The sequence below is a fragment of the Pinus tabuliformis genome, chromosome 6 (genome assembly GCF_031772625.1).
Source record: "Pinus tabuliformis cultivar Carrire ecotype Pingquan chromosome 6, CPIR1, whole genome shotgun sequence".
In the NCBI taxonomy this organism is placed as follows: domain Eukaryota; kingdom Viridiplantae; phylum Streptophyta; class Pinopsida; order Pinales; family Pinaceae; genus Pinus; species Pinus tabuliformis.
The window spans coordinates 396,837,416-396,909,504 of NC_142292.1; positions in this window are offsets into that span (position 1 = coordinate 396,837,416).

Sequence of the window (72,089 nt, forward strand, 5' to 3'; positions counted from 1 at the left end):
ATCAACCTCAGTCAACTGATACTGGAACAGTGGCACTCGTTCTAGGAAGAAAGTCACAAGTACTGATCTGAAGCCAAATTGCTTCAGATTCCCCACCTTGGCCTTGGACAACTGGCGCTTGATGTTCATCTTCATGGCCTCTACCCAGTTGAATATTGTAGGAGCTGTGCAGTCAATATCATAAAGGAACTTCAACTTGTTAGTCTCATGTTCTGCCTGGGACCCTACCACTCTATTGATAGTCAATAGAAGCACCCTTAGTGTCAGATCCCGCACACTGGAAATCTCTATCTTCCCGCTCTTGGATTTCAGGGTCTCAAGACAATGTTTGACAAGCAGGGAAGATATGCTTGCCCCAACTAGACATGACCCATACAAGTTCACTGGCTCGCCTCTGCGAGACAGTCCAGTGATCAAGTAGATATCTGAAGTTGTCAACTATAGCTCCTGGTCCCCAATGACAAAAATCTTGTGATTGATGTCCAAAAGGCTTATCAAGTATCGAAGCAACTCGGGTTGGGCCCACATCCCTGGTGTAAGGAAGAATTTGAGGAGCTTGCATGCCCTCAAAGCCTCCAAGAAATTTGGATCATTCAATGCCTGGGTGTCAACATCTTCATGTTCTCTTTCCTTCCAATCCACCATTTTTGGCAATTGCTCTCCTGCAAAAGCCATTTATTTGAGTCAATCACCAATTTTGGCACATAAAATTCAAGTTTTAACAGTCAGTTCTTGAGAAAAATGATTTTTCCCTATCCACAGTGCCAGCACGCCTGTTTTAGAAACAATCGCACTGGTCAGCGCGGATGGTTATGCAAATAACCCTTGGCTGGCGCAATTCTGTGCCCGGAAATCGCGCCAACCAAGGGTGAAAATTTTCTCAAAAACCTCCCTAAAAATCCTAAAAAATGGCTAAAAACATAAATAAATAGCATGAAAATGGATCTTAGGGATTCGAGTATTACCTGGAACTGACGGCTCGTCGATTGACCTCCCGGATCTCCCGCAATATGCTCCCGAAAAACTAGGGCAAAAGTGGGTAAAAAGTTTTCACTGCAAAGGTAAAATGGTAAATGGTAAAAATATATTTACTTTTCCCCTTTTTATTCATTTTTTCATGAAAATATCAGGTTTTGTAAATATTTTTGACCTATTTTACCTCAAGGACTTGATAATAAATTTTTCCTTACTTGTGCAGCAATAGGTGATGGATGCTCAACGATGGCGATGAGTCACATTTCATCTCTTTTCTCGACTCATTAAACTCATATGAAAAGATTACTGAGTATTTTTCCATTTTTGACACGTTAAAGAGAATAAAAATGGGGGGTCAGGTTTCAGCTCTTTTCCAACCCTTTAAAAACAAAAAGATGGTCAAGCCCTTGTTGTTTCAAACTCGTTAATGGATGTGAAACATCATGCGCCCAGTGTAATTTTACCCCTTTTTCGGGCTGGGAGGCACTATTTACGAAAAAGGTACTCCTTGACTGAAATGGTCAAGTGATTCTCTCAAATATTTTTTTCTACCTTTTCGAGCTCGAGAGACACAAACATAAAAGGGACCATGTGGAGTTTTCTCTTATGTGTTTTTTTCAAACTCTCTAAACATGAAAAATATACCGAGTTACACCTTTGTCAGACTCATTAAACTATTAAATGACATTGGATTCGTCACCATGATGAACATGAGCTTCTCCTTCCTAGGGCTTGTTAAACTTACTAGGTTGGATTCGTCTGAAGGATGAACTTACAGTGCAAGCATATGCTATCCCCTTCAAGCTTGCGGTTAAAAAATAATTGGGGTACTCACCAGAAATGGTGGGGGGGCAATTTGGAAATCTATCAGTCATGTCGGCAGCTTACTCTTGAACATGACACTCTTTGCTTCGTGTCGAGTTGGGACATCCTCCTCTGCATCGTTGACCTTCCTGGGTTTGGGCTGTTCAGTTTGCCTTCCATTTGATTCTGCTATATCATCATGACCATCGATCCCATGGATCCAAAAGCTGCCAAACTTCCAGTTGTGTTGTTGATATGTTCAAGAGTTGTCCTTCTGTGATTACACTTACCTCTGATTCTCTGTATCATCCAAAACACATTTTGCATCCTCTCCTCTCGAGTCGATGATGTGGGATTCATTATGGCCCTCCTTCGACACGGTCACTTTTTTTCGACATCGACTCATTAGAGAAGTTGACCGAGAGACTCCCTTCTAGTACCTTAGAGCATGCATGCCTTAATGGCAAGTTCTTCACAGTTGACGACAAGTTCACATCATTGGCTTTCAATCGAGTGATTTCACAGGTGTTCGACTTCAGTTTCTATATTCACGTTCCGTGAATTGTGCTGATAGTACCTTGAGGGCCATTGTCATTATTGGTGGTTTCTCTCGCGCTTGTTAACAGTTTTCATCATTAACTGGTAATCAAGCGACTTTCTAGCATGTTCGACGTCAACACATTTATTCGCATGCTAGGATTTGTACTTTGATTAGGTCGTGTTGGAGCGCAAGACCCTAGACTCAGATCACAAAATTCCAAGTTGTGAAGCGATGTGACATGGTTATGATGATATGCATGTCTCTATCAGATGGCTGGCTGTGACCAGACCATGAGTTATCATATGTGATCCTTCTCATTATTGGATGGTTGCACCCATACCTGGATCCATTTACATGATCATTCTCTGGATGGCTACGTCCATGCCATGATTCATGTATCATTTGACAGAGATCTCAATTTATGTATATGTATCTGTAATTGCTTGCAAGTTTTCTGATGGCAAACCGATTCCCCACACTGATTTATAAAGCATTTCATCCCGCACTTTGGTTCGGCCTTCACGCTTTACGGGGCATCTGTTACACATCATTTTTCCATTGTCCTTGTACTCCTCGTTCCTTGATCCTAGAGGACCTCTACAATGAACCCCGCATGCTTTGCCTTCATGGAGAAACTCCCGTTATGTCCCTCTTCATGAGCAAATCATTTCCCTTTTGCTCCATTTCCCCTGAAACTTTTGTTTTGCCCAATTTACAAGACTAGTGCTAATGACCTTTGTCTCCCCCGCGCTGATGTGCAAAGGTTAGTACTATTCCCCACGCTGATCGATGCGATTGAGCTATGTTCCATTCGCGCCGGTCCTGTAATGGAAAGTTTTTTAAATTAGAGTCGAAGCTTCCAACTCTAGAAGCTCTGTAACGGAAGTTTGGTAAATGGTTTGGCCGGATAGGGTCGAGGATGATAGTTTGGGCTCCTTTCCCCTATAATGATGGAACTACCTGAAGGGATAAGTCCTTCTCCCATGAGAAGAGGATCCATCTCCCATCCATATTTCCTATATAAACCTCCCTTCTTCCCAAGCACGAGCTAGTTAGAGTGCTAGCTGAGTGTGAGTATACTATTTTGTTAGACAAGAAAGTTATTCCTAGTTGTAGCCATCTAGTTGTGTGAGGGAGAAGTGTACTTGGTTTGGAGTGAAGTCTAAAGGGAAGAGCCTTTAAACTATTGTTGCTTGAAGCCATCATGGAATGCTAGCAGAAGTGTGTGGGAACCTGGTCTTGTCAAACGAAGACTACGACGTCAAGAAAAATGGTTGTAATCTCTCTTTGATATTAATATATGCAACTATCGATTGATTTCCTACATGTTTTGTAATATTACATATTTGTGTCTTGATGTTTCTTGACTCATTAAGTAGGTTGAATTGCAATTTGTATATTATTATGTTTGTGTGTTGTTGTTTTTTACTTGTTTCAGGAGCTTGAAGAAGGAAGCGAGAGATTGTTGGAGCGAGCAAGAAAGGACATCATCAAGTAGGGTAAGCGACCAAGAGGTAGGCCCTCTTGATTGATTCTAATCTAAGGAAATCTTCCATAGAATGTATCTGTTGTGGCTAGACCCATTATCGGGGTAGAGGAATTCATTTTGTGTTCGCACTTATAATTTTACTTCACCACACCTCCATTCTTCTCTTCTCCTTCTGCCTTTGTGCAATTCGCTTGTCGTGTTGTTACCTCTTTGCCTCTATAGCCAAAGTTGCTTTCTCCACAAGTGGATCTACTCAGAACTTGAAACTTTTCTCTTCCTCCTTGTGATCAACAATCTTCCTCTTGCCCTTGTCACGCACTGGTATGTTTGCCTCTGCTGCTGCTAGTGCTCTCTAGGATGTTGCTTCACATTACTTCGCTAACCACTCCACAGCGAAGATGACCGGTTCATTGAGACTGGAGGATTTGTAACAATATCTCCATGGGTCCTCCTCCACCCAATGACATCCCCCGTGTATCCAGTTGAACTATACTCTCGTGCAATGATCTTTCACAATACAATGTGGGTCATACGGATTGTAACTTCGGAGGTCGAATGGATACTTCTTCATTTATTCTGCTTCGACATCCGCTTTCTTGAAACTCTGGATCTCGTATAACCCAATCCATAATGGAAGAGTAGGCCAAGGTGCCTTCTTCTTTCGGTGCAGTCTAGCTGTCAATCCTATCGATATGTGATATGCTACTTCCTGAATGACGAGTATGTCCAAGGAAAACTTCGGTAGAACATGCAGAGGCTTCTCCACATTGAACATTTTTATGAAGGTGCCAGACGGTGGGGCATACCAATCAGCAATGTCTATTAGTGCCTCCATTGTTGCCTTCGATATGCAGGGTGGATCCTATTCGAATATCATCTTGTAAACTAGGGTGACAAAATGATCAGACAACCGTGTGATAACTCCTCTAAAGCTGCATTCAAACAACAACTTACAATATGTGTTCATAACAGTCTCCGCCAGTGACCATGCCCACTCCAAGCCCGAGAATTCCTCTCGAGCATAGATTGCATCTAAGATGTAGGCGAACATGTAGACCTCTGCTTTCATACCTTCGAGTGACTGTCAAGCCTTCATTACATGTTACTTCAGTTGATGAGCCAACATGCCGAACCAGCTACGTGGTTTTCCTTCTCTAGCTAGTTGGTCCAACGCGATGACCCAACTCTGAAGGAAGGTTTCCATGCTTTCTCGGCCATACAGTTGACATGAAAATATGACCAAGTATTGATACGCCTTCCGCATAATCTTTGTCTTGTAGATATGGTTGGGTGTCATCCTGAATCTATTTGGCTCCTTTACCCAGTTCTTCAGAATGTCTCTAGAGTTGGCACTGTTGCTGGGTAAGCTGAAGGGAGTCTTGATGATACACACAAGCTCCGACATTGGATGCATCTCATCATAATCCTATGTCCCGCTGACACTACTCAAAGTCATCATCTCGGGATCAGTGTGTGAGACGATCCAGTGTATCATGTCCGCGCATGGGAATGCGGGGTATCTACATGCAATCCGGTATAAGCCGAACTTGTGAATGTTCACATACACCTGGCGGTCTTCGAGGTATTCCCCAAAAGTTCCTGCAAATACTTCATTGACCTCTTGCCATTTCAGCTTGATGTCCTTGTCTAGAAACAACTTGGTATCTTCATAGATCGGTAGACATGTGGACACTTGTTCAATTGCTGCTCTAGTTGCACTTTCGTTAGTGTCCTTTGATCCTTCTCTCTTGGAGGCCATTGATCCTATACTACTAAGAGGTGGATGAACACCTGAAATATTTGGAGACAAAGAAACATTCATGGCAAGAAATTTGTAAGTGAAAACAAAACCAAATTTGGGAATGACATAACACATACCTGGGGATTGATAGGCAAAGCTTGTGCAATTTCTTCTGGGACGCTGGGAGACTGGCTACCGAACTTGTGAAAAAAGTAGTCTGGATTGTCTGGGGAGGCTAACTGGTTGTTGTATTTGTGCAATGCGTAATCCAGGCTGACTGTTGACTACTGGAATTACACAATGAACAATTCTAGCAAGAAATGACTGCAGGCTCAGGGACAACATTACGCAATTTTCGGGGCCAACAATCACTGTACCTCATAAATGCGCAAAGAAGTCCTAGAGGATAGTTCCTAGGAAGAAATGCACATTTATGGAGAGGAAGATAGAGCCTTCCTTCCCTGGATTGCGCAATGTTGTCTCGATGAGACAGAGTCTGGGCCAAGGCTGGCCAGACTCGCCAACGGGCAACTAAAAGAAAATGTGAAAGTGAATGCATGGTGATACTAAGTGTAGGCATAAGTGATTGATCATTCATGCAAACATTGAATGAAAGGTTGAGCAAACAGATCAACATGCATGTGGGTGAAGCGAGTTGTCGAATTGACAATGGTTTGTGCAAAACAGTTTCATGCATGTGATAGCAGTGAGATAGTAAAAAAAAATGAAACAATGCTAGTGCAAGCTAGTATGCATGTAAATGACAGCAAGTGTTCAAAGAAATCAAGAAAACAGAACTCACATAAGCGAAAACATAAAAAGCGACATAAATGCTTAAAAAGACAAGTTGAGACAACTTACCCATGAATAGCTGAGCCAGATGTGTCAAAGAGTCCTGGATGTGTTGTGGGATGTCAAATCTCTAAGATCGATGTGAAAGAATGAGCTTTGATGTGTCGAATAAATAAGTTTGAGCTCATGAAGCGCATGCCACAAATCTAGGAAAAAGTGATACTTGGAGGAAAGATTCTAAAACGAACTTTGCATGTAACCTCCAGCTGCTAAAAATAGCTCCCTAAATCAAGGGATGATTTTTGCATGTTGCCTTTTATTATTCTGGGAAAAATCAATCCATGCATGCAAATCAAGTTTCCTTGTTCTCGAGAGGAATTGGTCAACCCAACTGCACATGCAAGAGGCTGCTCAACTACTGGGAGAAAATGTGCATTTATGGATGGGAGTTGGGTTGGTTGCCCAGGATATTTGTGCAATTTCTTGGCATAGAAGCTAACTGTTGCCCAGGATGGTGCAATTCCAAGGCTGAGCAGCCCTGCTGGGAAGAATTGCACAATTTTCTGGATGAAGCTTGACTGGCATAATTGCACAATTCTGGAGCCCAGCAGGCTGCCATATAGAATTGCACAATTTATGGAGGGAAGGTTGGTTTCCCTCCAGAGTTGCATAATTTCTTGAGGGATTTTCTCAGCCTACAGCTTGACCAAGTCCGGGGGAACAACCTGTGAGGGGAATGAATCAAGCTTTGACAGACAAGTTGTCTTTCTACAAGAAAAACACTGAAGTTTGTGTACTTGACGAAGAAAGACAAGGTGTTGTGAAAGGTTCGTAGGGAGGCTCCAAAACAAAGCTAAGGAAACATTTTGGAGGGTGGTTGTAGCCGCTACAACACTTGGTGACACACTGTTAGAACTCTAGTTCTTTGAATGGACCTTGTTCGTGAAAAGCAAGTCTAATGCCTCCGGAAGTATTGTTTAGTTCTCAGTTCATCTTGGTTTCACACTAGCTTGATTGTAAGATGTAGCATCTGCCAAGCTCTTAGTCGATTCACACACATTCAAAGCCAAGGCAAAACAGTTGTTTCGATTAGGGTTGAGGGGTATATGATGCACAAGTAGTATAGTCGTCAGAGTCTTAGTTTCATCTCTGGTGTTGCTCCATTGCTAGGAGGCCTGGACAGTACCCTGGCGGAGTCACATAGGAACACAAGCATGGCTCTAATGCCAGGGAGCCTGGGAAGTACCCCGACAGAGTTACTTGCATCACCTCCTTGCACAAGAAGCCTTTCTGTTCTTTCGCCTTATTTATTTTTCATTTTGAATTTTTTCACTTTTCATTTTTTCAACTGTGCATAGCACTTACTCATTTCAGAGGCAGAAGAGGGATCCTAACTTATTGAGAGCATAAGAGCTTGTTTGAATAGAGAAGTAGTTTATTATATCTCTGATGTTCCTGTTTAGGTTTTCCCCCTCACCTTATTCTACTTGACTGAGCTAACAAGGGTTAACCCAAAAACAACCGACTATAGTAGGTGATACTAGTGAGCACACAAGCATTGTGTTTTCACCAAGGTTCACTTCGAACAGTATGTATTTTCCTTCGACGTATCATGGAATGAAAGTAACAAGTTCTTCATGTAGAGGTAGGATGACAGATAACCAAGTAGTGATAGTTGTACAAGGCCTCTTGTACTTTACCCAGCTTGTTTCAAGAGTCATACGTGGTTTCATGCGAAACTAACCTACAAAAAAACAAGAAAGCTAACAAATAACAAAGCAAAGCAGAAGCAAAAACAAAATCGAAAGCAAAGCGAGTAAGAAAAAAGTAAGCAAGCAAACAAACAAACAAACAAAGCAAGTAAGAAAACAAGCATGCAAGTAACTAACTGAAAGAAAACACTACTCCTACTCCTAAACTAACGGTGCATGGGCATGATCATGTGAAGTAATATTTCCAATGCAGCCACCGGTGCATTGGTTGACCCATGTTCATGAAGGCTTGGTCTGCGAGCAACCCAGTTGTGCGAACCAGCAAGCAAGAAATATATAACAATGAAGACAACCATACTTCATGTTTCAAAGTGCCCAAATGACATAAGTAAGTGCAAGTGCATGACAAGCAGTCTGTGGACATATCACGGTGCTCCGCGAAACTGTGTGCAACTTTGAAGCATATGCACACTCTTGACTGTGACATACAAGAAAATGAAAGAAACAAATACAACTTGCATCGTGCACATGTTCTTACAATGTAAGATTCCTCCAATCCATAAGCGATGGGATCGTGCAGTTCAAGTGAAGGAAGCATGATTTGTGTGTGAGATCGATCTTCAAAGCATACAGATGATTGATTAGGAGCCTTCGGTGATTGAACAATTTCCTGATCAGAAGTGAAACCAACCTCAAGAGAGTGAGGGTCTGACATAACCATCAGCTCGGGATGAAGTGCCTCGACAATCTTGGGTGTTTCGACTTCATCGTTAGATAGATCATCATAAACTGGTGGATTCGAAAATCAACTATGATAGAGTCATGATCGTGATCGAATATGGGAGTAAATGGATCATGACATCCACAATCAGAAAAAATAATGATTTCATCGGCATCCTCATGATCTGATGAATCAAACAGAGGGGTAGATGAAAAGCGAACAAATTCATCCTCTATGTTTCTGGAAAAGGAAAATGAAATATCAAGTGGATTTTCAATGAATAACTCATCCTCTCCATTGTCGAATGATGGACTGACATTTGATGTGTCCTACGAGTGATCAACAATGGGTGCATCCATGGATGAAGATACACATGTGAAATCATGGATGGCAGGTTCACCAAAGATGTCAGGGAATAACAGAGGGGGCTTGGATAGAAGGGAGTCATCCTTCGTTGAGTGTTGATGCTCAAGATCCCACTCATAATCTTCATGAGTGACAGTGCATGTTGGTTGTGCAACACCAACTCTGTCAATGACTTGTTCCTCATTCACAACAAGTGTATATTCTAGAATGGAAGAACAAAAGACAGTATCATCTAGAGGAAAAGCCAAGTGCGAAGACAGATGTTGTGAAACAAAATTCATATGACAACTTGATGGAATCACAACCAAATCTACGTGAAAATTAAGAGAATTGATGTTGGGAGGATGTGACAGTTGAACATGTGTGTGAGCATGATCCTCAACATCACTATGTAGTGGTGGATTTGTTTGATGAGGGGATGGTGGATAGTCACTTATGACAGTGAGCGCATCCGTCTGAGATTGTGCAGCTTCATCACTGAAGAATGCTAAGCGAGGCTTGATTTCAAACTTATTCTTGGGATGAGCAGATTTCTTAACGCAATACTCGAATCGGTCCCAAAGATAGAAAAACTTCATCTGGCTCTTCGGAGCTTGAAACTGCAAATCGCAGAAGCACTGCCAAAAATCCATAGTCGATTCATGCAGAGCCTTCCATTGTTGTAATAGTTTTTGGTCAAGATGTTCTGGATCAAAATGATAGAAAGTGTCTTCAGTGAGATCACAGAAGTGCTCAAGTGAGTGCATGTTGTCATCCGGTAGGCTACACATCCACCAATGTGGAGATTCATGAAGTGTGTATGCAAGCAGCAAGCTGGCCTGTTCATTAGAACATCAATCTTCCTCATGAATAATGGAAATAAAGTCATGTAAAAACACAGGCCAAGCCACTTCGCCTTCACCATCATACATGTAAGTGGACAAGAGATCGAAAAACTCCTTTGTGATGGTGATATCTTCATGATTCAAAAATCATTGCAGAGGGAGAAGAGTGCAAGAATCCATGATAGATATGTAAAGGTTCAAAACAGGATGAGAGGACACAACTTGTCATCTAGCCCTCCTTCTAGTGCCATAAATGTTGATGGTTCTGGACCCGTCAACATCTAATGGGATCTCCCTAGTAACAAGTCCCAATTAGACCTCAGACCGTTTGGTGTAGGAGTCCCAACAGTGGGTCGTACGATAATGCCTTGATCGCGATTTCGCACAGAGGCAAGTAAGATAACTCTGTTGGTAGCAAGGGTGTGACAGCTACAGTGATCCAAGGAAGGTGCATGAGAGGTTCTAACACATGGGGGTTGAGGTGATTGCACCCCTTGGAAACCTGTGATAACACGCAGTTAAGAAGGGAACACACAAGAAAAGATGCATCACAACATGGAAGACAAGTTAGCTAGCAATCCAAAGTGATGGTTAAACCAACAACACATTTTAGAAAGATTCATACATACATACACAGATAGCTATACATGCATGTGCAAGTAAAAATATACATATATCATTTAGAGTAAACCAGATAGCATAGAATACAATACAACATATGCATGAAAAGTGTTGGCTCTTGTTATATTAAGAAGTGTAAGTTCCAGTCATACAATACATCCATGTCCAACCACTAGTTTCGATAGCGGAACGTTACAGCCACAACCGTCTGCTCCTCCAAAGAGTTGTACTAGCCCTGCGCAGTGGAGAAGCCAAGGTTGGTTACAATACTGTCCAAGATCTCTCCAAGATAGTCTTATCGGAAGCTCGGCTGACCAAAAGCCTCTACAATGAGTTGTGAGGGACTATTTATAGCAAAGGGTGGGGTGACCCTTGACATTCCCCTTTGTGACAGTTCATCTACCTTCATGACTCTTCATCTACTCTATGACTGTTACATCCAACTATCGACAGTTGACTTACACTTGACAAGACATTACATTACAATGCACATGTACCCATGTGAGATAAAATGGCTTGAGAAAGCCATGCTAGACATCACTATGACTTAGACAACCATGGAATTATAACTCCTCAACATCCTTGCGATGATCAACAGTAACATACTGATGCCAAGATTGGTAGTCCTCGATGGTGTCTATGTGCTCCAAGGTGACATTTTTATGGAACTTGACTCTTGCCTCCATAGCATCCGGGTACACTGCTCAGGCTCCTCTGTCCAACTCATCTGAAAGCATGCGCATAATTGTCTTCAATGTGGCCGGACCAACAACATACTTGTGTATGATGTCTGCACTAATGGGCAAGTCTGGGCTGGTGGAAATGCACATCAACTCATCGAAGTACGAGTCAAGCTCTAGTCGGACATGTGCCTTTGTCTTCGCCTAGGTGAGATTCCCAATAGATGGGATCGCATGTGCGTGCACCAGAACATCCATACTCTTGAAGACACGTGCATGGGAAGCCCGTATACTAGTGATGAGTTGCGGGAGCTCTTCATAGTTCCAGATCTGACTCCGGATATGTTCCTTCAACTCGAACGCTTTGGCCTTCATCATCTTAGGCAAGTGAAGCGGGGCTCCCTTGTATCTCATCATCCATGTTTGCATGTAATCAACAGCAAAATGCAAGTTCACTAAGATACATGCTCTTCTAGCACATCACTGTTGCCATCCGTTGAGATGGATGATTGCCTTATGCATGGTACCAAACTTGGAGTACAACGCTTTCATAACTGTGTCAAGGGACAATACTTCATTTAGTATTACCTTCTTCAGTTCAGCTCAGGCGGACGCTGTCACCAACTCTCCTCCTTGCATGGTCGTTTGTAGTTCCTTAGCCATTCACTCATTCTCAAATATCAGAAAAAGAACACTTGAGCTAGTGGCTTCGGCATACACTCTGGTAGCATCAGCCAAGGCTATTGGATGTTTTCACATGTCAGACACGATCACTCGTTCCTCAACTTGAGCAGGAGATGTATGATCATCCGGAGTTGAAACTCTACGAGACTGCACAAATCTATGTTGAGACTCGTCGAATGAGATGTTGTGCATCTCTCCTTCCGGTTGTTCTCCAAGGATCTCAGTGCCTCCTTGGTCACTTGAGACTTGCTCATCATCTGGATGTGGTGAAGAAGGTAAGTCGACCTCTTGGTGGTGAGGCATGAGGTCAATGTCTTTTTCCAATTCCTATTGCTCCATATCCATATCCAACTGTTGAAGTGCTTGCTCTATTTCATGAGCGAAGTCCTTCTCCTGCGATGGTTCACCTTGTCTGCCTGATGCCAGCTGTTCTAATGAGTCCACTACTTGCATGGACGTTGTTTCATCTATTTGCACATGTTGCACCCCCTACTGTACCTGTTGTTGTTGCACTTCCCTCTCCTATTTGCACAACTCTTGTTCCTTCTGAATTTTCTCCTTCATCTCATGCAACTCCTTCTATGTTTCCTCCATTTTTCTCTTCTCCTTCTGCCTTTACGCGATTCGCTTTTCGCGTTGTTGCCTCTTTGCCTCTATAGCCAAAGTTGCTTTCTACACAAGTGGATCTTCTCGGAACTTGTAGCTTTGCTCTTCCTCCATGTGATCAACAATCTTCCTCTTGCCCTTGTTGCGCACTGGTATGTTTGCCTATGTTGTTGTTGCTACTTCTGCTTCTAGTGTTGGTTCTCTTTGCGATGATGCTTCATGTTGCTTTGCTAACCACTCCACAACGAAGCCGACCAATTTATTGAGCCTGCAGGAGTTGTAACAATATCTCAATGGGTCCTCCTCCACCCACTGACATGCCCCATCGATTCAGTTGAACTGTACTCTTGTGCAGTGATCTTTCACAAGACAATGTGGGTCATACGGATTGTAACTTCGGAGGTCAAATGGATACTTCTTCATCTGTTCTACTTCGACATCCACTTTCTTGAAACTCCAGATCTCGTATAACCCAATCCGCAATGGAAGAGTGGGCCAAGGTGCCTTCTTCTTCCGGTGCAGTCTAGTTGTCAATCCTGCTGAGATGTGATATGCTACTTCCTGCATGACGAGTATGTCCAAGGAAAACTTCAGTAGAACATGTGGAGGCTTCTCTGCATTGAACATTCATATGAAGGTGCCAGACGGTGAGGCATACCAATCAGCAATGTCTATCAGTGCCTCCATTGCTGCCTTCAACATGCAAGGTGGATCCTGTTCGAATATCATCTTGTAAACTGGGGTGACAAAATGATCAGACAGCCGTGTGATAACTCCTCTGAAGCTGAATTCGGACAACAACTTACAATATGTGTTCACAACAGTCTCCGTTGGTGACCATGCCCACTCTAAGCCCGAGAACTCCTCTTGGGCACAGATTGCATATAATATGTAGGTGGACATGTAGACCTTTGCTTTCATACCTCTGGGTGATTGTTGAGCCTTCGTTACTTATTCCTTCAGTTGATGAGCCAACATGCCGGACAAGTTACATGGTTTTCCTTCTCTGGCCAGTTGGTCCAGCGCAATGACCCAGCTCTGAGGGAAGGTTTCAGTGATTTCTTGGCCATACAGTGGACATGCAAATATGACCACGTATTGATACGCCTTCCGCATAATCTTCATATTGTAGATCTGGTTGGGTGTCATCCTAAATCTAGTCAGCTCCTTTACCTAGTTCTTAAGAATGTCTCTAGAGTTGGCACTGCTGCTAGGTAAGCTGAAGGGAGTCTCCATGATAGTCACAAGCTCCGACATCTGATACATCTCATCATAATCCTGTGCCCAGAAGGTTTCAATCTTCGTCCCACTGACACTACTCAAAGTCATTGTCTCGGGATCAGTGTGTGAGACGATCTAGTGTATCATGTCCGCACATGGGAACACGATGTATCTGCATGCAATCCGGTACAAGCCGGACTTGTGAATGTTCACATACATCTGGTGGTCTTCGGGGTTTTCCCCAAAAGTGCCTGCAAATAATTCATTGACCTCTTCCCATTTTAGCTTGATGTCCTTGTCTAGAAACAACTTGGTATCTTCATAGAACAGTAGACATGCAGACACCCATTCAACTGTTACTCTAGTTGCACTTCCGTCAGTGTCCTTTGATCCTACTCTCTTGGAGGCCATTGATCCTATACTACTAAGAGGTGGATGAACACATGAAAGATCTGGAGACAAAGCAACATGCATGGAAAGAAATCTGTCAGCAAAAACCAAAGCAAATTTGGGAACGACATAACACATACCTGGGGATTGATAGGAAACTATTGCACAATTTCTTCTAGGAGGCTGGGAGACTGGTTGCCAGACTTGCACAAAAAGCAGTTTGGACTGTCTGGGGAGGTTGACTAGCTACTGGATTTGTGTAATGCACAATCCAGCCTGACTGTTGACTATTGTAATTGTGCAATGCACAATTCCAACTGGAAATGACTGCAGGCTCAAGGACTGCATTGCGCAATTTTCAGGGCCAGCAGTCACTGTCCCTCAGAAATGCGCAAATCAATCCTTGAGGATAGTTCCTAGGCATAAATGTAGGAAGACAGAGCCTTCCTTCCCCGGATTGCACAATGTTGTCTCGGTGAGGTAGAGTCTCGGATAAGATTGGCTAGACTCACCGACAGGCAACTGAAAGAAAATGTGAAAGTAAATGAACGGTGATACTAAGTGTAGGTAGAAGTGATTGATCATTCATGCAAACATTGAATGAAAAGTTGAGCAAACATATCAAGATGCATGTGGGTGAAGCGAGTCGCCGAATTAGTGACCATTTGCGCAAAACAGTTTCATGCATGCGATAGCAGTGAGATACCAATGAAAACTGAAACGATGCTAGTACAAGCTAGTATGCATGTAAATGATAGAAAGCATTCAAATAAATCAAGCAAACAACACTCACACAAGCGAAAACACAAAAAGCGACAGAAATGCTTAAAAAGATAAGTTGAGACCACTTACCCATGAATAGCTGAGTCAGATGTGTCGAAGAGTCTTGGATGTGCTGTGGGATGTCAGAGCTTCAAGATCGATGTGAAAAAATGAGCTCTGATGTGTCAAATAAATAAGTTTGAGCTCATGACGCGCATGCCACAAATCTAGGAAAAAGTGACACTTGGAGGAAAGATTCTAAAACGAACTTTGCATGTGACCTCCAGCTGTTAAAAATAGCTCCCTAAATCAAGGGATGTTTTTTGCATGTTTCCTTTTGCTATTCCGGGAAAGAGCAAGCCATGCATGCAAGTCAAGTTTCCTTGGTGCCGGGAGGAACTTTTCAACCCAACTACACATGCAAGAGGCTGCTTAATTGCTGGGAGAAAATGCACATTTCTGGATGGGAGATGGGCTAGCTACCCAGGAGATTTGCACAATTTTTGGGTAGAGCAGCTAACTGCTGCCCAGGATTGAGCAATTCGTGGGTTGAGTAGCCCTGCTAAGAAGAATTGTGCAATTTTCTGGATGAAGCCTGATTGGCAAAATTGCACAATTCTAGAGCCCAACAGGCTGCCAGATAGAATTGCACAATTTCTGGAGGGAAGGCTGGTTTCCCTCCAGAATTGCACAATTTCTTGAGGGAGCTGCTTAGCCTGCAATTTGACCAAGTCCGGGGGAACAACCTATGAGGGGAATGCATCAAGATTTGAAAGACAGGTTGTATTTCTGCAAGAAAAACACTGAAGCTTGTGTACTTGGCGAAGCAAGGCAAGGTGTTGTGAAAGCTTGGTAGGGAGGTTCGAAAACGAAGCTAGGCAAAATTTTGGAGGGTGGTTGCAGACGCTACAACAGTTAGTTACACCCTATCAAGACATATAAGAAGCATCATGAGATTTAATGTATAATCTATATATATTATAATACATAATAAAGACTTAACAATAAATTAATCAATTACTAACACATAAATGAATGGAAATGAAAATTGAAACCTAACAAAGCTTAGAGTTACATCTTATTATATTTTTATATGCTTATACCGATAACTAATATCACAAAGTTATATATATATATATATATATCACATTTAAGAGCATTTAAGTTTTTTCCATGCATTTACAAATTGGCATAGCATGGATAGAGTTGTATGTTTCCATCTCTCCCAAGGGGAACACACTTTCATTTTGCAAAGGATGTATCATAATCTCTTAAACATCTAACCCATAGTTCATGTTACATAAACATGACCTTTAAATTTTTCATTAACCTTGAATCCATCCTTTAAGAAAAAAGAAAATGACAAATATGACATGAATCAAACAAGGCATTTTTAAGTGGCATCTATATATTGACTAGTTTACAATGATCTTAAAAATTATGCATCATATAAATGTGATTTTTTGCAAGTTAAAAATAATATTGAGAATTGCTCTCATTTTAAGGTAAGTTACACCTTATAAGGACATATAAGAAACATCATGAGATTTAATGTGCAATCTGTATGTATTGCAATACATAACCAAGACTTAACAATACCTTAATCAATTACTAACACATAAATGAATGGAAATGAAAATTGAATCCTAACATAGCTTAGAGTTGCATCTTATTATATTTTTATATGCTTATACCAATAACTAATATCACAAAGTTCAATTATATTTATATGTGTGTGTGTGTGTGTGGGCATTTGATTTTTCTTCCATGCATTTACAAATTAGCATAGCAAGGATAGAGGTGTATGTTTCCATATGTCCCAAGGGGAACACACTTGCATTTTACACGTTGTCTATCATAATATATTTGTAGCAACCTTTTCTTGTTGCCCCATGTAATTATTTTTAGGTGCAATTGTAATTAATCATGATAAATGTAAAAAATAATTGGACTAAGGAGAGGACACACATTCAGAGCTTGAGAGGAGAAGTTGCTTGGGAATGGCTTGGGGAAATAGGCAAACTTTGAATTCAATATTGAGTTACCACCCACATCTCTTTGGCATTGAAAATAAGTTGATACAGGCATTAAAATGGATCATGGCCACCTTAGCAAAAGGATGAACTAGCCTACTCTTGTGGGACAAGTTGTTCTAGTCCACAAACAAAAGAATGTGGAGAAGGAAAAGACATGTCAATGTGGTAGATGCGAGCAAATAACGACAAGGAGAAAAACACCAACAAATGTTTTGCAAAGAAGACTTCTTACTTGAAAGAAGAACAAACAAGAAGAGAGGAAAAAGGGCAGTATATTGTAGATACATAGATCACTTGGCAAAGAGAAGCCACGTGAAAAGATGTTATGAACATAATATTTCAGGAGCAGATGTGCATAGAAGGAAATTTGAAGAGAATGTGCAAATAGTAAAGGTGAAAGCACTTGAAAGAAAGGGGAACAACAGGGGGAGATTGACTTCTTTGGATCCTTGTGTGATTTATTTGGTGGAGCACTAGAGAGTGATAGGGATTCTTGTGCGTTTTTTAACAGGTGGAGGTTAAGATCTATGAATTCCTGTGGAGGACTATTAGGTGGAGAAACAATGTGCTCCAAATTCCTACAAGTGACAGGGGGAGGCATTGTGAGCTCTGGAATCCTAAAGTGTTAATTGGGTGGAGATAGTTTGGGCTCGGGATTCCTATAGTGATTGTTGGGTGGAACATTATGTGTTACGGATTCCCTGAAGTGTTGTTTGGGTGGAGAAACTATGTACTTTGGGCTCCTAGTTGGCAGGTGGAGATTGTGTTCTCTAAATTCCCATGTGATTGCTAACTATACTGGTGTGGATTCCCTTGAGCACTTCACTCCTCAGGATTTGAATTTGGCTTGGGGGTGGCTAACTGCAAGAAAGAATAGCAATGCAATTGGCCTACAATTGGGAGGAGAGTTGAAGTCCCTCTCTCAATTACCATTGATTTAATTAATAAGATAAGTTGTTTACTTGTGTTCTCTTTGTATACTTATTGCACTTGAATGATGATTAATGTTGTTTTATGACAATGATTGCATCAACACTATTAATGAGGAATATGCATTCCTATCTATTTGCAATTAGATGGTTATGTGATTGTTCTCATGGTGTAAGGGACTTGTAGATCCTATAGATGTTGAAATGTTTTCTAAATTGCAGAGCTAATTTCATATTTATGTATGGTGGTATAATGAACCCAGTTAAGTTGTTATGGTGTGTGAAATTTCATGGCTTGGGTGTTATGACTGTCAAGGAGTCTCTATTGTCTTAGAACTAATGAAATTGTTGTTAAAAGTTGTATATGACATGCTAAGAAGTAGCATGAATTTTGTTATACATGATTGTTTGTTTTTCTTCTTTATTTATGGACTGATAAATGAAATAATGTACCATGTATATATCAAAATTTCTGGAGTTGTTGTAGTTGAAACCATAGAGTGTAGTCAACCATGGATTGGCTTGTCATAATGCTTGTTAATGCGCAGAATCTTCATTTGTGTAGAGGTATTATATCCATGGTCAATAGTGGGCATTGGCTATATATATGCCTAAAATAGTGGCAGTGGAATGAAGGTTGGTTCCATTGTAATTGAGGATCTGAGTGGTGTGCAATGATACGGTTGAATTGCAAGTCATTGAAGTTGTTGAGAATTCGATTACGAGCTTACAAAGTAACAAACCTATATTTGGGATGAAGGAGGCTTGCTAAATTCGTAAAAGAAATGTGAAAATTTACAAATGAATAGAGGAATTAGGTATTCCTCGTAAATTACCCTAATTTCAGGTTAATCACTTGATAATGCCACTTAATTACGAAACTTAGGATTAATTCCACATCATACTCCACTATTAATAGAAAGCGAAAAACGGAGTGTTTTCTATCGCATGATGAGGAAATTGTCATTCGTGTTGTGCATGGTTTGGCATAATGCCTACCTCACATCTTGGCATGATGGCGTTGGGGTTGTTGATGTGGAGGTACGATGGGGGGAGGTTACATGTTGACCCCAAAATTTCGTATAATGGGAAACAACGATTTTGCACAAAAGACTTGGTTTGGTGGGACCCCCTGGCATAGGCTAAGGTGGCAAGTGCCACATAGGCTAGGTAAGGCTATGTGGATGCCACATGGAATCTTGGATGAGATGGACATGTGATGTGTCAAGGCTACTAATAGTGTGACACGTGACTAATAGTGTGACACATGGAATGCAAAAATGATCATTTTGATAAGCTATGGGACCGATTTTTGGATGACACATGACACCCTTAGAAAATGCCATGTGGCACAATGACATCATCATAATGTCAACAAGACATGACCTGCAAGTTTACGTGCAACAAAAAATTGTTCATTAATTAATGTGTTTGCGCCTTCCATCCAATGCTAAGATTAGTTGCACCCTTTTGGGTTTGGGCACAACTGATAGAGACTACAATGGGAATTTTGTCCATTAATTATTATCTAGTAACTTAAAGATTGTGGAACCCCCATTCATTAATAATGGAGGAGGCAAGGGGGTCCCGATAATTAGTATAGGTCTTACATGTCAATTGTTGGTTGTGTGAAGAAGATTAGACTAGGGGGAAATGTGCACCATTCAGTCGCATAAAAAACAAAGTGTAGACCCCCCCTCCCATTGTTAAATGTCAGGAAGGCAGGGGGATGCAATTAACATGGGTTATCGATATGATTTGTTGATGTTGTCTCAGTGGAAAATCAACAATGGGCCATAGGCCACATAGATGGAACTGAGCCATAGGCCGTGGAGGCAGTTCATAAGGCCATGAGCCGTAAACACTGGTGGCATACTGCAAAGACCGACGACGATGCAAGAACACCAAAAGAATGGTGGGTAATTACCAGAGTTGTTTACAAAGAGTTAAGATACAAAGTAATTATCGTCGGAAAGGAACCCTAATGGAAGAGGCTGAACCCAGATCCATCGAATCGTGGGAGGCCCATTATAGGGAAAGCAAGTTGGCATCTGACGATAGCCATTGGATCAAAGATATATGAACCTTCAGATCTCATCCAAGTACAATCTTGTGCTAAAACACGCGCAAGTTGGGAATCCGATGAGCTCCGGGTCATTCGATCGGCTAAGTTCTGACCACGTTCCGACCATCAATCTGGTAGGGTGTAAATAAATTATGTTATTATTAAGTCAAACTTTTAGGAGTGAGTGGAGGGCCCGTTACCATGTTAAGATGCGATAGACAATCGTTGATCGGCTTGAACATACGGTTATTTTATATGTATAGAATTTGTTACACAACCATGTGATTATATATATATTTTCGTTCAGTGAACTGTACAATTGATTCCAAATTTGTGGACATGTGAGTACATGGTGGACCCCGTAGTTCAAATTCATGGAAGCGTGAGTACATGGTGGATATATATATATATATATAATTTTTTTTTTCGTTCAGTGAACTATATAATTGATTCCAAATTTGTGGACATGTGAGTACACGGTGGACCCCGTAGTTCAAATTCATGGAAGCGTGAGTACAAGGTGGACCCCATAGAGTAGTTGTAAGTTTGCCACGTGGGAAAAGGAAAGGCCCACGTGATGGCCATGGAACCGGCTAGTGCAAGCTGGCCACAGTCAAGAAGGTATGAGTTCTTGCCCAATAAGGATGAAGTGTGCATGGCGAGCCATATTTCCCCTGCTATTGGGCCATAAATGAATGGCGGGTGTATATGTCCACCGTTCGATTTCGGCCTTAGCAAAATCGAACGGTGGGCATATACGCCCGCCATTCATTTATGGTCCGATAGCATGGGATTTATTGGATCCCAGTGTGCATGGCGTTAAAGATTAAAATTTAATTTGAGAGTTTAATCAAGTTTTACGAGAGAGGACTTAACTTGTTAGAGGCGTAGGAGCCAAAATTTTCTTTGTGAGTAATCAAAAGAAATGGTATTTCAAGCATAACATAGATGAAAAGATACAAATGGGATTTAGAAGTAGGAAATTCTCCTAAATTAAAGAGAAAGTTACAAGGTTTTGTAAAAGAAGAATTTATTTCCATTCAAAACTTTTGAAGAGTACAAATGTCATTTCAAGTGTGGGAATTTCGTAAGTAGTCTATGGAAAGTTATTAGTTGGCCGAACATGTTAGTGGTTGTAAAATCTTGATTTGGGTGAGAATTTTGAAGATTTTTTGTTTTTTTAGAAAAATGCATAGGTTTGAAATACATGAGACATCATCAGAATCGAAGGGACGAAGGATATGTAAGGTGCTAACAACCTAGAAGAAGATGTCATGGCATTGGTTGTCAATGTGGGGATGCCTAAACTGAGTCAAATGTTCACAAGGTGAGCAGGCTAGAAAATAGAGACTTAGAAGAAACCATGAGAAGCCTCAAGATGGAGTCCATTTCAGATCTTGTATGGAATGCACCTTAGTTGAGTGTATATATTAAGCAAATTGGGAAAGAAGGAATTCAGGAGTGCAAATGGTGAAGAATTTGCAATGGATATGCTAGAGTTACAAGAAAGAGTTAAGCAACAATTGCAGGAGAACAACAACAAGTACAAACAAAGAGTATACATAAGTTGGAATTTGAATTCGGTGACCTGGTTATGGCATATTTGAGAAAGGAAAAATTTATTGTTGGGACACACCACAAACTTAAGCTTAAGAAAATTGATTGGTCCATGTAAAATTTTAAGTTTTCTTCCAATGCCTATGAATTGGAACTCCCTAAAAACATAGGAATATCACCATTTCTCAATGTAGAAAACCTATACCCCTCCAAGGAATAGAAAATGTTACAAACAATGCACCTGCAAGTGACGAAGGTCAAACCAATAAGTGGGAGAAGCAGCTAACCAAAGTAACTTAGAAAGAAATTCAAGCAATATTGGGTCAAAGAACACTGAAGAAAACTAGAGGTGAATAGTATCTTTAGTAGTTAATTAAATAGAAACAACTAGTAAAAATTATTATATGGATGATAGCAACAAATATTCTCAAGCATGGTACAAATGTTAAGGAGTTGATGGAAAGTTCGTTTCTTCCCTAGGAGTCTGATCTAGAAGCATCTATAAGCCAAGTTCATCTTTGACCTCATTAGGTCAAAATTCTATTTACTGAGGGAGTTGCTTCCCTAATTTATTTGAGTTTGTAATGTTTCCTAGCATATATAGAAGAATGGTTTGAATACTAAGCGTTGAAGGAAAATTAATCCAACCAAGAACCATATGTGACCTTGAGAAAGGGTGTTACACCCCCGGATCATAAACCCTGAATTTCTGGAACAATAATTATAACTAGAAATGTTCATTAGCAAGGGCACCAAGACCTAGCACCTAAGGAACTTTGCCCCCAATTGCAACCAAGGTCACACGAAGGATTTTGAGTTAAGCCTGGGGTGTTAGAGGGCTAAGAAATTTAAGGTTAGCATGCTTGAGTTTTTGGTGAAAAGGGTTTTTCCTTGATTAAGAAAGGGGTTTTATTGGGTCAAGGGCATTGTTAGCTCTAAACACTGAGATTAAGCACAAGTCCGTTGTGAGAGACCCTTAGATGAGTAAGAATAAGAGATAAGCAAGTTGTGTAAGACTAAATTGGCATCAATTATTCTATGCACGCCCTCCCACATGTCCTTAAATTTTACATTATTTATGCCAACCTTATAGAACTCAAAACTGGGATCTCTCTATCATGGTTTCCTATGTAAACCTTAAAATATTTTACTAGTTTCGTTCTCTCTATCATGGTTTTCTATGTAAACTTTAAAATATTTAAAATATTTTATTTTATATGCCTTTAAAATATTACTATTTATTTATTTAAAAAAAATAATAATAAAATATAATTTTTTATAAAAATATATATTTTCATTTTTTTTTTATAAATAAATAACCAAATTGAAAACAATTTTCTCAAATAATTTTTTTTAATGAAATCATTATTTAAAAAAAATTGTTAATAATAATATAGTTATATGCACTCGATGTAATACCACTTCCATTTTAATAATAGAATTTATATTCAAATCATTTATTTGCCAAATTTTCTTACATCATATTTTTAAATTTATAGAAACATTTTGAAATTTATTATTACAATTAAATTAAATTAAATTATATATATATATATATATATATATATATATATATATATATATATAATTATAATTACTATGTAACTAATTAATTATTAATTTAAAAATTTATTAAAATTAAAATTTATAGTAATAGTTTGAAATTTTATTATTTTAATAAAAATAATATTTTTGTAGTTTTATTTTAAATAAATATAATATGTAAATAATTTCAGATTTTATACTTTTGTGATTTATGATATAATGTTTAGATTTTCTAGAGAAATCATATAGAGAACAAAGGGTCGACACGTTTCGAACCTAGATCTACATTCAACAGCACATTCCTGCTTAAAGCCAGGGAGTACCACCCCTAGCTCAGACCTCTCATCCCTTTGCCATACCTTGACGGGAACCTCACCGGAGAGACAGCGCACCGCCCCTCCTCACCTCCCATCACCCCTCGAACAACATGAAACGTAGATCTTTACTACACATGAGACTAGGGACCGGCTTGTGGGAACAATTTCCAGGATGATGACAGATATATCATGAGTCGCATCCTACTACTACTCTCAGTTCCTTGATTCATACCCTAAAGTCTGCTCCAAATCTTATATGACTTTTTTCTTTAGGAAGATCAGGATGCAAGACCAATTGACCAATAATATATAAATGTTAGAAATACAACTGTCCCAACAACCAAAGAATAAAAAATTAAAAATATTATAAAAAAGAATGTTAAAGGAGAAAAGTCAAATTAGTTATTTTTAATTTAATATTAATTTATTTTATTTTGAATAATTTTTTTGAAAGATTCTAACAATTTATAATAATTAGAAACTTTTATATTTTATTATATTTTTAAGAAAAAAAGGAAAAAGAAAAAAAAAACTTTCATATTATTAATAACTACAAATATATTAGAATTATATTAATTTAATTAAGGAATACTTAAAAAAAAATGATATTATTCATAAATACATGTAGGAATTTATAGGGTAAGTTCCTCAGACAGAACACCAAAGGACACCGCTCACAAACAGATCACACATCAATACACCAGTTTTGTTGACATGGTTAAAACCCTCAAAGAGGGAAACAATCCACGGCTTGAGCCAACATAGCCACTTCAGACAATTTATTAATAAAAGAATGAAAATTTACATAAGCTTCTCTCATGAACGATTACCCTACAAATGACCCTCCATGCTCTTTAAATAGAGATCATGGACCAATCGGGTGTTAAGCCACAGATCAAGTGTCGGTAATATCGAGGAGAGAATGAACCGTCAGATCACTACATATCGTGATCGTCAGATTGTAAGTTACAAAAGTACATAGTAAAGAAACACACTTTACCTAACTTTACACTAGACCAAGTTATACTTAACTATTTCTTATGTGTCGGAATATCCTAACAATACAACTATATTATCAATTAGAATTATATTAATTTAATTAAGGATTGCTTAAAAAAAAATTCTCTAAAACAAAACTTAAATCAACAAAGAAAGAAGAAGGGAAATAAGGGGGTACGAACAAAGAGAAGGGACCCACGAGCTGCTTAACTTCCATGCATCGTCCCTATTAAGAGTTTTACTCCTCTTTTCAATTTCAATGGCTTCTCTTACTTTTCAGTGATAGAAATGTCCTAGTTTATTTGTTCTATGTTTTGGAAGGTTTTTCGATATATTTTCTAGTTTAAATTGTCTACAATTCTATAGGCATTTCTTGGAATTACAAGTTTGAGTTGTAAGCTTTCCACAATCTGAACGCGCAAGGGTTTTCAGGATGTTGAATCCATATATAATCAAAAACACATTTTAAACAATAGAAATTAAGATTTGGCCAAGAAAAATTCATTGGATTATAAACAAAACTCCAAATCATAACATATTTAAACAATGCCTATATAATTAAAATAATAATTAATTATTAATTTAAAAAATAATTGAAAATATAAAAATAAATGATAAATACAAAAAAATATTATAAATTGTAAAAAAATACGATATTTATGTGGATGTAAAAATTTATATTCTACTCTTTACATTGGCCCCATGGACTACAGAGAACCTGATCTCAAAATATACAAGGAATTCTCTATAAACATAAAAAGTCCATTCATTACAATTAGACTTCTCTTTTTTCTATAACATCAAAAATATATAAGAATGAGCATCATTGTACTTATCAAAATATCATAAATAACATAAAAATATATATAAGAATGAGCATCATTGTATTTCTCAAAATATCATAATTATAAACACAATAGTAAAAAAGCCCAAAAGTTAACACCCTAGAGAGAAAATGTAACATACTAAGAAATTCGGTGCTAAACTAAAGCAAAAGATCCTACTTAACAATTTCCAACTACAATATCTCTACAAACTCTATTCATCTAGAGTTCAAGAAATGCTTGAAGATATGATTCATATGTATTGTGAATCCCATCCTAATCTAGGTTTACGGTAGAAGAGTTTAACAATCATATTTTTAAATAAATATTATTTTAAGCAAATAAATTAAAATTTTAGATTTTTTTTAAAGAATATATACACCTAAGAAAGACATGTAATATTTTTTAACATTTGCATGCTCTAATTTTTATAGATAGAGTTAGCTATTTTTTGTTTTCCGCAGAAAGAGCTAGCTATTTTTTTTTTCTAAGTAAGGTTAATCTATTAATATGATATAAAAAAGGGGAATTACAGTGAGGCTTGGCCACAGAGGAACCAAGCCTCAATCATCACACATCCATAATAATTGTCTTTGACTGCCCCAACAGAGGGGAAACCAGTCTAAAATTATGTCCAAAAATAACCCACACAGGGGTAGCAAATTTAAACAGAGCATTACCGAGACAAGGTAACCAGACCAAAAGTTTATCCTGAAGACACATAAGACTAAACATAAACTAAACCAAGAACATGACAAAACTTCCACCTGGCCGGCACGACACATGGCGCTCAGTCTTCCGGAGCAGGCTCCTCCACAATTGGACACGCCCAGTCATCCAGGTTGTCCGACTCGCCACGTCCCAGCGCCTGATGGCCTTCCTCCATGCTACAAGCCTCAACACGCAGGCCTGACGTGTCACCCTGACGGCTATCAGAAGCCTGCGTGTAACTGTGTATGCCCGTCTCAACATGCTGACTGCCAGCAATAGCTTTGCCATGCCTTCTGGTTCGACCTTCATCAGCTTCCGGTTCACCATTGTTGCCCTGATTCTTGCTACTCGGGCCAGCTCTGTTCGCCTCCTCCGTAGGATTATCCAAGGGAACATGCTGCTCAGTCTCTTCTGTGATGGTAATTGAGATAGTTGCTACGATAACAGGGCGGTTCAAAGAACTACGAAAGCGAAATTGCGTGGTGTGAGGAGCAGGATGCAGAGGCAGGGGAAAGGTTGCAATGCGAACAACTGCAGCTTCACGACCTGAGCTATGGAGCCAGGCTCTGCCTCTGCCACTTCACGTATCTGGGTACTGACCTGCGAAACTGTGCAGGTGGGTATTATCAGCAGAGGAGGCAGGGGAAGCAGAATCAGGGCTAGGTAGAGCAGGAGAACGAGAACTTCCGCCTCGCGTGCCCCCACGTCGACTGCGCATATGATGGCAGACCATGGTGGATATGGGAACAGGGAGAGTGTCAGCAGGAACAGTGGAGGAATTGACAGAGGAGCTATGCGAGGAAATTACAGAGGGATGGAGGTTGTGAGCAAAATTGCAGAGGTTGGTGTGGGAATGGTGGAAGCCATTGCCCAAATCAATACAGCTCAACAGCCAACATCTGTGGCCAGTGCTAGTGTGCTCATTCGGCTCTCCTACCTACGGAGGACAAACACAATGAATCAGGGGCAGAATAACAGGAAAATTCTCCGGCTCCATTGTTATGTGGGCAATGGCTCTGCCTCGGCTAGTGCAGGCATTAAATGGCTCCTGCGAGGTGCCATGAATGCCATTCAGGGTGGCATGGGAAAAGTTGCAGGGGGCCATGTGGCCTCCCCATCCGCCGCCGCTCCGTCTAATCATATTAACTTCTGGAATTAACACCCACATCCGGGAGAAGAGCTAGCTATTTTGCTTGACATCTCCAGTTAGTTATGTATGTGTAAATTTCTATAATATATTTTTTTAAAAATGAAAAATTATATTTTAATAGAAAATATAAATAAATATATTGAGTTACATATGATGAATTTTTAGCATTATAATTTAAAATTAAAGTGAATTTAAATTTTATTTTTAAATAATGATATAGATAGATTCTATTACTAAAATAGAAAATAAAACAAATTTGTTTTCATAAAATAGATTTTGTTTTTAAATAGAAAAAATATCATAAGTTTGTTGAAGGAGTTGAGCTCAAGCGGTAGTGACACATATTGTGTTTATAGCTGTCACAGGTTCAAATCTCCAAAAACTTGTTTTACTTGGTGAAAATTTTGAAAAAAAAATTGTATAAATGAGTTCTACTGGGTAGTCCCATAGAAGTTATAGTGGTAACGGTTGAAATCAACCTTGTGTCATGCGAGTACGAAACTAGCCCAACTCTCTCTATATGTGTGTGTGTGTTAAAGTTATTAAAATATTAAAATTATACATAAATTCAAAGAGATATAGTTTATTTAATAAAACTTTTCATAATCTAATTATATAAAATAAATTCCTAAATTCCTAGGATTGGGTGAGGTGGGATGTGTTGAGGGTGTTGATTTTCTTAGTGTAATTAAGGTTAGCACAATATTTATGAAATTCTAATAATTACATTTTACGTAGATTTTCTTTTAACTTATTCCAATATATCATTCAACAATTATACTTCAAAAATTCAACAATAAAGAACATTGATCACAACACACAATTGAAGACAAGATTTACCCTAGGAAAACCCACAAAGGCAAAAGACCCAACAACCTTTTTCAAAAGAGAAATTATTCATGTTCAATGAGAGACACACCTAAACCGAATCCGATCCTGTAATTTGCTCTTCTCATCTAACCCGGAATTTTAGCCCTCTTGCAATAGCCAGTTGCCTCAGAAATATTGGCCCCGTAATAGTTTCCTTGGTAACAAAGAAATTTTGGCCCTTGCAACTGCTTCCCCTTAAAAATGTGAACAATAAAGACAGAGACTAATCCACAAGTGCTAGTTGCAAGAGAGAGAGAGAAAAGAGAGATTTCAACCTCCTTCATCCTACTTCTTGCTTCTTGTACTTCACTTGCTTGCCCAAAATCTATCTTGTGTAAGAGAATGTGAATGCCCAAATGGAGGAGGTTAAGTTGCAGTATGTCTTGGGTGAATGGGCATGCCTCTTTGCCAAGGCCACCTTGACTTGGAGGGAAGTCGACTTGTAACCTTTGAAGCCAAAATTTACATTTCAAAAATTCAAATTTTCATCTTTAAAAAGTCGCAATGGGACTTTGACTCAAAATATTTGTTCTTTGACTCAAGCATTTATTACTATGCTTTACAATAATAAAAACAATTACATCAAGTGACCAAATATACATTATGAAGACCGACCATAGTTACAAATTTAACAGAGGGCATCATCACCTCACTCATTGAATGAGGGTGACATGCCGCCCCACTTGCCTTAATTCATAAACATGGCATGTGCTTAAATTCAATCAAGTTGCAGCATAGTGATTTGGTATTGTCCTGGTTGGAATTTGCATGAACGCAAGATTGGTTGACAATGGCCATTATTCCTCTACCACCATTCTCGAAGTCGGCTCAACCCTTTGCATACATTTCTCTCATCCTTTGCTGGTTTTTGGCTCTCGATCATTGTTTAGCAATGTAGTCGATGTAGCTTTATCCCTCATTGAATTCATTTACACCCTTACTTCCTCTGGTATGTCGAGGTCACAGCGAGTGGTGGCAAGATTTTTATGCCTTAGCTGTTATTTTTCAGTCTAACTCATCACCCCTCTTGTTTCTTTTTCCCTCATTGTGGTTATTTCCATTCTTGTTACCTCTGGTTTGTTGATGACACTATGAATGGGTGTTTTTTTTTTGTGCCTTAGCTATTCTTCGACATGTTGGAATATTTCCCAACACTAAAATGGGGTTTGGTGAATTAGTATTGGTAACTTTTTAACATTTTAATAATATCAATTAAACATTAAAGAATAACAACACCATTCAACAACACATTACATCATAGACAATACACAAGATATTTTTAGGTAGAAACCCTTCTGGGAGAAAAACCATTGAATTATTTTTAATATATGTCTTAAAGATTACATTAACAAGAAGCTCCAACTTCTAATATTCTCCAACAATGATTAGAAGGAGGCTCCAACCCCTAGTTTTATCATCTCCAACTGAAAGGATGAGCCAAAACCATGGTTTTACCAGCTCCAACAGGAAGGATGCTCCAAAACCCTTCTAGTATCAATGTGTTTCCCTAGCAACACCCTGCCATCCTAAAGTGTTCTCAGGGTCCAATGTAAAGGTGACTTCAATCCCCTCCTTGCACCACCCTGCCACCCTGAAGTGTTTTTAGGCTCCAACCTAAAGGAGTCTCTAGTCTCTTCTTTGCACCACCCAACCACCCTTAAGATAAACTAATTGAATAAGATACATTACGCTGTTATAGATCACACTGCCTTTTGGAATCGTAATTTTCCACTGTGATTGGTCATTGTCGTCACTCCATTGTTATTATATCCACTACACTGTTACGAACATGAATGTGTTGTCCCATCAGCCATAAAACTTGAGAAAATATGGCCATACAAAAACCCTATCTCAATGATAAAATCTTCTCAATAATCCATCAAAGCTTAGCTCTGCCCAATACATCAACATTGCTAAATATTTGCAACAACAAGACTCAGCAGCAACATATTCTCACTTAACACCTATGACCATCAATACAACATGAGGTTCACACAATCATACTCTAGGAGGAGCATACACACAACCATAGCCACAACAACGACATAGAACTCCATCCCCTCAGTTTTACATGGCATTAGCAGTAACACTAAATGCATAGAAACACTCGAATAAATACTCTACCCAAACAACACTTTGGCTCATCAAGCAATCTTCTCAAAAACACAACAACAATGTGCATTACATTCAGCCCTAGGACAGACTAGTACTACTTAACATATATAAAGTTCATACAATAAACCCTAACAATGGTAATATGGTAATATGTCAATATCATATGAGCAATGACAATAATAAGACTCATCCATTCAACATACAAACATAGCTGGAAGCACCGCAAAATTTGACCTTTGTATACTCTATCCTCAATAGCATAAAACCCTATAATCTATACAATAAAAGACTATAAAACGTGATTAACCTCAATAGAAAGCACATATATGCAGGGAACTCATAATATGTTTTACTTTAAATGCACAACATTTACAGGTAAGAACATCAATTTGACCAAACTCAAACTTTGGACCTCCATATGACAATCACAATGGTTAGATGCTTAGTCTTCCATAATCAATTCAAACGTACTCAATGAAACAACTATAACATACAGAGCACACATTGATCCTTGATTTAGAGATCTACTCATTGTGCCAATTCACAAATGGATGTTTTTCTCCAATCACATGGAAACTATGCCTTTCAAAGTATCACGAGACTACTTCTCGATCAACAAACAACTCTTGCAATATGAATCCCAATACATTTTTTTCGTTAGTACAAACAAATTGAAAGGTTACAAACCATGAGATTCCAACGACAAACATTTTTAGATCAAGGTATTGCAGTTGCTTGACAATTTCATCAATGAAGAATAGTTGTGGTGACTTAATTCCTTGTTATAGAGACAATTGGGATGGTCACAAAAGTCAAGCCAGTAGAAGCTTGGTGTGTGGAAATAAAGAAAAAACATGAGATATCTTCGTCATCAATCTCATCGAAACATAGCACCATCATACACCAGATCTTCGCACCAGATTAGATATATATTTTTCTGCACCAAATCATGCATAAGAAATTGTGCTTTCATTGCATGAATACATACCATCACAGCAGATTAGAGATATATTCTTGTGCACCAAATCAAACATAAGCACAAATATATACCATCGTACCACCCATCGTGGACTTGATTTATTCAGAAACCCGTTGCATCAATACAAACCATTGCATTAGACATCACTTAATTTAGAGATTTATTCATTGCATACATCGTTCATGTTTGTTTTGATCGCTCTTTACATGCACACTCAATCATTGAGAAAATTGACACCAACATCTAGATGTTGTTTTTAATCATAGATGCCACACACTCTATTTTACGTAACGAATCAAATCGAGAAAGATACTTGAGCCAGAACAAAACATCAAAATAAAAGCATTACACAGAACTTTATTGCACCTAATCGGTTGCATCCATAAGTTAATTGTTATTCTCATAAAACAAACTTTTTCATTCAATATTCATTGAATTAGAATTATATCAATTCATTTTTGTCACCTCTTGCCAGAACTTGGTCATATGTATATATAGGCCAATAAGGAACCTGAGTTTGGATTGGCTGAGCAATGACCATGCATGCTTGAATATCATGTTATTGTAAATTGTTATTATTTTGTTGGCTTTGGGTGAATTGATCCATACAATCGAGTACTTTCACTTCAAATGAGTGTATATCCTCAATTGAGAGGACCCACTGGCATGCCACCTACCAAGAGAAATAGTGTGATGAGTATTTTAAACCTATGATGGTCTTGTAAGAAAATTTAGTGCCCTTCACATTCATTTTCATCAACTAGAGTGTTGGAATTATGATACAAGTGTTGTCCTTGATGGCAACTCACACAGATGATAGTTCACAGTCCAACAGGTTAAAATCAAAGGATTATAGATCAGACTCCAAAGATTGAAGAAAGAGAGTGGTTTAATAATGATACGTTTGTTCACTTTGTCCAAGCAGCATATACATGCGGGTTAACAAAAAAAAGGAGCGTATATGTATACACACACTTTCACAGAAGGAAAAACACATATGGGATGGAATATCAAGGTTTTGGTCCAAGGTATTAGTCCGAGGTATTTGGTCCAAGGTATTTGGTTCGAGGTATTGGTCCGAGGTATTTGGTCCGAGGTATTGGACCGAGGTATTTGGTCTAAGGTATTGGTCCTAAGTGGTTTTGGTCTGAGGTATTGAGAAAGGCCTAAAACTATACAAGGAGGAGAAGATCATTAGGCCAAGGTGTGCAAGTATTGAATATGCTATGAAGTGTTAGATCAAATATGCAGGTTATGAGTTTCTGATGCTTTGCTTGATCTGAACTAAGGATGAACCTATGTGGTTGATGAAGGATGATGGATCGGGATCATAAGACTTGAAATGAATTATCATTATGTGGTTTGATCATGGATAGTATAGATCTGAATACTGACGCATGTTTTATTCTGTAAATGTTATGATCTGGGTATGACTGAAGTCTGGAATAGCTGTGAAGTTTTTAAGTTAGTATTTGCAGTTATGTACGCTAGTTTTCTTTGGTAAAAGTGCATATACATGCTGGTTCAGCACATCGAAGTAGCGTATACATTATGAAATATGATTTTTGAAGTTGCATTTGGTTTTGGTTGTTGATGCAAAGTTTTGGGTTCTGCTTTGTATTCTGGTGACTGATTCTGGTGACAGTGTTCTGAATGTTTAGATTGATTGATTGTGATTTGCTTCAGTGATGATGGGTTTTCAGTGATTGATTTAGTTGTGGTTGATTTAAAGATTGATGATTGAGTTTCAGTGATTGGTTGATGTAGATGTATTTGATGGTTGTATTGCAGTGGTGATTGATTTTGAGTTTCAATGTTGTTGATGGGTCTAGTATGAAAATTTGATGAAACGAGGCCTTCAGATTGTGGTGTTGTGTTCCAGGAGTATCCAGTTTTAAAAATTATGAAATGTGGTCCCTGGAGGAAGAGAGAAGTTCACAGCCTTCTGTAGGCCGGTGCCTACGTATTGGTAAACATATCGGCTAGTACAAGAGCGAGGGGGTTGGAGCTCCCTTCCAGTAGAAGCGAGAAAACGAGCAAAGGTAAGAGCCTTCTGTAGGCTGGCGCCTACGTACTAGTAAATGGATTAGCTAGTACAAGAGCCAGGGGGTTGGAGCTCCCTTCCAGTAGCAGCTGGAAAATAAGTGAAGGTTGGAGCCTTCTGTAGGCCGACGCCTTCGTACTAGTAAACGGATCGGCTAGTACAAGAGATAGGGGGTTGTAGCTCCCTTCCAGTAGCAGCTGGAAAATGAGAAAAGGTTGTAGCCTTCTGTAGGTGGGTGCCTACGTATTGGTATGAGTCTGCCCCAGTACGTATTGTAAATAGGTTTTTCTTATATTAAAAGAAGACAGCAGCAGGTGGTTTTTGTCCCGCATTGTGTTTCCACCTTAAATCTTGGTGTTCATGTGTGGTGGTTTATTCTATTATTACTGCACATGGTTACTGTTTATATGGTTAATTAAGTATTGATGCACTGATTAAAGATCAACATATGATGAATTAACTGACTCATAAGTTTGTTGGATATACGCTAGTTGCTTTAAAGACAGTTGCGTGTACACGCGTGTTACCTTCATTGCAGTAGCGTATATAAATCTGAGTATGCAAAAGAAATAGTTATTGATTTGATAATACTGATTCAGCCCCCCTCTCAGTATTATTTCCAACAATTGGTATCAGAGCAGGTCCTTTGGCAGAAGCTTGATTGCTTGAAGGAGATACGTAGAAACAATGGGAAAGAAGTTGAAGAAGAAGACATCTCAAAGGAATGGTGACAATAGGAGATACAATTAGCCGTTAGGTGGAAGCAAGTATTCAGATTTAGAATCACCTCAGATTGAAGATGAACAAGCAAAATAATTATCAGGTACAAATTTTTGGTCTTCTAGAGATACTTTTCTTTGTTCCTACAATGTTGAATATATTGAAAGTGATAGTGAAAGAAATATAGAGGCAGAAGTTAAAAGACTCACAGATAAAATTAGAGATCAACAAGATCTATTTAACACAAGGGAGTGTGCCTTCAAAGAAGAAGTTACCAGATTAAAAGCTCAGTTGGAGGAAGGAAACAAGGTAAGAAAGATCCTCTCTCTAAAGGAAGATCTTGAAAAATCAAATAAGCAGAATGAAGAACTACCTCAAGCAGATGAAGAACAAGAAAATGAGATTCTCAAATTAAGGCAACAAGTGGAAGAAGGAAGAAAGGCTTAGGAAATAATGAAGAAGCAATATCTTGAAAAGGAAGAACAATATCAAGTTGAGGTAAATATCTTAAAAGGTAAATTAGAAGAAAAGGATAAACCGTTATGATTTCAAGATAGTACTAAGATTTTGGATAATATTCTTAGTAGTCAAAGGTCTCCTACCATCAAAACTGGTCTTGGTTTTCATGAAACTATTGAAGGTGAATCTAGCTCACAAGATAAGGTAGGGAACTCTAATGCAAATTCTGAAATGATCAACAAGGAGATAAGAGGTCAACAACCAAGGAAAGAAAGTCTTCAAATAAAATCATTTACTCCTAACTATGGAAATGATAATCGATTATTTCCTCTCATGAATAACGTTGAATGTTTTGTATGTCATAATTTTGGACATGTTGTAGCCAGATGCAGAAGTAGAATGGTTCAAGATCGTCACCCAGAAAGAAAATCAGCATCCAGGTACTTTAAGGGATATTGTTTTTCTTGCAATATGTTTGGTCACAAAGCCATTGACTGTTATAGAGGGAATATGAAACATATAAGATGTCATGCTTGTGACAAGTTTGGGCACATAGCAAAAGAATGCAGGAGAAAATTTCAGCCAGCATACCAAAAGGATAAATCACCATCACACTCCAAGGTATGGAAGAAGAAGGAAGTACAACCAAAAATATGTGGCATAGCATAGTATACATACATAATAGACTCAGGGGGAGATGAAAGTATGAAACTTCAGTGTTCTAAATCTCATACGCAGTTATCATAAAGACAAGTTGCGTATATACATGAGTTCGAAGCTGCACAGTCACGTATATGTTGATTTGAAGAAGAAGTAGTGGGACAGACTCAGGAAAAGGGGTCTGATATGGTTCAGTCAATTATCAATTATCTTTTATGTTCTGATTGATTATGATTACAGTTTGTTGATGATATGTAGAAGTTCTTTTTTCCCTCATAAGTTGGTAATAACTTGATGAATAACCGGTTAATGATGATGCCTTGATGATTATTACTGAAAAATGTAATGGTCAAATATGACAGTGAACAAATGGCAAAGGTTCAGGGGAGCATATGCTTCTAATAATGCATTGTTGGCATTATGTTAGAAGATCTTGGTACATGAAGATGCTTATATTGCTTGATCCATATAGTTGTTTTGATTCAAGTGACTCTTTTGATGATGGAAGCATACAGGCTGTTGATCTTGATGCTACTGATAGATGCTGATGGTGCAGATCATATATGGTGTATGATAGCTACTGATGATTATCATAGTATTGTTTAGATTGTTGGTACTAGTTATAAATGTAATGTATATCATTTGATGTAAAGGTCATGAAAAGACTTAATTTGTAACCCCACTATGCATGGGAAGGATGATGTAATAATTACTATTTCAGTCATGTATAGACATTTAGTATATCCCCACTTGGTTGGGTGGATGAGTTAAATTTGGTGTATCCCCATTTGGTTCGGAGATTGACGTATGTGTGAGTCATTGGTGATAGGAAGGTAATATTCACATAGTTGAGTTATAGAGTCATGTTATTCTTTTGGAAAATATTTTTGCAGACTCTGCATGTGCTCAGGGGGAGCATGGACGGTTTAGTGCATCTAGGCAAGTGCAAAGGGGGAGCTTAATCAGAGAATTCAACATGTACTCAGGGGGAGAATGGACAACATAATGAATATAAAAGAGGGAGAATATCTTGGTCTGCCCTTTGCCCTTGATATCAAAGGGGGAGAGTATCATGGTGTTGTGGTTACCATCAAGTCCAAAGGGGGAGATTGTTGGCATTATGATACAGGTGTTGTCCTTGATGGCAACTCACACAGATGATAGTTCACAGTGCAACAGGTTAAGAACAAAGGATTACAGGTCAGACTCCATAGATTAAAGAAAGAGAGTGGTTTAAGAAGTATACGTTGGTTCACTTTGTCCAAGCAACGTATACATGTGGGTTAATAGAACAAAAGGAGCGTATACGTATACATGCACTTTCACAGAAGGAAAAAAGCATATGGGATGGAAAATCAAGGTTTTGGTCCAAGGTATTGGTCTAAGGTATTTGGTCCGAGGTATTGGTCTGGGGTATTTGGTATGAGGTATTGGTCCTAAGTGGTTTTGTTCCGAGGTATTGAGAAAGGCCTAAAGCTATATAAGGAGGATAAGATCATTAGGCCAAGGTGTGCAAGTATTGAATATCTTATGAAGTGTTAGATCAAATATGTAAGTTATGGGTTTCTTATGCTTTGCTTGATCTGAACTAAGGATGCACCTATGTGGTTGATGATGGATGATGGATCAGAATCATAAGACTTTAAATGAATTATCATTATGTGGTTTGATCATGGATAGTCTAGATCTAAATACTGACGCAAGTTTTATTCTATAAATGTTATGATCTGGGTATGACTTAAGTCTGGAATAGCTGTGAAGTTTTTAAGTTAGTATTTGCAGTTTTGTACGTTGGTTCTCTTTGGTAAAAGAGCATATACACACTGGTTCGACACATCGATGTAGCGTATACATTATGAAATATGATTTTTGAAGTTGCAGTTTGTTCTGGTTGTTGATGCAGAGTTCTTGGTTCTGCTTTGTGTTCTGGTGACTGTATTTTGGTGATAGTGTTCTGAATGTTCATATTTATTGATTGTGATTTGCTTCAGTGGTGATGGGTTTTCAGTGATTGATTCAGTTGTGGTTGATTCAGAGATTGATGATTGATTTTCAGTGATTAGTTGATGCAGACGTATTTGATGGTTGTATTGCAGTGGTGATCGATTTTAAGCTTCAATGTTGCTGATGGGTCCAATATGAAAATTTGATGAAACAAGGTGTTCAAATTATGGTGTTGTGTTCTAGGAGTATCCAGTCTGCAAATTTATGAAATGTGGTCCTTGGAGGAAGAGAGAAGGTCACACCCTTCTGCAGGTCGGTGCCTACATATTGGTAAACATATCAGCTAGTACAAGAGCGAGGGGGTTGGAGCTCCCTTCGAGTAGCAGCTAGAAAACGAGCAAAGGTAGGAGCCTTTTGTAGGCCGACACCTACGTACTAGTAAATGGATCGGCTAGTAAAGGAGCCAGGGGGTTGGAGCTCCCTTCTAGTAGCAACTACAAAATGAGTGAAGGTTGGACCCTTCTATAGGTTGGCGCCTACATACTAGTAAACAGATCGGCTAGTACAAGAACTAGGGGGTTGTAGTTCCCTTCCAATAGCAGCTGGAAAATGAGAGAAGGTTGTAGCCTTCTGCAGGGGGGTGACTTCATACTAGTATGAGTTTGCACCAGTACAAGATTGTAAACAGGTTTTTCTTATATTAAAAGAAGACAACAACAGGTGGTTTTTGTCCCGCATTGGGTTTCCACCTTAAATCTTGGTGTTCATGTGTGTTGCTTACGTGTGATGGTTTATTCTGTTATTACTGAACATGGTATTGTTTATATGGTTAATGAAGTACTGATGCACTAATTAAAGATCCACATATGATGAATTAAATGACTCATACGTTTGTTGGATATACGCTGATTGCTTTAAAGATAGTTGCGTGTACACGCGTGTTACCTTCATTGAAGTAGCGTATATAAATCTGAGTATGCAAAAGAAATAGTTATTGGTTTGATAATATTGATTCACCCCCCCTCTCAGTATTATTTCCAACAAAGAGTAGGGCAATTGGATTAGGGCTTCCTTTCCTTCTCTTTCGAGGCTTCTTTTCCACTGCTACTTCTTATTATTGTAATCCAATGATGTATATTAAAAGCATTCAAAGATTGACATTGACATCACTGACAATACCATTCAACAATCTCCCCCTTTGTCATTGATGGCAACACTCATACTCCCATTATGATTCCTGCTCCCCATGTCTCCATGCTTCTAATCTTCCTCTCTTGATTTCTCTCCCCTTTTGACATCAATTGCAAAGGGTAACTCCCCCTGATGAAATATCTTCCTTTGTATTCCTGCAATATGCCTTTCTGCCTCTACCTTGATGTACCTCTTATGAATTTCCATTCTGATTCCTTCTGCAATTCTCCCGAGCTCAATACAAAAATTTTCCATGACTCTCCTTTTCAGATCTACTACTCCACTAAACACAAAGATGACTAATCTATCCATAATGTTGACCATTTTTCTAACAAATTCTTCACGTCTACCATCAACCACAGAGAGTCTTCCATTCCAAATCAAACTACCTGAAAGATAGATCTTCAATGTTTAATTGTTGCTACTTAGACTCCCCCTCTTCAACATTCATAAGACCGGGAATCTACATGCTATATTATTTAAAATGATATATGAAATTTCTTTGTTGTAGGATCATTCTGAACCTTGACATCTTCCTTTGAACTTGTAGATTTATCATGGTCTTGCAACTTTACAAATACTGAGAGCATGACTTATGATATTTCTTCATTCACCTGCTCTTCTTGCTTTTGTTTTCTTATCCAAAACTTTTTGTACCCAATATTAGAGTTCTCCTTCATGGAACATTCTAACATGTATCTACAATCATGAGATGTATGTCTATAGTTATGGCATTTGAAGCATTCTACATTATATTGGAATGATAGAAAAACTAACATATACTTTCTGTTGGCGATGCCATTTGGATATTTGTCTTGTGTTCCTGCAAAGTTGTATATGTCTTGTGTTCATGCAAACTTGCTTCTAGGGTTTTGATAATGACCTTAATAATCATCCCTATCATAAGATTTGAAATCCCTAGCCTTATGCCCTAAATTTTTACATGAATAAAAATAACCATTAAACATACTAGGGTACCTAGATGAAATAGCTTGTATTGATGTTGTTGATATTTTAAAGACATTCTTCATTGGAGGAGGTTCAATCCTTTGTTGAACATTTTCAATCTTCTTCTGGCTTTCATTTTGATTTTCTCTTTGAAGGATAATGAGAGGATTTTCTTCAACCTTACTCTTTGTGGGCTTGGAACTTGTTTTTTCATTTCATGGAACTTCACCTACTTCTTTTAACATTATCTTTAAGTGATCAATTTCTATATCCTTTTCATTAATGACATGATTCTTGTTTTCAACATCTTGATATTGTTGTTTTTTCCATTCCTTGAACCTGTTTATTACACCTGGTGCTGCACAAAGTTCTCTTTTCTTTTGAATATTTCATTCTTCGTGATTCTAAATAGATTCCTCTAATTAGCTTATCAAGATTTTCTCTCTCCTTTCTGATTCCTCTACATGAAGTCATATGAGAGAAACTTCTTCTTTGAGTATATGATTTTTATTTTCTGTTTTCATAAGATCACTTATGGCACTAATCAATTATATCTCCAAGCCCACTTTTGCTTCTTCTTCTTCTTCGATGTTATATTCTTTGATCTGAGTATCTGCTCTATTTTAATAATTATCATGATCATCTTCATCTTGACCCACACACTTCTTTGCGTGGAGATTTTGAAGCTTCTCCCAAAGATTTTTGGTTGATGAGCATTGGCTGACATTGGTTTTCACAGAATCTGGAAAAGCACTTATAATGATATTCATTATTTTTTAACTGTATATTCTTAATCCATCGATAGATGTGTTTCAAGAAATAATTGAATACCATACATAATATCTAAGAGCTCCCGGGTAGGATTTCATTCTATCCTTCCAAAATTCATAAAGTTTTTTCATCGAACAAAGGAATTGGACCAACTTGTTTCTCTTCATCAGTTGTAATAGGTCCTGAAATTGGTGCAATACCAAAAACTTCCTTGATCTTTTGGATGTGTGCTTCCTTGACTTTCCCATCTCTAATCTCTTGATATATGCCTTCTAATTGTTAGGTTGCAACTGAAGGAACCTACTCCGATACCAATTATTCGAATATTCACCAATACTGGGAGGGGGATGAATCAATATTGGGCACTTTTTAACATTTTAATCACATCAATTAAAAATTAAAGATTAAAAACACCATTCAACAATACATAACATCATAGAAATTACATAAGATATTTTTAGGTGGAAACCCTTATAGTAGAAAAAATACCGACTACTTTTTAATATATGTATTAAATATTACAACAACAGGAAGCTCCAAATTCCAAGATTCTCTGGAAACAACTAGAAGGAGGCTCCAAACCCCTGCTTTTATCATATCCAAATAAAAGCATGCACCAACACCCTAGTTTTACTAGCTCCAACTGGAAGGATGCTCCAACACCTTACTAGCATCAATATGTTTCCCTAGCACCACTTTGCCACCCTGAAGTGTTCTTAGGTTCCAACCTAAAGGAGACTCCAACCTCTACCTCGCGCCATCCCGTCACCCTTAAGATTGAAGATGTTCTTAGACTCAAACCTAAAGGAGTCTCTAGTCTCCTCCATGCACCACCCAACCACCCTTAAGATAATATAACTGAATAAGATAGATTACGCTACTATAGATTACATTACCTTCTATAATCTCAATTTTCCACTGTTCTTGATCATTGTTGTCACTCCACTTTCATTGTTGCCACTACACTATTATGAACATGAATGTGTTTTCCCATCAACCATAAAATTCACTATGGCCATACAAAAACCACAACTCAATTATCAATTTTTCTCAATAATACATCAAATGCTAGCTCTGCTCAATACATCAACACTGCTAAATATTTGCAGCAACAAGACTCAACGGTGACATATTCTCACTCAATGCCTCTTATCATCAATACAACATGAGGTTCACACAGTCATACTGTAAGAGAAGAATAAAGACAACCATAGCCACAATAACAACACAAAACCTTTTCCCCTCAGTTGTACATGGCATTCAGTGAGCACTAAATGCATGGAAACATACAAACTCAGCTAACTCTAATAAATACTATGCCCAAACAACACTCTGGCTCATCAAGAAATCTTCTCAAAAGCACAACAACAATGCATGTTACATTCAACCCTAAGAAAAACCAGTACTGTTTAACATATATAAAGCTAATATAATAAACCATAGCAATGGAAATTTGACAATATGTCAATAACATATGCGAAACTACAACAATAAGACTAAGCCATCAACATACAAGCATTTTTGGAAACATCTCAAACTTCGACCTCAATATACTTTGTCCTTGATAACATAAACCCCTTTGATCTATACAACAACAAACTATAACACATAATTAACCTCGACAAAAAAACATATATGCAAGGAACTCAAAATACGTTCTACTCCAAACACAAAACATTTACAAGTAAGCACATTGATTTGACTAAGCACAAACTCTGACCCTCCATATGACAATCATGACTATTAGATGCTCGACCTTCCATAGTGAGTTTGAATGTACTCCACAAAACAACTATATAATACAGAGCACACATCAAACCTTGATTCATACATCTACTCATTGCACCAATTCAGAAATGGATGTTTTTCTCTATTCGCATGGAAACTATGCCTTTCAAATTTTCACGAGACTTATCCTCGATCGATGAAAAAATTATGCAATATGAATCCCAATGCAATATTTTCAGCTAGTATTAAACAAATTGAAAAGACACAAACTATGAGATTTGAACACCATACGTATTTAGCTCAATTTATTGCAGTTGTCCGACATTTTCATCAATGAAGAATAGTTGTGGTGAATTAATTTCATGCTATAGAGGTAACCGAGATGGCCACAAAAGTCAAGCCAGTAGAAGTGTGATGTCTGGAAATAAAGAACAAACATGAGATATCTTCATCGCCAGTCTCATGGAAACATAACACCACTATACACTAGTTTTACGCACCAGATTAGAGATATATTTTCGTGCACCAAATCAAACATAAACAATTTTTCTTTCATCACACGAATACAGACCACTGCACCATATTAGAGATATATTCTTGTGCACCAGATTACACATAAGCACAAATATAGACCATTGCTTTACTCAAACACCCATTGCATAAATACATACCATGGCACTAGACATCACTTAATTTAGAGCTTTATGCATTGAATGCATCGTTCATGTTCGTTTTGATCATTCTTTCCATGTGCACCTGATCATTAAGCAAATCCACACCAATGTCAAGATGTTGTCTTTCTTCAGAGATACACACACTCTGTTTCTACACAAAAAAAAAGACCAGGAAAGATACTTGAGCCAAAACAAAACATCAAAGAAATGCATTATCTATATCTTCATTTCACCCCATCAGTTGCATCCATGAGTTAATTGTTACGCTCAGAAAACATACTTTTTCATTCAATCATCAAATGAGAATTATATCAATTCATTTTTGTCACCTATTGTTGGAATTTGGTCATATTTATATATGGGCTAATAAGGGACCTAAGTTTGGATATGCCAACCAATGACCATCCATTTTTTAATATCACATTATTATAATATGTTATCATTTCATTCGCTTCATGTGAATTGGCCCATACATTTGAATACTCTAACTTCAAATAATCATATCTCCTTAACCAAGAGGACCCATGAGGTGTGCCAGCTACCAGAAGAAATGGTGTTACGAGCATTGTCATCCTATGATGGTCTTACAAGAAAATTCATTATTCTTTACATTCATTTTCCTCAGCAAGAAGGGGCATCTGGACTAGGGATTTCTTGTTGAGAAGTGTAACTAGATTCGGTCTTCATAATGACATGTAATTATGATTTTATCTAAGAGATGTAAAGAAGAAAAATAAAATTATTGTAATTCTTGCATCATGGGTTTCATGAGCAAGAGATTTTATTTTTAGTTAAGGATCCCATTGTGATCCCTTAGGGATTTGGTCATCTAGTCATAAAAGTCTAAAGAGTCGTTGTCAGGTAATGAAGACATGTTACACATTGTAAAGAGTCATATTTGTCTTTGTAAGCAACCCTCCAAGACCTTGTCGCTAGCCCTCGCTTAAGTCAGCCTAGAATGAAAGGATTATTCTAGAAAGGTGAAGTCGGCTTACTTTAAGGGATCATGTCGGCCTAAAAATCCATGACCAACAACTGTATATACAAGTTCTTGACCTCATTTGGAGGCAATCAATTTGGTGAAGAAAACCTAAGAAGAAGTGCGAAAATCATAATAAGAAATATCCTCTAGATGAGTGAAAGAGGAAGAGAAGAGAGCGAAGGAAGTGACATCGTTGGTGGACTATTTTTGGCTATTTTACCCTCACATGTGCAAAGGTTGCAGGTCTGAAGCTGTCAAGGAAAGATCGAAGGTTGTAGTCATACAAGGAGACTTTGTTTGGGTAAAATATTCGATAAAGGAAGCCGAATTAGAGAGAGACTCTTCTCTCTCAAGGAGGAGACTATTTGAGAAGTCAAGATCAGATCTAGGGTTTCTGTTAGCAAGAAAGGAGCTGCAAACCTACAAGGAGAGGCCAAAACTCTGAAGGAAGTTGAGAAGAGGAAGAAGAAGAGCAACGTTGAAGAGGAGGCTTGTGACTTTGCCTTGGAAGGGATATAGTGTCAAGGGTCTTTGTTATGGTCTTGGTACTCGACAAAAAGGTTCTATAAGAAGAATTTGTTTGGTTTTTCCTCTCAAAGAGTGAGAGGTTTTGGCCTTGGCTGACAACCTACATACTATGTCTCTTGTATCTTTATTGTTCATGATTTGGTAATTGTCTTAATGAAAAGAACACAATAATAACTCAATAAGAGTAGATCGTGATCAAGAAGTAAAAATACTATCACAAGCAATTATCATAAGTAGAGAAATCACCTAACTATTTGTTGGGTAATTTAATTGGCTGTTAAATTATTTGCATTTATATGTCAATCCGGGTACGTGAGCTTGCAAAGTACACTACACTGTATGTGCTAGGATATTATCTTTCAATATTTATGAAAAAATGAAATGAATTGGAAACTTCAAAGGGAAATTAGATTCATTAGATTCTTTAATATAAACTATGAAAGTACTAAGTTTTTGGAAAGGAAATTAATGTTAAACTAGAAAAAAAAACATAAATATTATTGATTGTAAGAAAACATGAGATTTTATCCTATGAAAGCATGGAGATTTTGTTCTAAAACTTACAAACTTTAATCTATGGAATCATGCACATTTTTAATCTAAGAAAGCATAAACATTTAATCTATGGAAAACATGAGTTTTTAATATATGATAAGCATAAATAATTAATCTATCTAAAATGAACCATTCATGGGAATATGAAAGAAATGGAAAGGATCTATACTATTCTCACAGATCTCTAGGGGGACCTCCTTAGGATTGCAAGCTGTTGAAAACTCAGATCAAGAGAAGAGATTTAAATCACCAATTTCATTAAAAGCTGCACCATATTTAAAAAATTACATTCAATCGAAAAAAATAGAGTTTTTCTCCTTCAATCAGCAGCAACAATTACAAATTATGATCATCCTTGACATCTCTGATCATCCCTCTCATCAAAGAGTGCAATTTATAGAATTTTGAGACAATTAACAAACTCATAATTTTCTTGCTTGAGTTTTGGTCATGAGATCAAATCAAATAAAATTTCATGGATTTTTGGATCAAAGATCAACCTAGATCTAATCAAACTTATCCCTATACCACGAATTTCCTAAAGAATGGCTCTTTCAGGCCTTTTTTTTTATTGTGCATTAAATGAAAAATTGAAAAATCGTATATCCACGCAATCTACAAAATAAGGCTCCAAAGAACTTCGAAAATCTCTCAAATGTTAACGAATTTGAGAAAAATGCCCAAAGTGAACTTAATTCGGCCCGTTCTGAACAAAACCCATGTTTGTTTTTTTTTTAATTCTCTTGCATTTTCTATAAAACGCGTTTGAAGTTGGCTAGTCAAAACTGCTATGTTTTTCTCTTAATCTTTTGCTAGAGGTCCACATGTGCGAGTTGGGTGGAATTTGACCAATACAAATCCATATTAGAGCTTCTAGAAACAATGTCCATGTGTCAAATTTCCTTATAGAGAGGTGCTACTACCTCAACCATGGAGATAGCTACAGAAACTCGACAAAACTACAACAACTTGAACTTGCTAAACTGTCATTAGTAAAACCATGCAAAATTCTTCTTAATCTACTAAAAATAATGGAAATAATAATAATAAACCATTTAAACATGTATGCGGGAATTTGGTGCGTTTATGAAGAAATATGGTTAAAAATGATGACAATGGGTGTGTTGGACACCTAATCCTCTATGGGTTGGTGTAGAATGTGAACAACCATGAGAGTCCAAGAGACCTTGGGATGTGGAACCCAACAGTCACACAAATGTATTATAAATGAATATCCTTGTCAATAATAGATACACACTCATGCTTATCATTCAGATTGTGTTCACATTCCATGCATGTCTGTCATGGTACTAGAGCGGGCGATATCCTGCCCTGCTCATATTTGAGCCACTTGTTTTATGGCCTTCCTGTGCAGAAAATAAACCATTCTGACAGGTTTGTGGATTCTCTGTCTACCTCTCTACGCCTCTACTTTGTTTATGCAATAGTAACATTGGTAATTTCATTGTGGTTACTCTCTGTGCACTTAAGAAATACCAATGCTGACATTTATGTTACCCTTGCCAGACCTGCACTCCATACATTCTCCAACTGCCAGTGATATATATCTGCCTCACTAATATATCTTAACCCTACGCCTGACATTAAATGATACTTAGGGATTTTCCCTGTCCACTTGTGATAAGTCGTCACATTTGCTTGATGTCAGGCTGCAAATGGTTTTTCCACCGTTCTTGGCATTGTTTTCCTCTACGCCCCAGCAAATAAATATATTCCCATAGATGGCACCAATCATTTAATGGCGGTACTCACCGGATAAACAATATCTCGCATTTTGGTATCTTCTCTTTTTGGTTGGAAGCTAGCTTCGAGTCTTTGTGTGCATATTATTTCATCTCTGCAGTGAATATATGAACAATTGAGGCTCAATTCCAGCGTCTAGAGGCATCTATTGGCTAATAAGGATCTTGTGTTACTGTTGCCCATGCCTTTCAACTAGATGAATCATTAAACTATCCTCATCAGGCGTCCACTGACCCTTGGTCTTCTTTAGCTGCGCATACTCCTTTTCAACCAGTTCAATGAGTCGACACTCCAATTTCTGTCCATGCAACTGCAAAATCAAAAGGGCATGGGGCTGTGCATAACCTTTTCCCAAAGAAACTCTTGTTCTGGCATCACCCTAGGCTAAATCCTCTGCTCCATAGACTACTTTGCTTCACTCTTTTGCAGGTTGGTTCATGTACCGGTTGTTTCATATGTGATCGTTGATGAGTTTTGGTTGCCAGTGGAATTTTTTCCTTGTGCCAAAGGAGCCTCTTCCACTAGAAGAATGAAATTGCATCTAAAATATTGGGTTCGAGCTACTGTTAATGAAAGTTGAGTTTGATGTGGTGTAAAGAGATTGAGTTCTGGACTGGATGTGACCAAGTATTCTCACAAAGGATCGGTTCCTTGTTCTTGTGCTGCACATGAGTGCTGAAAAAGCATTAGATAGCAGGGTCTAAGCATTTATTGATTCATTAGAATTTCGAATCATCACCACATAGAGGAGTCGGCAATCTGGTATGTGAGTTTGAGCAGCAAATCATTTGCGTTGAATATTTTGACATGCCATCATTGTTTTGGTACAATGTTATTCACCACAACCATTGAGTGGGTATTTTGACAAATGAAGAAGAGAAATTTGATGTGTTGAAATCGGTATTTTTGTTGCATTGTTATGTTAATTATTGTAAAATTTTGTCGTATACTATGTTGAATGTTGCATACGATGGTTTGATGCTTGAATGCATGGTAGATTTCCTTGGAATATCATGTCAAAACTTAAAAGGATGGATTGATGTTGGATTTTTTGGATGGTGGACATACATGGCTAAGTATTGAATGCGATTGAGAAGCTCCATCGAGACCCATGAGCCATTATCATTATTTCTGCACTCTATCTCTGGTATCTATTGTTTGAAATTGGTCATTGTAAAAGAGTAGCGGTGTACATATGTATTGGGCTGTAGGTATACATATTATATTATAGTCATTGAACTGTGGCATATGACAGTGTATGTTGTGGAATATGACAATGTATTACTCTGACAAACATGTTGTTCAGTGTGTTGATAAACCATGAACGCTGAAAGTCATGGTATATGTTTTTCTTGGTGCGTTGAAAAGTCTTTGAAAGGTTGTAAATGAAGTGATCACATATATGAGCGTTGGAATTAAGCGTATGGTCTCCGTTATAAAGCCACAAAAACAATATTGAGAATTGTGCATCAATAGACCTCATATTGCAGCCATTTTACTATGCTTTGAGCTAATCCATCACCAGCAAAGAGGTATACACAATCCAGGCACTCGGAAGCTGAGTTCTTCTTCCAACGACTTTAGTAGCTCGTTGTCATATTATGTTTAAGGTTGTTGTTTAATATTTTAAACACTGACCGTTGGATTTGAGAATAGGGGCCTGATTTCTGCAGCGCGACTAAGGGTAGGGGGTTGTGCTTGACTTTCAAAGCAGAAATAAATAGCGTGTGTCACCACGGTTTAAGATTTGTCCTGTATTGTAACGGTGGTCATGGCTCCTTTTGTTTTAAGCTCGTGGATGTCTGGTGGTTGCTCTATTTAATTTTATATGCTGGTCATGAGTGAACTGTTATGCATATGTAGTGGATTGTGAATGCATTACAATCATTGTTGTTTGTTGGTTGGAGGATTAAGTCTCTACGTTGAAGTCCTGGTATGTACATTGAATAGAGTTATTGCACACTAGTTATTTGGTGCACATTTACAGAGGATATTGCAGTGACATTGAATTGTGAGTGATTGTTGCTTCTTCCTCATTGGTTAATAGTTGTGATCAGTTTCTTTAAAGTGTAAGTTTGATAATAAAGAAAATGACCAGACTTGATAATGCATTAGAGTTGTTAAATACTCTGATACATTCCACTGTTGATGAGATGGTTAAGATCAACAAAACCTCTCTTTCCAATATTAAAATATGTCTACAAAATGCACAGGAGAATATTGAGCTTTTACAGCTTGAAACAAAGCTACAACAAGAAGAGTTAAAACAGTATAAACATCATGACACCCATCAGCAGCGAATCAATAATGTTGATCTAGTATCAAATGAAGCAGTTGTTATACATGCATATGTAGAAATCCAGTCTGCACTTCCCAAGTCCGTCATCAGACCTTGGGAAGAGCTTGTCCAAAACAAGCACAAAACTTGTCTTAGATATGACAAGGATGTGTCCTTTCATATTCTAGATTACTCAAAGCCCATCCAGTTTCAGAATGTTGGATTCCTTCATGACAGTTCACCTTCAGCTTTTGCCCCTCTTCCACAGCAACAGGAACAGATTGTGAAATGGCAACATTGTGACCAAGTTGGCCACATGAAAGATCATTGTTTTGATCTTTGTCCATGTAAGAGCTGTCATAAAACCAATCATTCTTCAAATAGATGCTTCAGAAACAAAAATCCTGCAAGAACAAAGATTCATCTTGGATGGATCACTTCTTGGCAATGGTCTTCAACAACCAAGAAGATATTTTGCTCATACAACAGGATTGTTCTCGAATATTGAAAAGTCTTGCAGTTGAGATCTCTTCATCTTCTCACCTTGTATCTGACAGGGGGGAAATGATGGTCATCTACAAGCTTCAAAGCCACATCAAGTGAGCCTGAGCCACAACCTGCCATACTAGATTCAAAGTTGTAGCCAAAGAAAAATATGCCTCTGAGCATGCCTTCAGCCTATAATACCTCTTCAAAGAATTGGGGACACTTCCTCTAGCAGAAGACTTCAGCTTCTTTCCAGTTTTAGAAGAGTTCTAGGAATTGCATTAAGCATTCCAGAGTTGTTGGTCATCCTTAAACCATCACAGGTTGAGACCTCCCTTTTAAGGTTGAGGTTCTCCCTTTAATGCGGGGTGAAACCTCCTTTTCATGGTTGAAGGTTTCCCTCTTCAAAGCATAAGGAGCACTTCCTCTAGCAGAAGACCTGAGATTCATGCCACACTTGGAAGAGTTCCGGGAATTGTACTAAGTGTTCCAGTGTTGGTGGTCATCCTTAAACCACCCCCCTTATACCAACATTTCAGAGAGCACATTCAGCCTAGTGCTGCCATGCATTTTTGCACATTTTGTATTACAACTCTCTTCTTGGACTCATACATACCCCTTTGGATTTGTGGGGGGGGGGGGGGGAATGTTGGACACCTAATCCTCTATGGGTTGGTGTAGAATGTGAACAACCATGAGCGTCCAAGAGACCTTGGGATGTGGAACCCAACGGTCACACAATTGTACTATAAATGCATATCCTTGTCAATAATAGATACACACTCATGTTTATCATTCAGATTCTGTTCACATTCCATGCATGTCTGATAGGGTAAATAGAATGATGCGAAAATGGATGGTTTCATCAACAAAATTATGACAAATTGGAAGCCCAACATTCCCCCACACCGAATATTTTGCATGCCCTCATGCAAATAAAGCATCGAAAAGTTTCATAATCCAACCAGTTCCTTGTGTTCCTTTATTTTGTCATTTCAGCTACATCATTGACAAAAGCTCTAAGAGAGCAATATTGACCCTCTATCTCAATAAGTTACACTTTTCTGTCTCAGTTTTTCAAGATTACAGATCTAGTAGCATAACTCTTTGTTTCCATATTTTCTTGTTGTTTCGTAAGAAAGAAGAGTTACCCATCCTCCTTTGAAATTCAAATAAGTTGAATTCTTCACATACTAGGCTACTCATGGATGCTATAGTGATGCCCATTGATTTGTTCTTCTCTAATAAAGCAAACATCCCTGCATTACTTATTAGCTCCTTGCACATTATCATATACAAATTGTGTGAAGGGCAAGGGTGCCCACAAATTAGCACATCCAAATACTTTTTCATTGTTGTCAAAGCCTTTGCAAATTCATGTTTTTTTTTTTTTTTTTTTTTTTTAAATATAACTCTTTCAATAACTTGGAAACTATTTATGAGGTTCTTGTCACTACTTAGTTATGCACAATTTGTTCAATCCTTGGTAGAATGCCATATTGTGAAGAACACATCAAGACTCTTACTACATCCATATAATGTGCTTTCCCTCCTTGTGAAATTCATCCCATTAGCATGGTTGGAAATGATCATAAATTGCAACCCATAATGCTTGTCTTCTTATCATCCATGCATAGAAACATTTTTTTATAGCAACCAATCCTACTTCAACAATGTTATCAAATAGTTTCTTCAAGAACTCACAAACTAATGAAATAAGAAGACTTCCAATGTGAAGCTTTGACAAGATGAGTTGCACATAACACAAAATAAGAGTTGTAGGTGAGGGTTGTACAATTTATCAAAGCCTAAAATATACTTCCAAGTAATTTCAAGAGTGTGAAGAAGGCCTTCTTAAATCCTTCTTCTTCTTGTGTCTTTGTACTCATCATTTCTTGGCTTCCATTAGAAATCTGAAGATGAACAATATGACACATAATCCAAATGCCCCATGTACTTTTTTATCATGTGTTACAACCATGTACTATGATGGTTCATTACGAAAATCATCTCCGCATTTTGAATTAGTCTCATATGTGATCTGGAATTTATCCAAGATAAAGAACGAAAGGTATTACAGACTCATGTGCATGGAGGTGCCTATGTTACTTATGCAACGGATTGATAAGATTGCTAGAATACATAGACACTGAGGCAATCAGAGAAAACATAACAGTCAAACATGTAAACAAAACAAGTTTAATAAGGAGTTCACCCAATGCTCATGGGCTACGTCTCCTGGTCCAGCCTTTCAGTGGTGGCCTCTCTATTATGTTTTCAAGCAGAGCTTTTACAACAATGAGCTCGATTCGAGTCTCACTAATAGAATGAAGTCAGTAGGAATGGAGTGCACAGACTCTCCTTACTAAACTCGACCTCTGAGGGTCACAGTAGTATGATAGGCCTATGCCAAGGAGCTTGCTTGAACCTCTCAAGCCTTAAATGGAGTACACAGACTCTCTAACTCTATCTAGCTCTGTTTGGCTCGATGTTGCCTTCAGGTCAGCTCGGCTTCTACTCTCCATTCTCTGCTGTTGGTTTTCTGCGTCTCTTCGCTGTCCGCCTCTCTGTTTTTCTGCTTCTGTCAGTTCATGGCTTTAAATCCAGTCTGCTCTTCAACTGCTCATTTCCACTTCCCGACCTTCTAGTTTCCTTTCCTCTGCCCGTTTGAATTCCTCTGCTCTGTGTCATCATCACTGGGTAACGCCTCACAAGGAGGTGGCCACCTGTTTGTTAACGAACTAGGTGTTAGATTCCTTGAATCATACTTAAATGGCCATTAAATATGTTTGCTTCAAGATCGCCCGCGAACATGATTCGTCTGCTAACTCATCATCCACGTTGGACATCAAATCCCTGTCATCTTGATTTTTGACCTGTCAAATCCAGTCAGTCATCAGGACGTATCTCCACTGTCGATTTAGACCCCCCAGATCCTACGGTTGTCCTTCATATCGGGTGGACAAGTTGCACGACCTTTACCCATCTGATGCGGGCGGTTTTCTCTCTCTTCTGCTGGACGTGTGTCGCTTTATGTGTGGCATTGCGTGAGACTCAGTCAAAACTACTTACTTCCTCGAAGCCTTCTGATATCCTGCCGGTTTCGGGGAATCCGTGCTACAGAACCGAAACATTTACTTTTTCGAGTTTTATATCGTTTTCGGGTCCGAGCATTCCAGGGCTTTCCTTAACTGAGGGGGATGCCCTGCAATTACGCGATTAGCACATAGCGCTATTCGTGTATCAGAATCCACCTCTGTTTCTTGCTATGGCCTCTAGTTTTGCCAGTTTCGTGCCATTGCGCTTTACAATGGGCCAACGGTCTGTGCGCTTGACCGAGGGTCCTCGTTGCTCTGCTCTGGCCACAACTGAAATTGATATGAGGATTCCTTTTGATAGCTTCAATCTTTTCTAGGACTTGAATCTTTTAGCATAATTGAAACAGCCATGAAAACTTAGAGAGTTTTAGGATCCAATTCAGATCACGGCCTTCCCATTGAAAAATCTTTTGGACCACCAAAAGTTGGTTTTCTTTCAAGCATCAATGCTTCCTCGCTTGCTCAAATTCTATCCATTTCGCACTACTTGGCTTTGAACCTTTGAGTCCGATCCTAAGGTACTCAATGTAACCTTTGCGTGTAGTTCTTACCTTACTCTCTAGAACTGCATCTTCCTGCAACTCATTAAGATATTAAGGTAATAGATAATCAATAGAAGGCAATTGGCTTTGCTCTTCGGGATCTTTGATTAACGAAGGTTCAAATAGTCTCAAGCTGTCTACATTAACAACTGAGTAGATGTGCATGTAAGCCGATAGATCAAGGCGAAAAGCATTCTCACCAATTTTCTCAAGTATCTTGTGTTAGAGTCGGTATTTTCATCCCTCCGTTAGAGATCAAATCCTCTTGTTACATTTCATATTAGGTGTCCCGCCCAGTCATTTGAATTCCATGAAGCACATAGATCATCTGACGGTAGTGGCATTCCTGCAGTTTCCCTCATGTTATCTACTTGTTGGCTCATGTTTGTTCATTTAAAAAACATATACAATCTTCTTTTTATCTTAAGATTGCAAAGGTTGTCTTTAGGGTTTCATTGTCAATTAGGTCTAGGGTTTCATTAAGGTTTCGTCAAAAAATGTTTCAAAATGTCCAATAACAGCGAGCAGGCCATGAGGAGGTTTCAACATCAATAAATTTCATCGCCAAGTGTTCGAAAATGTGTTTCAGAGTATTTTGCTTTTATTGTACAAAAATCATGAAAATTTTGTTTTCCTCATTGTAAATTCCTTCATTTGCACCCTAGTTTCTTTCCTTAGCCCCAGAAGCTCCAACACCTGCAAAACAAGAAAATATCAGGTCATTTAGTCATCACAAAACTCAAATGAAGTGAAAAATTCCAAAAACAGAGTTTGAAGATAAAGTCATTTGCAAAACATTATGTAAGTGGGTTTGGCAAAATTAAATTTGAAAAGCTCATGTATAAATCATTTCTCCAAATGTTTGAAGTTCATTTGTACTCCAAGAGCAAAGAGAAGCAAGGCAAACAATTTTGGTGAGTGAGTGTGAAGTTTGGGTGAAAATTGTTGTAAGTTGCCGGCGTGGCGCACTGGGCAGGAGGCGCGACGCACTCACCAGGTGCGGCGCACTGTGCCTCAGAATCCTGCGTTATTTTTCAAGGGCACGACGCATACGTGGGGTGTGGTGCATTGGGTTGTATGTGCGGCGCACACAGCCAGGGAGCCCGAACACTGCCCAAACTCGCTCCAATCGGCCCAAATCGCATGGATTGGTCTTGATACAAGTAGGTAAAGCCTTCAATGCTATTTTCTATCCAAGTTTAATGTTTGTTTGATGGTGTGTGTTACATGGTCAGTGTTTAAAAAACAATCAAACCCTACCATTTGAAATACCTCAAAGAAACTTGCTGCTAGGGTTTTGGTTGACTGTTTTGCCACCAAGTTCACTCCCTTACCCCATTTCTCATTGATTCCCTTATTCCCTAAGTTCCCCCTACCCCCTAAATTCACTAATCCCCTATCCCAAATTCCCTTTTCCAAACTCTCAAATGTAAAACCCCAAACCCTAATCCTATACAAAAACTCCCAAAACATCCCATATTTCCCTAACTAAAATCTATCGCAATAGTCCCTAAATTCTCCACTATTTTTCCCTCCCCTTACAGTCCCTCATTTCACTGTCTTCCCTTGGTGGCAAAGGTCAAACACATCATCAAAGGCAGTTCAAGACAGTTTGATATATCAACACCTACTTTTCCAAGACAGTCTATCTACCAGCAGCCATGGCATCTGATCCTTCATATGATTATGAAGAGGAGACCCAAAGTGACTCACCCACAGAGGGACATGCACCCAGGAGGCCTCATAGAGGTGGCAAACATATCAGAGAAGAACCAACCACTCTTGTTGAATTACAGGCCTACCCTCTTGCCATCTTTTGTTTCCAGCATCAGTCATGTTATGAATTTTGTGAGAAGGTTGCTAGCATTTAGTTTCATCATGAGTTGGCCCGCTTATTTTTGTTGCATTTACATGGTGATCAAGCCACTCTAGCTGGTGTCACTTTCACATTAACACCAGAATCCATTTCATTAGCAACCGCATACCTAACATTGGAGAGCCATGGAACAAGAGGCAGAAAATTGACTAGCAGCATTATGAACCGTACATTAAGCCCGACTTTTTGAGACAACTCAAGAGAGTGTTTCCTTTTTGGTACCTTAAAGATGAATATGCTCCTTTAATGAAACTCATCATGAAGTATTTCAGCTGTGAGGGCTGGTTCTCCCGTTTATATGATTATCATATCAGGCTGTTGATGCATTTTACCCATGTACGGATGATGAACATTCCTTACTTCATGTGCCGAAACATAGAGAAGATGACTACCCTTGTGCAGCACAAGACTCCTCCGCAGCAGTTCAACAATATTTATCATTTTGCTCTCCTCAAAATTGTGGTCGTTCATCAGCTTGGCTTACAGGGCATCACTTGGGATGACTTCATCTCTCGTGAGTTTTTCAGAGCTTCACAGGACCTTCAAAGGCTGGGCATGAGACAGGTGGACCTTCTTATCAGCATGAGGGCCATGAGACACAGACTGCTAGTGTGCCAGTGTTCATTACCTATCAGAAGGGCACTAGACGGTTGTTTGCAGCAGCAAAGCGAGTGTTATCTCCACCCGGGGTGGAAGGGGCCTCGCTTCCATCATCAACACAGTAGGTTCAGGATCGAGGCAAGATGCCACTATAGGAGGAAGGACCATCAGGTGAGCGGGAGACTGATTTCATTCTCATTGAGGGTGATGATACTGATATGGGCCCGCAAAGCACCAATCTTAGAGAAATCATTCAGGAGCAGTAGGCGAACATTGGTGCCTTGTCTACCACCTTGGATAGAGCCCAATGGACAATATAGTACCTGGAGCAAAGGAATATGTAGCTTGAAGACCAACAGGTGATTATGGAGTTGCAAAACATTCGGGAGAATCGCCAAGCTGCCCAAAGGAGGGGGTGGAGTTCACTTCACTTAAGCAGGAGGTTAATGCTGATAGGGAGTCATGGCTTGAAAGAGTCAATATCCACTTGTAGAGGAAGCTAGAGAAGGACAACAATGAAAAGAATATGCTTAGAAACCTGTCATATCACTACTTGTCACGGAACTTGGTGTGCCAAGCGAGAATCCGGAGTTTAAAAGAAAAGTTGAAGAGAGCATCAAGGAGGCAAAAAGAGGATGAAGGACTTCAGATATTGGCTGAGGCTTCCTTGGCCCAACATCATGCTTGATAGAGAAGACTCAACCCAAATTTCAAGAAATTTGGAGCAATTTTTGCATTTTGGAAATTTTTGGCACAAAAAACAGGTTTTTCTGCCCTATGCGTCGCGCCACGTGGCACTCACTTTTGCTAGGGGCATCCAAATCACAAAAACTCAGTATTTTTGGATTTTTCATGGAAAATTATGCTTTCCTACCTATGGCCAAGAAATTTTGGCAGGTTTTGAGCCCTCAAAAAGGTCAAAAAACTCTCAAAAAATGACCTCACTGCCCCTATTTTGACACACAGGAAGCAGTGTTGGGAGAATGGACTTTTGGAGGGGCAAATGTAGGCCAAATTGAAAAATTCCACTTGGGTTGGAAATTAGATAGGCATAAATTTCCAGAAAGCACACCTGGAGCTCATTTGGACACCGGGAAGGCCTCCAAAAGTGGGTCCAAACAGGCGCGACGCATAGAGGAAAAATTGCCAGTTTGACCAAGTTTTGCTCTGTTTTTCGCCCAACTTTCCTAATGGAAAATTTGTGATGTAATTTGATGTATATTGATGGATCATGATGTAAATATGTTATATTTTCACTTGTGGAGGTAGATTCATCAGTTTAAAGGTTGTTTGAAACTGAATGAATCAGTTCCCTTGCTTATAGAGGCATGCTGTTATGTTGCCTAGTTTCTAGTTCTCAGTTTAGAATCAATTGGATCAGCTCCTAAACATGTGAGCTCGACCCTTAGAGGCAAGGATGAGCTATTTTTGTCTATAATATGTTGTTTTTCAGTCATTAGCATGGTTGGACTCTTGAGAAAGAAAGAAGCTTCATTGTACACTCATATTTTCATTTTGGCTAAGGAATTGAGACCAGGATTTGCAGCACTCTTTGGGATCCATGTGGCAATTTGTCTTGGTACAGTGCTTTTCCATGTAATTTTGAATTTTCTTATGTGTTATGTATGCCATTCTCTATCTTGTTTCTTCTGAACTAAACAAACAAGAGTGTAAGTAGAATCCATTGAAAGTGCAGTGCTCTACTTGAACTTTGCTTTAGTTATTTGATGTTTTCAACTGTTTGGGGAGGATCCATGTTTTCTCTTGCCCTATTCAACACCTAACCTGTCTATTCCTTCCATCGAATTCAATTTAAGTGCCAAAAACAATTGCCTACCTTGCCCCATCGAGACCTCTGCAGGACTGAGCCTCAATCCCTGCACCCAAAATCTATCTTTCCATCTGAGCCAAACAAATCATCATTTTATCAAATAAAACTCTCTTGCACTCATACCTAGCCTAAGATCAGAAGATATTTCAGTCATCTCAAGTCCTCATCGATCATAATTTGCTGAGATTGACCCAAAGAGAGCCCTCTCCTGACCTGGTAGGGCAAGCTACCAGACTGAGCGTGGTTTGTTGTTGGCCCTAGATCCTACCTTTTCAGCCTGAGGTAAATCTAGGCACTAACAGAGTGGCGACTTCATTGGGGAAGAAATTGTTTGTTTGTCAATGTTCTTTGTTTTATAAACTACAGACGGAGCCTAAAGATTAGCCAGGTAGCCTTCGAAATGCTTTTTCTTTGCATTAGCGAAAGTAGATAAAAGCTACTTCAGTCAATCTCCGATCTAGTCTTATAAACGGAAACATCTAGCTTACAAATTTCCCCAGTACATGAATCAAGTTAGATCTGATTGTTGATGGTGGACAATAATCAGACACATATGAAGGCTGAAATCATTCACCTGGCGACTCTAGTGTCGAAGAATCCCAAGGTTCAGAATTTTTATGGCGACTCTACCCTTCAAAAATCAGTAACTTGAAGAATTTCTTGGTGAATTCATTGTTATCAAAATGGTTTCGCTGGATCGAAGGTATGCTCCCATGAGCCGAGATCACATTCTAGGTTTTCCAAATAAAATTCCTAAGGTAGATTGGAAAAGGAATTTTCCTATGTTTAAAGATGATGATAGGAATGATGTTGCTTTACATCTGGTTAGATTTCAGATACATATTTGCAAATTGAAGGTTGATTTTCCTGAATATTGCTTGATGAAGATATTCATGGTCACTCTGGAAGGTGAAGCCCGCTCTTGGTATGAAAGTTTGCCACCTGCTTGTATTTACTGTTTGAAGGATTTTCATACCATGTTCTTTGAAAGGTATAAAGAATCTTATCCATCATTAAATTTGGTTCAGAACTGTTGAAACATGTTTATAGTTTTATTGAACATCTTGAGAAATTTTATGAAGATGATGACTTCATGGATGATGAGATCAGGGAAGCCCTATATGAAAATCCATTTCAGCAGCATAAAGAGGATACTTATCAAGATGCGTAGGCAAATTTGCAGCAGGATCAAGATCTAAGTACAGTGGAAGATGATGAAAGAGAAGGTTTTATTTCAGATCTGTCCATAGAAGAAGACAGCATGCAGAAAAGTCAAGTTTCGATTTCAGAATGTGATAGAGCCAAGTCGGCTATTTCAGATCTAGATTTAGATCGTGATGATCAAGACTACCTTGTTTTGAATCCCATGAAGGAGAGCTCTACTGTTGAGATCATCTGGAATGAAGAAGACAGAGTTATTGACCCAAGTCTTCTCATTTCATTAGAACAAAGCCTTCATGAGGAGGTAATCTAGTCATTTGATGAAAAACAAGATGGAACCTTTGTTCAAGTAAGTGAAAAATCTTCTTTCAATAACTCAGTGATAAATGATAATTTGATTACAATGTCATATGAAGATGATCAACAATGTTTTCAAATTTCAGAAGATCAGGGAAATGAGGATTTTCATTCAGGTTTTTCATGTTATTTCATGAAGACAATCACGGTTTGAGCAAAAGAAAACAAAAAGTATTATCGCCTTTGTCTGAAGATGAGATAGATCAACTTCTGAAAGGTTATGTTACAGCCCAAGCTAAAGCAGATTTGCAGTGCGCACATGGTCAAGAAAGTGTTGGTGAAACTTCTTCCTCTTTTGAAATTGATGACAGTCTTGTAATTAGCTTTATAGATCAGCAAACAGATAATATTTTCTTTCATGAAGATGATAAGGTTGTCATGTTTGATAATCTTGAAGATTGTTTTCTGTTTAAGAATGACCTAGACCATGAAATCGAGGAATGTGAATCTGAGAGACAGTATATGCCAGAATTCAAGTCAGTTACTATCAATCAGCAACCAACTGTTCTTTCAGATCAGAATGAAGGGAGTACTTGTATTTTTGCTGCTGGATCTCAAGACAAGCTAGTGCTTCAGGATTTTCAAGATCCCTTCGGCATTCTTTTGCAAGCATTAGAGAAGATAAATGTTGCCTAATTTGTTAGCATAAGCCTTGGTTTCAGTGGTTATTGTGAGTTGCCTACATTTACATTGCTCTACCTGCTTGGGAAAAGTGAGAGGAGAATTTCAGTATGTAGCCATCTACTAGATTGGTTACATTGGAAGGCTCACTACACATGATTGTACATATTTCATCAATAGGCAGGTGGTTGTCATCATGTTTTGAAGCTCTCAAATCTCGATGGTCTGCTGCCATTTAAAAGCTTTGTAAGTACTTGTTTTAGTTAAGTCAGTCTTGAGTCATTTTTTGTTTCAGTCAGTTTAAAGATAGTTTCAGCTAAGTGTCTAGTTTCAACTTTTGAGAGTCTTGTTTAAGTTTTGGATTAGTCGGTTCAACTATGAGTCTTGAGTCAAAAGTTTGGTTTTGGTTTGTCGAAGTTATTAACTCCATAGCCCAATGGACGAAGGCACTGCCTGCTTTCCCAAAGATTTGTAGTTCTTGGCACCTCCAAGGAGCTACCATCCCCATTGGAGCCAATGTTAGAGTCGGTATTTTCATCCCTCCATTAGAGATCAAATCCTCTTGTTGCATTTCATATTAGGTGTCCTACCCAGTCATTTTCATTCGATTAGGTGCATAGATCATCTGACAGTAGTGGCATTCCTGCAGTTTCCCTCATGCTATCTACTTGTTGGCTCATGTTTGTTCATTTAAAAAACATATACAATCTTCTTTTTATCTTAAGATTGCAAAGGTTGTCTTTAGGGTTTCATTGTCAATTAGGTCTAGGGTTTCATTAGGGTTTCGTCAAAAAATGTTTCAAAATGTCCCAAAACAGCCAGCAGGCCATGAAGAGGTTTCAACATCAATAAATTTCATCGCCAAGTGTTCGAAAATGTGTTTTTCCTCAAAACTCTGTTTTGAGGAAAACACAGAGTATTTTGCTTTTATTGTACAAAAATCATGAAAATTTTGTTTTCCTCATTGTAAATTCCTTCATCTGCACCCTAGTTTCTTTCCTTAGCCCCAGAAGCTCCAACACCTGCAAAACAAGCAAAGCTCAGGTCATTTAGTCATCACAAAACTCAAATGAAGTGAAAAAGTCCAAAAACAGAGTTTGAAGATAAAGTCATTTGCAAAACATTATGTAAGTGGGTTTGGCAAAATTAAATTTGAAAAGCTCATGTATAAATCATTTCTCCAAATGTTTGAAGTTCATTTGTACTCCAAGAGCAAAGAGAAGCAAGGCAAACAATTTTGGTGGGTGAGTGTGAAGTTTGGGTGAAAATCGCTGTAAGTCGCCGGCGCGACGCACTGGGCAGGAGGCGCAGTGCACTCACCAGGCGCGGCGCACTGGGCCTCAGAATCTTGTGTTATTTTGCAAAGGCACGACACATACGTGGGGCGCGGCGCACACAGCCAGAGAGCCCGAACACTGCCCAAACTCGCTCCAATCGCCCCAAATCACATGGATCGGTCTTGATACAAGTAGGTAGAGCCTTCAATGCAATTGTTTAATGGTGTGTGTTACATGGTGACTATTTAAAAAACAATCAAACCCTACCATTTGAAATACCTCAAAGAAACTTGCTGCTAGGGTTTTGGTTGACTGTTTTGCCACCAAGTTCACTCCCTTACCCCATTTCTCATTGATTCCCTTATTCCCTAAGTTCCCCCTACCCCCTAAATTAACTAATCCCTTATCCCAAATTCCCTTTTCCAAACTCTCAAATGTAAAACCCCAAACCCTAATCCTATACAAAAACTCCCAAAACATCCCATATTTCCCTAACTAAAATCTATCCCAACAGTCCCTAAATTCTCCACTATTTTTCCCTCAGTTCACTGTCTTCCCTTGGTGGCAAAGGTCAAACACATCATCAAAGGCAGTTCAAGACAATTTGATATATCAGCACCTACTTTTCCAAGACAGTCTATCTACCAGCAGCCATGGCATCTAATCCTTCATATGATTATGAAGAGGAGACCCAAAGTGACTCACCCACAGAGGGATATGCACCCAGGAGGCCTCATAGAGGTGGAAAACATATCGGAGAAGAACCAACCACTCTTGCTGAATTACAGGCCTACCCTCTTGCCATCTTTTGTTTCCAGCATCAGTCATGTTATGAATTTTGTGAGAAGGTTGCTAGCATTTAGTTTCATCATGAGTTGGCCCGCTTATTTGTGTTGCATTTACATGGTGATCAAGCCACTCTAGCTGGTGTCACTTTCACATTAACACCAGAATCCATTTCATTAGCAACCGGCATACCTAACATTGGAGAGCCATGGAACAAGAGGTAGAAAATTGACCGCAGCATTATGAACTGTACATTAATCCCGGCTTTTTGAGACAGCTCAAGAGAGTGTTTCCTTTTCGGTACCTCAAAGATGAATATGCTCCTTTAATGAAACTCATCATGAAGTATTTCAGCTGTGAGGGCCGGTTCTCCCGTTTATATGCTTATCATATCACGCTGATGCATTTTACCTGAGTACGGATGATGAACATTCCTTATTTCATGTGCCGAAACATAGAGAAGATGACCACCCTTGTGCAGCACAAGACTCCTCAACAGCAGTTCAACAGTATTTATCATTTTTCTCTCATCAAAATTGTGGTCGTTCATCAGCTTGGCTTACAGGGCATCACTTGGGATGACTTCATCTCTTGTGAGTTTTTCAGAGCTTCACAGGGACCTTCAGAGGCTGGGCATGAGACAGATGGACCTTCTTATCAGCATGAGGGCCATGAGACAGGGACCGCTAGTGTGCCAATATTCATTACCTATGAGAAGGGCACTAGATGGTTGTTTGCAGCAGGAAAGCGAGTGTTATCTCCACCCGGGGTGGAAGGGGCCTCACTTCCATCATCAGAACAGCAGGTTCAGGATCGAGGCAAGAAGCCACTATAGGAGGAAGGACCATCAGGTGAGCAGGAGACTGATTTAATTCTCATTGAGGGTGATGATACTGATATGGACCCGCAAAGAACCAATCTTAGAGAAATCATTCAGGAGCAACAGGCGAACATTGATGCCTTGTCTACCACCTTGGATAGAGCCCAATGGACAATATAGTACCTGGAGCAAAGGAATAAGTAGCTTGAAGACCAACAGGTGATTATGGAGTTGCAAAACATTCGGGAGAATCGCCAAGCTGCCCAAAGGAGGGGGTGGAGTTCACTTCACTTAAGCAGGAGGTTAATGCTGATAGGGAGTCATGGCTTGAAAGAGTCAATATCCACTTGTAGAGGAAGCTAGATAAGGACATCAATGAAAAGAATATGCTTAGAAACCTGTCATATCACTACTTGTCACGGAACTTGGTGTGCCAAGCGAGAATCCAGAGTTTAAAAGAAAAGTTGAAGAGAGCATCAAGGAGGCAAAAAGAGGATGAAGGACTTCAGATATTGGCTGAGGCTTCCTTGGCCCAACATCGTGCTTGATAGAGAAGACTCAGCCCAAATTTCAAGAAATTTGGAGCAATTTTTGCATTTTGGAAATTTTTGGCACAAAAAACAGGTTTTTCTGCCCTATGCGTCGCGCCACATGGCACTCGCTTTTGCTAGGGGTATCCAAATCACAAAAACTCAGTATTTTTGGATTTTTCATGGAAAATTATGCTTTCCTACCTATGGCCAAGAAATTTGGGCAGGTTTTGAGCCCTCAAAAAGGTCCAAAACACTCAAAAAATGACCTCACTGCCCCTATTTTGACACACAGGAAGCAGTGTTGGGAGAATGGACTTTTGGAGGGGCAAATGGAGGCCAAATTGAAAAATTCCACTTGGGTTGGAAATTATATAGGAAAAAATTTCCAGAAAGCACACCTGGAGCTCATTTGGACACCGGGAAGGCCTCCAAAAGTGGGTCCAAACAGGCGCGACGCATAGAGAATCAGCACAGCGCGTAGAGGAAAAATTGCTAGTTTGACCAAGTTTTGCTCTGTTTTTCGCCCAGCTTTCCTAATGGAAAATTTGTGATGTAATTTTATGTATATTGATGGATCATGATGTAAATATGTTATATTTTCACTTGTGGAGGTAGATTCATCAGTTTAAAGGTTGTTTGAAACTGAATGAATCAGTTCCCTTGTTTCTAGAGGCATGCTGTTATGTTGCCTAGTTTCTAGTTCTCAGTTTAGAATCAGTTGGATCAGCTCCTAAACATGTGAGCTAGACCCCTCGAGGCAAGGATGAGCTATGTTTGTCTATATTATGTTGTTTGTCAGTCATTAGCATGGTTGGACTCTTGAGAAAGAAAGAAGCTTCATTGTACACTCATATTTTCATTTTGGCTAAAGAATTGAGACCAGGATTTGCAGCACTCTTTGGGATCCATGTGGAAATTTGTCTTGGTACAGTGCTTTTCCCTATAATTCTGAATTTTCTTATGTTTTATGTATGCCATTCTCTATCTTGTTTCTTCTGAACTAAACAAACAAGAGTGTAAGTAGAATCCATTGAAAGTGCAGTGCTCTACATGAATTTTGCTTTAGTTATTTGATGTTTTCAGCTGTTTGGGGAGGATCCATGTTTGATCTTGCCCTCTTCAACACCTCACCTGTCTATTCCTTCCATCGCATTCAATTTAAGTGCCAAAAACAATTTCCTACCTTGCCCCATTGAGACCTCTGCAGGACTAAGCCTCAATCCCCACACCCAAAATCTATCTTTCCATCTGAGCCAAACAAATCATCATTTTATTAAATCAAACTCTCTTGCACTCATACCTAGCCTAATATTAGAAGATATTTCAGTCATCTCAAGCCCTCATCGATCATAATTTGCTGAGATTGACCCGGAGAAAGCCCTCTCCTGACCTGGTAGGGCTAGCTACCAGGCTGAGCATGGTTTGATGTTGGCTCTGGATCCTACCTTTTCAGCCTGAGGTAAATCTAGGCAGTAACATCTTGAAAGGTCGATACCTTATTGGCTTCAGCTTCTTACCTTCACCTTGCATCCTGTCTTTGCTGATATATAGCCAGACTTGGTCACCAACTTGGAAACTATGCTCCATCCGATGCTTGTCATGCCTTGCCTTGCACTTGGCTTGGCTCTTTTCCAGTTGTTCATGTACTACCTGGTGAATCTCTTGGATTTGTTCAATGAACTTGGTTGCTTTGTCCACATCACTGTGTCCATCAACTGCTATGTCTTTACCAAAGACAAATCCAAGGGAGACCTTGGTGTGAAACCAAAACAGGTCTCGAAAGAAGATCTCTGTGTAGAAGAATGTTTAGCTCGGTTGTAAGCATGCTGCACATAGCATAAATGTTAATCCTAAAGTTTGGGATGCTTGTTGCAATAGCCTCTGAGCAATTGGATCACTGTCCTGTTGACCACTTCTGTTTGGCCATCCGTTTGTAGATGAAAAGCTATGCTTTTCTTCAGCTTGGTGTTCATCAATTCCCGCAAGCTTGACCAAAATTTCCCAACAAATCGGGTATCTCGATCAGATATTATGGAAGTGGGTAATCCAAAATGAACCCATACATGCTGAAAGAACAACTTTGTAGTTTGTTCAGCTATAATTTGTTTGTTACAAGGTATTAAAATACACATTTTGCTGAACCTATCCATAACAACATATAAATAGTCATGACCTTTCCTAGATTTAGGAAGTCCTCCAACAAAGTCCATGGAAACACTTTCCAAAGGATGAGAAGGAACTGGTAGTGGAGTGTACAAGCCTGGTTTTCTATTGCTGGGATTTCTTTTAGAACACATGGTACATCCTCTTACATATCTAGAAACTGTCTCATTCATTTTCGACCAGTAACAAAATCTTTGCAGCTATGCAACCATTTTACTTACACCAAAGTGACCTAATATTAGAGAAGTGTGTGCTTCTCTAATAATCTTTACTCTTTCAGTTTGTGGAATGCATAACTTCCCACAATGATACAAGAGTTGGTCCTTAATATGATAATCCAATTCTTCTACTCGTTTGCCTTGACTTAAAGTTGCATATACATCTTTAAAATCTATATCTTGAGCATATTGTTCAATGTAGCTCTCATGTAATACTGAATTATGCTTAAGTATAGTAGATAGATAACATATCTGCATCTTTATTGTGTATTCCTTTTTTATATCTGATGACTAAATGAAACTGTTGTAGAAAACCCATCCATCTATAGTGTCTTAATTGTTGCAACTTAGTTTGGGAGTGTAGATATTGAAGTGGTTGATGATCAATATGTATAACCGTCTCTTTGCCCATTAAGTAATGTTTCCACTTTTTCATAGTATGTACTAATGCATACAATTCTTTATCATATGTAGGATAGTTAACTATTGCAGAATTAAATGTCTCAGAATGATAACATATGGGTTTACCGTGCTGCTTCAACACTGCTCCCATGGCATAGTCACTGGCATCTGTTTCAATCTCAAATGGTCTTTGAAGATCGGGCAGTGCTAGTATTGGTGTTGTACTAATCTTTTCTTTCAAGGTGTCGAAGGCTTTCTGTTTTTTGCCTCCCCACTAAAACACCTTGTTCAATCCTGTTAAAACATGTAAAGGAGTTACAATTAAGGAAAAGTTAGAAATAAACTTCCTCCAATATTGTGCTGCTCCTAAGAAGCTTCTAACCTCTATAGCATATTTGGGTTTAGGCCAATTTACAATGACTGCAACCTTAGAGGGATCTATCTTCAATTCACCACCCCTACTATATGTGCCAAATAATTCAAAGATGTTTTGCCAAATTCACATTTTGAGAGTTTAACATAAAGTTTTTCTCTTTTCAAGACATCTATTGTCTGATTAACATGCTTTAAATGTTCTTCCCACATTTTGCTAAATATAAGAATGTCATCCAGATATACAATAACAAAATCATCAATAAAAGGTCTAAGTACATCATTCATTACTCTCATGAAAGTAGTAGGAGCATTAGTTAATCCAAAAGGCATAACCAGCCAATCATACAATCCCTGCTTTGTTTTGAAAGCAATCTTCCATGCATCTTGCTCTGCAACTCTGACCTGATGATAGCCACTATGTAAGTCTAACTTGGAAAAATAAACAACTTCCTTTAATTGATCTAATAGATCATCTATGCGAGGAAGGGGATAATGATTTTTTATCATTATCTTATTCAGTGCTCGGTAATAAATGCACATTCTCCACGAGCCATCTTTCTTTTTCACCAAAACGATTGGAGACCCACATGGTGATGTGCTAGGTCTGATGAACCCCTTCTCGAGCAACTCCTGTACCTGCCTCTTGATTTCTGCATTCTCTAAAGTGGACAAAATGTACATTCTGATGTTAGGTAAAGGAGCATCTTGCTGCAAATTAATATCATGCACTATTTCCTTTTTGGGTGGCAGACCTTTAGGTTCTTGAAACAATACATCATATTCTGAAACAACTTTTTCTAAATCAGCTTGCTGTTTAGCATCACAACCCTCAAATACATTGGTTTTATCAGGTTTATTTTCCTTTACAACCATCAGTAAAAATTGCTTGCATGAATTTACAATTCATTTCATCTGCCCCGAGTTTATGAGAGTATAATTATTCTTGAGCTTATGAGCTCTTACAATATATTCGATTCCATCCTTAACGAGTAGATACTTGTTCTCAACTCTATAGAAAATAGCTTTTCTATCATACAAGTAAGGACTTCCTAAAACAATTCCACATATATCCAAAGGAACTATATCTAACTCAACCTCATCTACAAACGATGACCCAAAAGAAAACTTAAGTTTACATTGTCTAGTCACTTGTAGCTTTGCTTTATCACATAGCCAACCTAATGGATATGGTTTCTTGTGAGGTGTGGTTAGTAATCCTAACTTCTTTACAATTGCTTCAGAAATTAAATTTACTTGTGAGCCACTATCAAACAAAGTATCAATCTTTTGATGATTGGAAATAACTTGAATATGAAAAAGCTCACGTCTTTTTCTCTCATTTCCTTCATTATCAGTAGATTGTGCAGAATTACTAGTAGATGCTTTAGAATTTTTACCTTTTATACCTGTGGTTGCGATTGTTGCTTCATCTCTTGAGTCTAACCCCAAATCTTTTTGAATAGCTGCAGCAGTCTTCTTCTTCTTGCCCTCGAACTTCTTAGGTTTCAGCTCTGGATGCAGAATCTAGCAGTGTTCATCATCATGCCCATCCTTCTTACAGTGAGTGCATGAGGACTTGCTCTTCTGTACAGTGTTTGTCTTCCTCTCTTTCCATTTTTTTTTCTTTTCTCCTTATTTTTGCTTGCAGTGGGTTGGGATGATCCCCCAACTTCTAGGTTCCCATTCTTACCTCTAGCTTCTAGATGCGTAGCCTAAACGAATACCTCATCTATGCTAGTGGGATTAAACATGAGGATAGTGTGCCTCATGTAGCTGTGTAGACCACCTATGTACTTCAACACAGTCTCAAGTGAGTCTAAAGAGATTCCTAGAATCAAAGCTCTTTTCCTAAATTCTTGAGTGTAACCTTGTACACTTTGCCCTTTTAGTTGTCGAAGAGTTTGCTAGCTCATCATGGCTTGCTGCATGTAGGCTAGTGGATAGAATTGCTTTTTAATTGCAGAAACAAATTCACTCCAGACAGAAAGAATCTTACCATGTTTCTTCATGTCAGTTTGTGTCTTGCATTCCCACCATACTAAGGCAGTGCCTTCGAGGCGTAGGTTGGCCAGCTGAATCTTACTCTTGTCTCAGTCGATGCTCTGCACTCTGCAATAAACATCAATCTGTCTGATCCAATTATCCAGCTTCTCTACATTCAACTCTCCATCATATATTGGTAAATCAAATTTAACATCTAATTTAATCAAAGATGTCTTCTTTTTATGTTCAGGGCTATTAGGAGGCATGAGTAATTTTTCTTCTTTCCCTCTGCCTTTGGAGTGGTCATGGAGGAGAGATTCTTCTACTCCTTTGTCTTGTTTGGAGCTTGATGCATATTCATCTCTATGTTTCTTATAGTCCCTATACATTTCCTCCGCCATGGATTTCAGGGTCATAAAACTATCCATGAACTGGGGGTCTAATTCCAAGGGATTTTCTTCTGACATTTTCCTCTTAGAATAGACTCTTCCAATTTCTAGGTTAGTTTCAATCAATTCTCCTTTTCCTAATTTAAGCTTTGATCTAGTTAGCATTCAACAATAAAATCCAGCACAAGCTTTTCTAACCTTAATAACTTTAAGCTCTGATACCACTTGATCTGGAATTTATCCAGGATAAAGAATGAAAGGTATTACAGACTCATGTGCATGGAGGTGCCTATGTTACTTATGCAACAGATCGATAAGATTGCTAGAATACATAGACACTGAGGCAATCAGAGAAAACATAACAGTCAAACTTGTAAACAAAACAAGTTTAATAAGGAGTTCACCTAATGCTCCTGGGCTACATCTCCTGGTCCAGACTTTTAGTGGTGGCCTCTCTATTATGTTTTTAAGCAAAGTTTTTACAACAGTGAGCTCGATTCGAGTCTCACTAACATAATGAAGTCAGTAGGAATGGAGTGCACAGACTCTTCTTACTGAACTCGACCTCTGAGGGTCACAGTAGTATGATAGGCCTATGCCGAGGAGCTTGCTTGAACCTCACAAGCCTTCAATGGAGTACACAAACTCTCTGACTCTCTTTGGCTCTGTCTGGCTCGATGCAGCCTTCAGGTCAGCTCGGCTTCCACTCTCTATTATTTGCTGTTGGCTTTTTGCATCTCTTCACTGTCTGCCTCTCTGTTTTTCTGCTTCTATTAGTTCATGGCTTTAAAGCCAGTCTGCTCTTCAACTGCTTGTTTCCGCTTCTCGACCTTCTGGTTTCCTTTCCTCTGTCCGTTCGAATTCCTCTGCTTTGCGTCATCATCACTGGGTAATGCCTCGCAGGGAGGTGGCCACCTGTTTGCTAACGAACTGGGTGTCAGATTCCCTGAATCATACTCCAATGGTCGTTAAATCTGTTTGCTTCAAGATCACTCGCGAACACGAATTGTTTGCTAACTCATCATCCGTGTCAGACTTCAAATCCCTGTCATCTTACTTTTTGACCTGTCAAATCTGGTTAGTCATCGGGACGTATCTCTACCATCAATCTAGACCCCCCATATCCTACAGTCGTCCTCCATATTGGGCAGACAAGTCACACAACGTTTACCTATCTGATGTGGGCAGTTTTCTCTCTCTTCCACCGGACGCATGTCACTTGATGTGTGGCATCGGGTGGGACTCAGTCAAAACTGCTTACCGCCTCAAAGCCTTCCAATATCCTGCCGGTTTTGGGGAATCCGTGCTACGGAACCGAAGCAGTTACTTTTCCGAGTTTTATAGCGTTTTTGGGTCAGTGTTCCGAGACTTTCCTTCACTGAGGGGGACACCCTGCGATACGCAATTAGCGCTAATCGCATATCAGAATCCACCTCTATTTCTTGATTTGGCATTCGGTTTTTCCAGTTTCGTGCCATTGCGCTTTACCATGGGCCAACGGTCTGTGCGCTCAACCGAGGGTCCTCATTGCTCTGCTCTGGACACAACTACAATTGTTATGAGGATTCCTTTTTATAGCTTCGATCTTTTCTATGACTTGAATCTTTTAGCATAATTGAAACATTCATGAAAACTTAGAGAGTTTTAGGATCCAATTCGGATCAATACGAAGGCCAAAAAGGTCAATTTGTTCATCAAGAAGATATGAATCAATTTATATTGTAGCAAGAAGAGAAAGTTAAACATGAGAATGGTGGGAGACAACATTATTACTAGGGCAAACATAAGACCTTATGAAGGAAAAGATTATGCAATCATGGGATGGGGTTCAACCATAACAAGGTTTGTAGAGTATCCAATAAGGTATGAAGGTTGGAAACAATTATTGGGATTGATTATGCATGCAAAGTAGAATATGAATGAAGGATTGAGAAAATGGTTTGAAGAATGTGGATATGATAGGGTGAAATACATAGATCACATGTTTTACAATAGCTTTCTTATTACAATTTCCAAATTTTTTAACAAATTAAAAAGTTTAAGGCTAGTTTTACCTCAAGTTTACCTTTTGGAATTGGAGAAGAGAACATGATCTAATGGCTGATTTGGTGTTGACTTGGCTCAAGTACTCTGCTCCATGATGCGTTGACCTTGCTCCACAAAATGTATTTTTGACATGTAGTAGGCTTATTTTTCCAATTTCTCTCAAATGGTAAATGAGATTCTCCTAAAATTTTCTGAGATTGCTACCATTATTATGTATCTTCCCACAAAAGATCTCGGCCAATGGGTGCACGGATTTCGAGAAAATTAAGAAATGGTTGTAGGTGAAAGTGACCAATTTCTTGAAAAATACACGATAGAATTTCTTGAAATTTTGTGTATTTATTTACCCTACCTCAATTCATCTACCATGGAAATTTCAGGACCAACGAATGCACAATTTGCAAGATATGGTCAAACCAATTTCTGCCTTGTTTCACTCTTCATGTTGCCCAATGTTGCAACAAAAACATATGCCACGAACTCATTTTAAGGCCAAATTGAGTGCTTCAAAAGGGAAACAATGTATTTTTACCTTTTTTATCGCCACATGCCTTCATAATCCACTTTTGATGACGAAAAGAAGCTGTTGTGCAAAAATACCAAATTCTGTCCTAATTTGTGCACAGTGGTAAAAATTGAAAATCTGCCTTAAAAACCTGCTGAAAAGTCTTGAAAATTGCACTTTTTTGGAATTCTGCACATGTCTTACTCAACTTTCCATATTCTGATAAAACCCAGAAGCTCAGAATTTTTTATTTCTGCTCCAATCTCTTGTAATATTTGTGCCAAAACTGCCTCTGGAACAAGCTGCTACAACAAAAAAATAGTCTATTACAGTAATAGCTGCAGAAACTGCAACTTTCCGTAGTTGTTGCAGAAAATGTCAATTTTTGTATAAAGTTGTTTTCTCTGAGTTTGAATTGTTGATTTGGATTGTGTACTGCATGTTGAAGTAGAAACCATGAAACATAATGCATATTGACTGAAATAGACCCAATTTTATTGTTTTGCTTGAAAATGAAATGAATGAAAAAGCGTTGTAATGGTGCCATCATGCTGTTGTTGAATGAAAACAAGATGAACATGCTGCTACAAGAAACCAATAAAATATACTGCTGCAAGTTGTTATTGATTCCATAAAACCATATAGTCTTCATCCAAAACCAAAATTCATGGTACAATTCTTACCATGCGAATGAATGTGTTGAAGTCAAGCATGGAAAGAAATCATTGGATTATTGATCACTGATGAAAATCATTAACCAATGCGAGACAACTCACTGATAATGTAAATGAGTGTCAAGGTACCTGAGTGCATCTTAATAGGGACGAATGAATGTGTTGAATTCGAGTCACCTGCAAGATCTGACAATCAAGAGACATTTTCATATTCCCATTGTTGTCAACGAGGAGGCTTTCCATTAATGTATGCAAGTTCCATGGAACTCCAAATAATCTCTGATCTTGATCCCAAATAAGGTGTTGAGGTCAATTGGACAATATCTGTTGGAAGGTGGGCCTTAAGGAATCCCACATTAGCCAGCTTGAGCATAGAACCAAAAATGATTTGAAGAACCATAATAAAAGATTGAAACCATCATAAAATTGTAGAAATTATTGTGAACGTTGCTTTCCAGTTGCCTGGTTTTCAAGCAAAGCTCATGTCCAATTGTGCCAGCAAGTTGGTTTTCATAATAGGACTTATTTTTCTCTTTACTTTTTTATTTCTTATATTTCCTACTCTACTTGAAAAATAAATCTCGTTCAAGTATATGAATACTTCCAATGGAACCATGTGTGTAACAAGATGATAGATAAACTCATATGCAGGTTTGAAATATACTCTTTGATATGTACCAGTATATGAGAGACCAACTGCCTTGATTGAGATGATGTCAGAAGATACTGAAGAATGGAATATTGGGATCCAATAATTGTCTTGAACCAATATTTAATGTAATCTTGTCTTCCTTAGTTTCCTTTTATCATGCCATGCAAGTCTTCAGAGATGTGATCTCCATTCATAGAATATGGTGATAGGCATGCATGAAACTTTTCAATCTCAGGTTCCAACAACTGCTCTTTATCGAAAGACATCCATGATTCTTGGACCTTATCTAAATATTCTTCTTCTTCTAGTTGTTGTTCTTCAATGGCAGCTAAAGAATCATTTTGCAATACCTCAAAATTGTAAGTGGATTGAGGTGTTTTATTGTTGGGGATTTGAAATGGTTGTGCAGGTGTTGGAAATAA